Genomic DNA, 72,089 nt, shown 5'->3' with positions numbered 1-72,089 from the left:
GAAATAAAAACAAAAATAAAAAAATGGGACCTAATGAAACTTTAAAGCTTTTGCACAGCAAAGGAAACCATAAACAAGACTAAAAGACAACCCTCAGAATGGGAGAAAGCATTTGCAAACAAAGCAACGCACCAAGAATTAATCTCCAAAGTTTACAAGCAGCTTATGCAGCTCAATATTAAAAAAACAAACAACCCAATCCAAAAATGGGCAGAACACCTAAATAGACATTTTTCCAAAGAAGATATACAGATTGCCAATACACACATGAAAGGATGCTCAACATCACTAATCATTAGAGAAATGCAAATCAAAACTACAATGAGGTATCACCTCACACCAGTCAGAATGGCCATCATCAAAAAATCCACAAACAATAATTTCTGGAGAGGGTGTGGAGAAAAGGGAACCCTGTTGCTCTGTTGGTGGGAATATAAATTGGTACAGCCACTATGGAGAACAGCATGGAGGTTCCTTAAAAAATTAAAAATAGAACTCCCATATGACCCAGCAATCCCACTACTGGGCATATACTCTGAAAAATATATAATTCAAAAAGAGTCATGTACCACAATGTTCATTGCATCACTATTTCTAATCACCAGGACATGGAAGCAACCTAACTGTCCATCGACCCATGAATAGGTAAAGAAGATGTGGCACATATATATAATGGAATATTATTCAGCCATAAAAAGAAACAAAATTGAGTTATTTGTAGTGAGGTGCATGGACCTAGAGTCTGTCATACGGAGTGAAGTAAGTCAGAAAGAGAAAAAAAAGTACTGTATGCAAACACATATATATGGAATCCAATAAATAAATATATATATATATATATGGTTCTGAAGAACCTAGGGGCAGGACAGGAATAAAGATGCAGATGTAGAGAATGGACTTGAGGACACAGGGAGGGGGAAGGGTAAGCTGGGACGAAGTGAGAGAGTGGCATGGACATATATACACTACCAAATGTAAAATAGATAGCTACTGCGAAGCAGCCGCATAGCACAGGAAGATCAGCTCGGTGCTTTGTGACCACCTAGAGGGGTGGGATAGGGAGGGTGGGAGGGAGATGCAAGAGGGAGGGGATATGGGGATATATGTATATGTATAGCTGATTCACTTTGTTATACAGCAGAAACCAACACAGTACTGTAAAGCAATTATACTCTGATAAAGATATTAAAAAGAAAACAAACCAGAACTTAAAAATATAGTAAGGGCACACTTTCATAATAAAGAATGGTCCTTCCCAAGAAAACACAGTTGTAAACATGATCTCATCCTATCAAAGATACTAATAACAAGATATATTAAAAGCTTTGAGTGAATAAAAATAGCCCAGAATTTTGTTTTGCAAATATTTCAGCATGACAGTAAAACTTTCATGTGTTTGTCAGTTTAGGAATTTATATTTCTCAACACAACAAGAAATAGAACTTGAATATCCAGATTCTTCTGAAATTTCATTTTTTCAGGACCATGTTGGAAAATCCAGTTTTACACAGGTATTTTGAGCTAACCTGAAGTAATGCTCTCAAAGCTATTTCACCCAATTATTACTCTTCAGGATGATTTGAAATAGAGGAGCAGCAACCCCTGAACCTCTTACAGCTTCTCCTGCCTTCTACCCTTAAAGCCAAGAAAAAGAAGGAAAATAATAGATTTGGAGTCTTGACGTGAAGGCTGCTGGATGGGGGCTGCAGCATGTTCCCCGCTCAGGAGCCCCTCTCTCCAGAATAGAACAGTCACGAATTTACACAAGAGGTAGAAAACTTTGCATAATTCCTCAGCATTAAATCTTAACAGTAGAGACAAAACTAGCTTTTTAAAATTTCTCATCTCAGCTCTTTCAGGAGGAAACATATAGGCAGGGAGAATGAGTGAAAAAGATATTGAGTTAAAAAGTAATGGAACATTAAAAGTGGCTTTAGCATACAGCAACAAAAGAGAGACTGAAATAATGCTTTCTAGTAAAGAAAGCAAGATCACGATTGGGGCTTCCCTGGTGGCACAGTGGTTGAGAGTCCACCTGCCGATGCAGGGGACGCAGGTTCGGGCCGCGGTCCAAGAAGAACCCACATGCCGCGGAGCGGCTGGGTCCGTGAGCCATGGCCGCTGAGCCTGTGCGTCCGGAGCCTGTGCTCTGCAACGGGAGAGGCCACAACAGTAAGAGGCCCACATACCGCAAAAAAAAAAAAATCACCATTGGATCCCAAAAGGAAATTTCACATGCTTTCCTAGATGTGGCAATAATTTATTGGTTTCTGTTTCGTTCTAGTAAAGAATGCTTTCTAGTAAAGAAAACAAGATCACCATTGGATCCCAAAAGGAAATTTCACATGCTTTCCTAGATGTGGCAATAATTTATTGGTTTCTGTTTCCTTCCTGTGTCGTAGTCATCTTTAGCGTAATGTCTTTGTATACCAAGGTATAGATTTCCCAATAGGAACATAAAGTACCGGAAACTGGTGAGGCCAGTTAGATTACCCCCAACTGTGGCGGGAACCACCCTGGACAGGACCAAGTTTTAATTACCTACCAGTAAAGCCACAGGGAAGCAAGATCCATGTTTCCTTCATTTGGTCATCCCATTTGTAGTCTTACTCAGACAAGGAACTTTTTAAAGCCACCATTTGTATGAGATGTAAGTAGTCTCTAGAGAGAGCAGTCAAGGGAAATGAGATCTGAGAACCAAGAGGAAAAGCAGAAATAAGAGCGCACTTAAATTGAAGACCTGTTTATTGATGGACTACCAAAAAAGTACAATGTGGTGTCTAAGACTTGAGTTACAGCCATCATACTTACTAGCACCATGGCTTTAAGACATTGAGTATTTTTCATAGTGTCTAAATTACCTGTAAATAAAAGCACACGTTTATTAAGCATTTCCTATATACTATTTAAAGTCCTTTACATATTTTAACTCATTTAATCCCTATAACCCCAAGGTAGTTGGTACTGTAATTCTCTTGTCTTAAAGATGAGGACACTGAAGTACAGAGAGGTTAAGTAACCTGCCCAGTAAATGGGGAATCACGGCTTAAATCCAGGGAGTCTAGATGATTAAACCATATGGTTATCCAGTACATAAACAGACTCTAAATAATGATGAAAAATAAAAAGAATGATACGAATCTCTGCTCTGCCTGCCTTTCCAGCTGTTATGAAGATTATATACATCCTTTCTTTTAACAAAAATTTACTTACCTTTAGGCACTTTGCAAACAAATGAGACATTTTCTTTGTCTTCAGGGGAGCTAAAAGATCAGTAAGTCAATAGGCAGTTGTAATACCTTCGGAAAAGGGCAATGTCTGTGGAAAGGGATACACTGGACTTTGAGAGACCTGGCCAGGCAAGGCGAGCAGCCTGCTTCGAGGGGTTACAGCTAAGCTAAAGGAGTTAGCCAGGCAGAAAGGTGTGCAGGAGGAAGGGCTATGCACTCACTAACTCTCTTGTTGTCAAGAACATTTGGGGGGACCACAGCTCAATATGGCTCAGGCAGAGAACATGAGAGGATAAGGAAGTGGTGAGAGACGAAGCCAGAGAAGTAAGCAGTTCCCTCATCACGAAGGGCCTATGTGAGGAGTTGGCATTTATGCTGCAGACAAGCAGTGGGGGGCTACTAAAGGCTTTAAAACAGGAAAATACATAATCAGATGAATGTTTTTGAAAGATAACTCTGATTACAGTCTAAAGAACAGTTTGGGGGCTTCCCTGGTGGCGCAGTGGTTGAGAGTCCGCCTGCCGATGCAGGGGACGCGGGTTCGTGCCCCGGTCCGGGAAGATCCCACATGCCGCGGAGTGGCTGGGCCCGTGAGCCATGGCTGCTGGGCCTGCACGTCCAGAGCCTGTGCTCCGCAACGGGAGAGGCCACAGCAGTGAGAGGCCCGCATACCGCAAAAAAAAAAAAAAAGAACAGTTTGGAGGGTGGACAAGCCTAAAGATGTTTCCAAGAGCCAAATGGGAAGCTGCATCGGTAATCTGCATCTTAAAGGATGGGGATCTACATTAGAACAGATCCAGTGGGCGATTAATAAATGTTTGCAAGTTAGGATCAGCAGATGTTGGTGGTTGACTGTGGGATGAGGGAAAAGAAGGTTTCAGGCTTGACCAACAAGATAGGTGCTTGCACCATTCCCCAGGGTCAAGAACATACTCTTACCACATGAAATAAGGGACATGAAAATGCTTTGTAAACTGTAAAGTACAATATAAATATTAGTTCTCTTGATTGTAATGGGGGCAGAAATGACTACCCTAAAGAAGTTCTCACCAGCTGGGAAGATAGACATGATACCTACTATAATGAAATAATGATACCTACTACTAATATGAATATAACTAATGAAAGTGCCTTTATGTGCCTAGCACTGTTGTAAGAGTTGTACATATATAATAACTTATTTAATTCTCACAACACTCTATTTTACAGATGAAGAAAGTGAGCCATAGAGAGGTTGCCTAATGTCTCATAGTTAGTGCAACTGAGAAACAAACCAACGCTGTCTGGCTCCAAAAGCTATGCTCTTAACTACAATAGCATATGTCTCTCTCTAAGGCAGACGAAAATTAGTATTACAAGAAAAGTACGTGTAGTCATGAAACAGAGGAAGTTAATATTAATAAAACCCAGAGCGTAGCAGTAGGAAGCAGCGTTTTTGCTTCCTAGAAAAGCATTCATTGTTGAGAGCAGACCTACACTCAATTCTAAGACCCACAGAGTTCTGATCTCCAATTATCCTACAAAATTGTAATGTGCTAGTTTTGTCACTAGATGGTGCTCGTGCCACGGTTCTGAATATCTGGCCTCGTTCCTGAGAGGTATCCGCTCTAGTGGTTTGGACAACTAAGAAGTACATCAGTTTTCATAACCAATCAAGTGTTTTGTTACATTCATGCATTTTATTATTAATCTACCAAATTATGACTTTAAAAATTTAGAACGGTTTTATAAATAATCTGGCTATACTCAAATAGAAGTTTTTCTCTTTTGTTTCTTCAAATTGCTATGAGTAATCTATGAATTATCTGATCATTTCTCTAGCAACTACTGTCTGATATACAGCATTAGCTTTTACAGCTCAAATTCTTTAAGGGACCCAGTGCTGGGGATCTGAAAATTCGTCTCTTGCCTCTGAGTGTTCTGCTCTCCTAACCTTCAAAATTTCATGATAATAGTCATTTTGACACCGAGCCCTCTCTTAATGTGTTTTTTCTTTTAACCTGTGTTTAATCATTAGTTTGTACTAGTGATTAGTAGCTTTTTAGTTTTAGTAGCTCCCCACTCATGCAACAATACATCAACTTTAGGTACTACATATGTATGAGATTTGCTTGTATTATCTAACTTTTGTTGGACATGTAGACTCCAGAAATCCAGGAGCCATAGATGACCTACTTAAGTCTAACACTGTCATTTTATACCTAGCTCACCCTGATGTCTTCTGAACAATGTGAACTTCACAGCAGAAATATGAAAAAATAGAAAGATATTTCACCCATCTCCAAAAAATAGCTTGGGAAGGGGCAGTTCTTGTAATAGCTCGCCACCCTGCATTTATCACAACTACTCCTCTCTTAACAAGAGCCCTGAGGTTCTCCCTTTGACTCTCTCTCTCTATACACCCCACCCCAGGAAGCCACTCCCTGCCATTGCTTTAAGGGGCCCCACTGTTGTAGGTACCTCCTAAATCTCTAGCTCTAACCCCCATATTTCAGTCTTCCCACTTGCTGTTTCCACCAGGATATCAATGAATACCTTAAAACTCAACATGTGAGAAGGTGACACGTCTCCTCCAAATCCTCACTTTTTAACTTCTACTCATGACTTCACTATTTTCCCAGATACCCATTTTTAAAACTGAAAATAGTATTTCTTTATGACCCCTTATCCAATTCAATGCCAAGTCCTTGGCAAGACGTTCAGGGTCTATTCCAGTTGTCTTTTCCTGTTTCTTCCTCTGCCTCACCGATGTCTTCTCATCCGAATGACGGCGATATCCCCCTAACCCATCTTCCTGGCTCTGTCCTCTCTTCCATCCATCTCTTGTATCCATCACATTTTATTGGGTTGGCCCAAAAGTTTGTTCAGATTTTTCCGTAATATGTTATGGAAAAACCTGGGACTTCCCTGGTGGCTCAGTGGTTAAGAATCCACCTGCCAATGCAGGGGACACAGGTTCCATCCCCGGTCTGGGAAGATCCCATGTGCCGTGGAGCAACTAAGCCCGTGTGCCACAACTGCTGAGCCTGCACTCTAGAGCCTGCGAGCCACAACTACTGAGCCCGCGAGCCACAGCTACTGAAGCCTGTGTGCCTAGAGCCCGTGCTCCACAACAAGAGAAGCCACACAATGAGAAGCCCGCACACCGCAACAAAGAGTAGCCCCCGCTCGCTGCAACTAGAGAAAACCCATGCAGCAACAAAGACTCAACGCAGCCAAAAAAAAAAAACCAGACAAACTTTTTGGTCAACCCAATACTTTCTAAAGCACTTTTCTGTTTGCCTATCTCACTAGAAACCTTCACTGGCTCATTTCTTTTACTGAGTTGAGCACCAGCTCCACAACCATTGTCCACAATGTCCATAACGTGGGTGTGGGGGGACCTTTGAGTCTTATCCCCTACAAATGTCTGTCACTGCTCAGCTCTAAACAGCCACCAAGCATCTCCATGTTCAAGACTTTCCCATTTCAATGCCTCGGTTCTTGCATTGTTCTCATTAGTAGCACCTACGATCCGTGCCTTTTAAAGCCTGCCCTTCAAGGTTCATCTCGAATACCACTCATTCAATCAAGCCTTTTCTACTATGTCTAATCTGTAATTATCACATCTCCTTTGCACCCCATTAAGTATCAATTGTTTGTATTTCTCATTCTGTATTTCTAATATCTACTGCAGTGTTTTGGACATTTTTCTGTCTCCTCTGTTTTAATTTGTGGGGATCATGAATTCTGTATAATTCAATCAACTATGCAGGGTCGTCATAAAACAGGAAACATAATGTTTAAAAGCATAGATTTTTGGAATCAGTCTTAGTTCTTTCATTTATTAGCTGTGTGTGCTAGTTAAGCTGTTGCTTACCTGCTCTGAGCGTTGATATTATCTATAAAATGGGAATAAGAGTCTTTGCCCCGGTTCTTGTTACAAGAATTAAATGAGATTTCATGCAGGGGCTAACAGATGGTAATCACTCAAAGAATGCTTACTCTTGTCAGTGTTCTTTTTATAGTCACTTAGTGACTGTATAAATCAGATGCACAGGAAGTTTAATGAAATTGAAGGGGGACTCCTAGCTAAAGACCAAGGTAGAAAGGAAAATATCGTATTAAATAATACCCCAAAGTAAAAGCCCCTGCCAGAGAAGAGGCCCCCAAGGATGTAGGTGTTATCCAACCCTGGATCCCTAGGCCTCACCTAGTGCCTGGTACCGGGCAGGTGTTTAATAACCATTGGTTGCACTCCCGTAGTTAAGCGAATAAGGTGCCATATACGTGTGGTGATCGTGAAGACAGAGAAGATGATCAGACAGTGAAGGAAACTCACTGTCCACCACCTTCTGTGCGACTGTTAGGATTTACACTGTGATAGCGAATTGGCCTGACTGTGCGTCTGCTGCTCAGGCCAGCCTGTCTTCTAACGGTTTTAATGGAGACCTTGCTGAATGCGGATTTAAGAAGAGGTATCAAAGCATGTGTCAGAGAGAGTGCACTTCTGCAAACACACTTTTGACTATTCCTAAGTACAGATTTATGTAACACTAGGTTCAGCTTAATCAGATCTTTGGGACAAAGTGAGAGACAATGATATAATAGTAGGTTCAGTCCCTACACTATACTCCCTTAAAAGCTTTTCCTTCAGTACTTTAAGAAAAAAGTTGTCTTAAAAACAAAAAGTAATGGGATTCCCAGACAGAAATCTGTGTTTAAATGGCATGAAGGCTGTGGTTCAAATCAACAAAAGCGAGGAAATCCAAAGTTAGCCTTTATCCAGACTGTTAGGCCATTTTTTCCAACTCTGTATGTGCCTGTGAGCAGCCCTCCTTTTGAAGTTCCTGGCTCTGGCAACCAAAATCCACAAATTGCTCTGAATTACAGTACTCTGGGTCTGCTATTTAATGGGAAAATACCCTGAAGATATATGCTTACTTGCAAGTGTTTTTAGGTATAACCACTGTACATCCAGGAGCCATGAACCTGGTGGGTTTTTTTCTTTCAAGTTCCTGAAATCCCCATCTGCACCTAAATCAGTCCTGCCTTATATCCAGGTGGAAGAATTTGTATAACATTTGTGTTGCTAACACTGATGAAGTTTCATATTACAGCTTATATGACACAGTTATAATTCAAATGCATTTACAAAATGTTGCTTTTCTCTCTTTTCACCAGACATGGCGATGACTTGATTGTAACGCCTTTTGCCCAGGTATGTATCATGCTGGCCTGCCTCATTCTCGCTCTGTCTCTGGGTGTAGTTTCTAAGTGTAGCCTCTAAACCTGCCCATTCCTCTCCTTTTGTTCCTAACCATTCCTAACAGTGGAAACATTTTACTTATAGGTCCTTGCCAGCTTGCGAAGTGTGAGAAACAACTTCACCGTACTGACAAACCTCCATGGAACACCCAACAAGTAAGCATGCACTTTTTGTGGAGTTATAAATCCTTTCCATAAAGGCGAAACCCTGAACAGCACTAAAAAAAACCCACAACCCAACACTAATGCATGGAAATTTGCCCTCCTAGCTAGGTTAGGATACATGATAAAATTTAAAGTAGGATGGATCACCATAGTATTTTAGAACTGGTAAGATGTTAGAAATTAGTCCAGATCTTATTATCTTTGTGCCTTTAACACTTAGTAGACAGGAGTTCAACAGATGAAAACATGAGATGGTTTTTTTTTTTTAACCTTTGTATTTACCACTTGAAAGTGTGAATGCTCATCAGTAAAGGCCGTAAATTCTATTAAAATTCTTTTGGAATAAACTATTAACGAGTTCAGAGAATTCAAACTTAAAATGACACGTACCAAAAGCGCAGGTCCAGGTTGCCTATTTTTTGATAATATATAAACAGGCTCATGTAATTTGATGACAAGAGTGGGATTATCTTCTTTTCTGCCCTTAACGAGCTACATAAGCTTGGCCATTTCGACTAACAGGGCTGAACGTTGGTCTCCTCATCTGTTAGATGAGAGGTTTGAACTTAATAATCCTGCAGTAATTTTCTCCTCCGAAATCATTTCAATCTGTGGATCTAAGTGCCATGCAGTTCACTATCCAGCAATTTAAAACTCATCACAGGGATCAGAAGGTCATAGAATCAATGATCCTGGGATGGTAGGGCTAGAGGAGAACGTTGAGAAATGACTCAGCCTCTTTGTTTTACAGAAGGAGAAATCAGGCCCTCAGAAATCCAGCAAGCTGCTAACAACCACACCATAGGCTAAAGATGCACCAGGGCCAAATTCTAAATCTCCTGATTGTCTCAGCTAGTGTTCACCATAGGATACCCTGTCTCTCCAGTCTTTGTGAAATTATTCATTGACCCTCTACTTTGCTTTTATCCAAATTTTTATTGGGTGGAGTTGTTAAAAGCAAGAGTGAACCCTGCTCTGAATGCTAACTTTTCCGTTCACTTTTCCCGGAGCTTCCTGTGAGAGAGTCCTGCATAGCCCCGTGGAGTTTTCCCATCATTGGTCTCTCCTCCTCTAAACTGTTCTCCAAACTGCCACCAGAGTCCTCTTTCTCACTTACTGTTTGGCCATGTCACTCCCCAGCTTGAGGCACTTCAGTGGTTCACTCTGATCATTACGATAAAGTTTAAATGCCTGTCCTTGGCCCCAAGGCACGGCATGATCCAGCTCAAGGTACTTTGATAGTTGATTGGATTTATATTAGATGCAGTATACAGGAAAGCTAGAGGCTTGCCCAGCCTCATTTGCAGTGGTGCTCCCTGTTTATTGTTAAATAATTCACTCAACGAGTATTTATTTACTGTATTCTTCATCCACACGTATATGTGTGTACTTAACAAATATGTATTGGGCACCACCTTGTACCAGGCACTGGTGATATAATAGTGACCAAAACAGACAATTCTCTGCCCTTTCAGGGTTTACATTCTGATGGGAAGTGCCAGGGACTACAGAGGTGTACAATCAGACCAGGTCTCTGGCCACATGGAATCACATTCTAACAGTTGTGGCCTGGTTGTTCCCTGCATGTTCTACTCCATCCTAATTATGGACTTACTGTTCTCGTTTCCTAGTGTCTCTCTCCACCTGCCAGTGATTGCCTCACTGAATCCTGCTTGTCTTTTATAACACTCATTTGTGTTATCTTCACCAGGATGCTTGCCCTGACCCTGCCAAGCCTGGTTGAGCGCCCCCCAGTGGCCCCAGAGCACTCTGCAAATCATGTATGGATCTCTGCCACGACCACTAGACTGTGTGTCCCCATAAGGACACTTGAAATTTACATTTACTTTTCCTTGACTTGCTAAGAATTAGCAGAATGGCTGACACATAGTGTGTGCTCCATAAGTATTCGTCATGCATATAAATCTCTGAACTACTAATTGTTAGAGAAAGACCACCAAACGTTTCAAAAATTATTTTTTCGGAAGTGATCCTTTCCATTTTTCCATCTTTTTTTCTTCACAGGATATGGCCTCTGGGACCTTATTTATTGGCTTCATAACTCAATTCTACCAACCGAAAATTATGGGACTTGGGCAAGTTATTTCACCTCTCCAGAGCTCAGTATCCCAGTCTATAAGATAGGGTTGTTCTGAGGATGAAATGAGTTACTATTTGTAAAGCATTTATAACAGCATCTAGCACATAGTAGTAGGTGTCAATAAATGTGAGTTATTATGAGTGATAGTTACATTTCCCTTGCTGAATCCAGAAACAGTATAATACTTTGGAGTTTTCACATCCATTATCACAGTTATCATCACCGTAAATGATGTTTATGACCCACATGTTGCCACCACACTATGAACAAGGAAACAAAGCTCAGGGAAATTAAATGACTAGTGCAAAAACAGCTCACTTCTGACGGGATGAGCAGAGCCAGTGTTGAAACATAGTATCCTGGTTCTCTTGCAGTGTTCTTTTGTAGGAAAACTCAGTTTTTTTCCTTCCTCTATAGAGAAACCCAGTTCCTCCCTCCCGGGTTTGTCTTCCCAGTGAGTCTTCTTTACTAGTCACACAAAACACTTCACTTCTGACACATCTGGTCACCAAATACGTGGAGGTTTTCCCCTCACAACAGCAAGAAAATGTCCGACACCAGCTGGGTGTCCCACAGTTTAACTCAATCCTGATGCTATCTGACATAGCATCAGATCCCACAGGTTAAGGGCTCAGTTCCACAGGATTGCCCACCACCTCCCTCCCCACTCCAGACACCAGTTGTAAGCTTAAGTTATCTTTGCTTGTGACCCACCAGCTATAAGAATCCAACAACACCCCCCTTAATTAATTTCATTAATTTGTTCGAGCAGCCCACAGAACCCAAGGAAACATGTACTCATGTTTACCAGTTCATTAAAGGATATGATAAAGGATACAGGTGAACAGCCAGATGAAGAGGGCAGAGTCTGAGAGGGTCCTGAGTGCAGGAGTTTCTTCCCGTTGGAGTTGGGGTGCATCACCCTCCTGGTGTGGATGTGTTTACCAGCCTAGAAACTCTCTGAACCCTGTATTATTAGGATTTGCTGGAGGCTTCTTCACATAGGCATGAGCAATTATTAACTCCATCCCTAGCCCCTCTCTCTTTTCTGGAGGATGAGGGGTAGGGCTGAAAATTCTAAGCTTCTAATCATGGCTTGTTGCTTCTGGGGACCAGCCCCCATCCAGGAGAAATCCAGGACCCCACCCAGAGTCACCTCATTAGAACAAAAGATGCTACTAGTGCCCTTATTACTTAGGAAACTACAGGGAATTTTAGGAGCTCTGTGTCAGGAAGCAAGGGTAGAGAACAATATATGTATGTTCTACTATCTCACATCTTTCCATTTACTATACCTATTCAGTCTTCTGGGTTATGGGACGAAATCTCTGAAGGCTTTGGAACAGAGTCATTTAGGAAGAACTCATGGAATAGCTGAAGGTCAGAGAGCCTGAGGCAGAGACGTGAGCTAGAAGAGTGTTTCAGGAATTAAAATATGAAGAGTAAAACCCTGGACCAAGATGATGGAGGTAGGAATTGAGGAGGAAGAGATTAATAAGGATACATTCCCAAGGCTTCTTTAACATAGCAGGGCTCAAGCCCACTACACTGCACAGCTCCAGGGAGAAGGGGTGCCAGTGGTGATGTGTCAGGGCGTTTTCAGTTACTGGTTTGTTGGCATGGGCTTGGAGGTCCTTCCTCTGTTAAAGCATTGGGGAATTAAGCCTAACCCTGCTTATTATAGGCTATCAGCTGAAGCTACTTTCTCGAGATCAGATTTTTCCATAGCCTTGGGGGTTTTGAGCCACATAAACCTCCATAGTTGCCATATACAGAGTGCCCTAAGACCATAGTTGCCATACAGAGAGCTCACCCAGAGCCAATTCTCACACTCTGGCTGAGGACCACCCTCCAAATCATGGCTGTTTGTGTCACCTCTGGTCCAAACCACACTCAGCAAACATAATAGACCAGCAGTAGAATAGTTGCATCTAATGATCATTCCCAAATCCATACCCGTATTTGTACAGAGTTGATCCTCTTACTGAGTTCAAGCACTTCCTTAAAACCAACATGTCCACCACTAGAGCTTCACCAAAGGGAGTTGAGATTGCCTTGGTCTAGTTTGGGCTGAGAAGTGAATGATGGAGCCGCCTGGCAGGGGCAGGTTGGAAAACTGAGGGTCCATTTAATGCACTTTATTCTATTCCTAGATAGTCAATACCCTCAAACAAATGAAAACGACTGAAGACAAGAATATCTGTCAGGAATGGATCCACCATACTAAGAGCATTCCCCCTCCCACCCTAACCCAGATATTCACTTATTTCAACAACTGAAACTATAAGGTTCATGGAACTCAGAAGTTGTTTTCTGGGATATTTGACTTGGGTTCCAAAGTGCTACTCCTTGCCTTGAATGTAACATTTAAGCAATAATTATGTCCTTGGAATGGTTTTCATGAGACATTTGGATAATGTGTTGTTTTTATATGAAAAGGAACTCCCACATAGAACTATAATTCTCATAAGTCAAGATTTCCTTTATCTTTTGGCTCTTTGCTCAGCAAAAGCAGTTCATTGTCTGTCTGAGCTTTACCACCCAAAGGGTGAAAATCTCAAAGTTCCTATTGAGGTGATTTCCTTGCACTTCCTTGAAATGTTCTGTTGAGGGATGCTTGATTGGGCTTGTATTTCTTGTCTTCAGATTAAAACCTATATATCCTTTGTCCCAGGAATTTTGAAACTGTAGCTTTCATTTAGAGTTGTTAATTCAGATAAGCATTCCCTAAAGCATTTACTGACTTTAAACAGATTGATGGAGAAATCACATGTGCATGAGAGTACCTACATTCATCAGACTGATAACCAGGGAATTGAGCTGGGAGCAAAGAGCTGTCCCCATCATCCAACTCTGTCACTAACATCACACACATCACCGGTGGCTACCGGGAGATCACGTAACATCACTGTATTCACATTCTTCTGAGGTATAATTAAATGAACATGTATGAAATCTTTGAGAAAGGATTAATAACCACTAGATTTTTTTTTCAGTCTTTCATTGCCTTGTGTTCTTTGGCATGGGATTTAAATTAGCTGAGAATAATAAAAATCTTGAGCATTCAGAGCTGGACAGAACCTAGCCAAATTTCCTCAGAGTAAGGGAGGAAATATATGTAAAACCTCTCACACAGGAGCTGGCACTCTGTAAATTAACAGAAAATGTTAGTTGCTGACTGTTCTCCCCAGGTGAGGAAGAAACTGAGAAGTTCAGTGAGTTGCCCAGGGCTATATGGTTAGAAGGTGCCAGAACCAGGATTAGAATTCCTGTCTTCTTATTCATAGTCCAGCTCTTTTTCCACTGTGTTATTCAGGGCTGGAAAGTATTAACTGCTGTGGCCATATTATCCTCACTATTAATATCACCATCTTTACAACCCAGGCGTAGAACTTATGATTCTTCTGTAAGTTAGGGACCTTTGGACTCGTAATGGGCAACCAGTGCCATTTTCTTCCGGCACTCATCACAGTTTTCTAATTGGTACTCTCATGCCCCACAAGCAATAATGCAGCCTCCAGATGTCATTCATTCATTTCAAATGTATCGAGCTTCTTCTTTGCACCAGCTCTTGAGAAAAAGTGATGAACCTTTATAAACGTACTCCTTGCCTTTCCAAAACTTACACACACAGATGCTCACCCGAATTAACAACTCTAAATAAAAGTTATATTTTCAAAATAACTCCTGGGACAAAGGAGTTTATGTAAATTGTGTAATTTTTTAGAAGTCATTGGGAGGATCAGGTGCTATGTGTTGCTGTGCCATTAAGAAAGCAGAGATTTCCAATATTGGGGGTCTCTTGGTTCTATGCCTCTTTTCTCAGAAGTCTTCTTTGGAACTCAGGAAGATAGTTAAAATAAAAGTATTAAAAAATATATTATCAGTCTAATCAACAGCTATTGACTACCTATATCGTACCAAATACTTTGCCAATTACAAGGTTACAAAGATGAATGAGATTCAATCTTTGTTTAAATTTCTCACAGCCTAGTTGAGACAGACAAGAGAATGGGAATTGTAATGCAGTAAGAGCAGCGCTAGGGTGGGGCATAGGAAAGTATAGGTAGCCCAGTGACTAGTCACAGGAGGGAAGGATCCTCTGAGGTGATGCCAAGTGCAGTCCTAGAACATGTGAAGGAGTTTGCCGCTTAAAGAGGAGAAAAGTGGTCAGATGAGCAAAATATGTGCAAGGGGTCCAGCAACACAAACATATTCTGAGTCTGAGGAACAGTGAGGAGTATGTAAAACCAAGACTATAGAGGAAAAGGAAACCAGATAAAACATTCATATGGTATTTGGCTTCTCAAATCATTTTCACATCAATGGTTCATTCAATCGACAGTTTACCAATATGTATGGAGTTCCTACTTTACGCGAGGCAAGTTGGGAGGTCCTGCAGAGGGCACATGAAAGGGGTCAGAACTGGAGCCCACCATCAATGGGTCATTGTTGAGGGGAGGGGATAGTCCATGGCCATATGAGTTGTAACATGAGGAAATAACCCTGAAGGTACAGATGAAGCACGCTGCGCGATTAGAGGAGGAATCATTTTTTAGCTTCCTTTTCGGGAAGGAAGAAATTTTCCTCTTTCCTTCTAGGTTCTTCTGGCTGGTCTAAGAATTAACTGGACATGAGACAGATTAGTAGGAGAAAGACAAACAGAAGTTTAATAGCATGTATACATGGGAGAGGCCCAGGAAAACTAAGTAACTGGACAAAGTGGCTGAAACCCTCACCTTAAACACCATTTTCAGCTAAAGACCAAAGAGGATATTGTGGGGTAGGGGTTTGGGACTTGAAAAGGAAGGAAGGCAATTGACGTGGAAGTGGAAAAGCAAATGTTTGGTAAATAAATGTTTGCTGGACCATGCGGAGACAGACAATGGCACACAGAATGGAATTTTAACAAACAGACTTCGCTGGGTTCCTCCCTGTCTACCATACCTAGTTCATACTATACTTATCTGTGGTCAGAGCTCCCTTCCTCTATTTACATTCTTTTAGGCTGTTAAAGGTCAAAGTTTCTTCCTCGGTCTTTCGGGCCTTTTCAGCTTGAAATAATCCGTATGCCAAGAGCATTTTGGGTAGCAAGTTCTCCTCCCTACAACAACATTCTTTGGAGAAGATGGCATTTGACCTTTGAAGGTATGATTCTGATAATGGGTTTTTTTCCCCCACACATCCAAGCAATTCTCTGACACCACCTGGGTGTCCTATAATTCAGTTCAATTCTGACATTAATAACTTGGAGATAGCGTCAGATCCCGCCGGTTAAGTGCTCAATCCTACAAGACTGCCCCTCCCCCGCACACCCCTCTCCCACTACACACACTGGGGACACCAGTGGGAAGCCCAGGCTCTTACCGGGGCTTCTGACCCACTGGCTAGAGGTTGGAGCTTCCCACAAGCCCTTCCTTGGGTTCAATGAACTTGCTAGAGGGGCTCACAGAACCCAGAGAAACATTTTACTTACTAGATCACTGGTTTACTATAAAAGGATATGACTCAGGAACAGCCAGATGAAAGAGATGCAGAGAACAAAGAGGGTGCCGGGGGAAGGAGCACAGAGCTTTCCCACTCTCCAAGTGCATCCCTCTCTCTGAATCTCCACGTGTTCACTAACCCAGTCTTTTTGAGTTTTTATGAAGGCTTTGTTACAAAGGCATGATTGATTAAATCATTGGCCATTGGTGACTGAACGCAATCTCCAGGCTCTCTCCCCTCCCCGGAGGTTCAGGGTGGGCCTAAGGCCCAAACTCTCTAATCAAAAGGTTGCGACCCCTGGCAACCCACTCCTTAGGTTACGTAGTAGTTGCTGGTCCAAAAGTCACCTCATTAACATAGCAAAAGACACCTTGATTGCTTTCCTCACTTAGGAAGCTCCAAGGATTTTAGGAGCTCTGTGCCAAAAATGGAGCCAAAGGCCAAATATATATGTATATTTCTTACCATAACTGGCAATGTTATAGAATGGAGGTGATACTTAAATGTGCAGATTTGTGAGAGGAAAGCTTCCTTCACAGAAGCACGGCCTGAGCAACGTCAAGGAAAGGAAGAGCACATGTTCAAGAAAAAGGAAGTGATCAAGTTTGGCCTTGGCAAAGTATGAGTTAGTTCTTTCCCTCATTCATTCATTCATTCTTCCATGCAATAAGTACTTACTGAGTGGTTGACATATACAAGCATATGTTGAGGCCAAAGACCAGACTTTGAATGCCAGGCTAAGGAGTTTGGAATTTAATCTCTTAATTATTTCTGAAAACCAGCCCTCAGCATTAGTGCAGGTGTTGTCAGCAGATGGGCTAGTACAAAGGAAATGCACTTTGGATGCAGAAAGACTGAGCTTTGAATCCTGACCTTGCTGTTATGAGCCATGTGTGCTTCAGCATATTTCTTAACTTCTCTGAGCTTCAGTTTCCTTGTCCTTAAAGTGAGATGATGATACTCCCAATGGAGGCTAAGAAGTACCCAGCACAGTGCCTAGCAGCAGAGTGCCTAGCAGAGAAAAGCACACATTGGATGGCAATTTCCCTTTGCTTGTCACCGCAGGAGAGCAGAATGTGTGATCCCAAAATATGCCACTTTGGCACGTGGATTATTTTGAGCTGAAGGCAATCAAGACCCAGCAGATTCAAGATAAACTTTTACCTCTCCTTCAACTACCTAAAATAATTGTAGTTGGGGGCCCGGCTGAAAGAGCGACAGAGCTAATATCAGAGATAACATAATTCTTATGGGGCTCCCTTAAGTATGTAGTTAAATTTGTTTGTCACCTGTTCATCTGTCTTATGTCGATTTAATTAATAGACCAGTGAAAAGAACCTAGAAGAGTAGAGAAAATTTCCTCCCCTACATCATACGTGAAAATTTCATGCCACAGAGTTTAAAAGTACCTTACCTAGAATCACCCAGCTGGTAAATGAGTGATAAATATGAACCCTATCCATCAGACCCTGCGACAATAAGATATTTTTACCTCGAGGCTATATTACACCTAAGGGACCAAAAATGGATTTGGAATACTTTAAATCTCGGAAAGTAATTTTGTGGCCACACCAGTAGGGAAACCCTTCCTTTTCAACCCCTTTGCAGGCCATTTAGAACTTGACTTCCTTCCCAACCTTGCCTATGCATCAGAATTCACAGAGCAATAGTAAAGTTACAGATTCTCATGCCTTGTCCCAGATACCCTGAAATAGACCCTCCAGGGATGGAGAAGGGAATCATATTCTCAATAGCTCCCCAAGTGATCAAATGGCGTCCATGTTTGAGACCCACTGGCCTGGAGTGTCACTCTCTTGCTCACTGCTAATATCCTGCTTGCTCTTTAGTGGGGCAGACAGCCCTCTATACCAATGGCTCTGGAATGTGGCCCCCAGATCCACGTGACATTAGTTAGAAATGCAAACTCTCAAGCCCACCCCAGGCAGACTGAATCAGAAACCCTGGAAGTAAGGTTCATCAGTGTGTCTTAATAAACTCTGCAGGTGATTCTCTGCACCCTAAATTTTGAGGGCCACTGCTCTATCCTATTTCTGGGAGGCTCTCTAGCAATGCACCCTGAATCCTGGAGAGTCTGGCAAAGCATGAGAAGGATGGCAAGAGCAGCAAAGAAAATCAGGGTTTTGGGGGAAGGGGGGTAAAAAAGATAAAGAAGGAAGAAAGAAAAACAAGAAAGAAAAGGAGAAGGAACCCTAATATTTGTGGAGCATGAGTTTGTTTGCTTGTTTCATTTGACTTGCTTTGTGATACAAGAATAATGCTCAGTTTGACCATGAAAAGCCTTTTCCGTAAGTTAGGCCACCTAGATTGCTGTTCCTAATGGCTATGTGACCTTTGGCGAGTGATTTCATCTCTCTGGGTCTCAGATTTCTGAGGTGGAAAAATGGGAGGCCTGGGCTGATTAATCTCTAAGAGCTCCTCTGGCTGTAACTTTCTATAGCACCACCCAAAGGAGTTGGGATTCATGCTTATATTTGGTGTCATTTCTGAGCAAGGGTATCATCTTTGGAGGGCCTCCTGGGGCAGGGAAACCTAAAGCAGAAGGACTGGTTAGGGACCTGGAGTAAATGACTTCCTTCCTGGAGTGCTGCAGCATCCGGGAGGCTATGCATAGGGAAATTCCAGGCCATCTGGATGTGAGAATTGCAGTCACCCACGAGTTACAGGAGCCCGCCTTCCAGAGATAGCATTATGTCACTAGGTAGCTCATTCTGACCTGGAAAACTTCTCGGTGATCATGGGGGTGCAGGCAGGGGTATTCATACAGAGACTCAGACCTTCCTTTCTCTCCCTCTCCACAGGAGGTCTCCAGCTGCTAGTCAGCCATCTGTCTCCAGAGTCAACCTGCCAGGTAAGCCGTGTCATGAGGCTTATCTCCATGTTCCAAAATAACAAATGTGCCTCTTTTCCAGAACCTTTTGTAGAATAGTAGCATTTGTTTGCACATCACGGCCCTCCAAATAGGTAGGTCTCTTGGTGACTTTTTTCAAAGGCAGGCTGGAGCTTTACTTCACCCCATGTGAAACCAAATGAAAAGCAGTATGAAATAATTTTCCCATCCTGTGCATGCCTCGGCTTTCAGAATGTGATGGATGTGTGGTCATGCTGCTTCCCAGAACAAGAGCAGGAGTGCAACTATGACCTCAGCTTGCCGGCCCCAGTGAACTCCAGGAGAGCTAACCTCAAACGTCCCAGGTGCTCCTACATTGGCCTGAGGGCCCCATGGTGAATGTTAGTGGTTTTCCTCTTGGTGTCAGCTATACATCCCAATTGAATCTACATCCTTTCCAGGTGTGAAACCAAAGGCTCTTTCCAGGTCACAAATCATTTCTTTTGGAGGTCATCCAACTTTGTTCCTCAAAGGTGTTTTTTGTAAGAGAAACCTAACCTCTCATTTTTTTTTAGTACTGTGCATACGCTTTTCATGGGGAGTTGAGAGCTGTGGGGAGGAAGGGCCACCTTGAAGGAACATCTTGGAGACGTGTTGGACATAAAATTCTTCTTGCCGTAAGATGCAACCAGTTAGATGGCATTTTTGAAAGTGCAAAGTGCAGTTTTTCCTCTTTAATCTGTCCCACTAGTATGGCAGTGGATTTGAGTAGAGCCACAGGACAAACAGTAAGATGAGCTCATGCTGAGATCATCTAACACCTAATGTTGCCTCATAGGTTTCTGTTTCCCTTTGCTTTATTCTTATGATCTTCCATGCTCGGATGTTGTGTTTTCTTGCTGATATGATGGCCATACATATAACAGAAATAATACAAAAGTCCAACTTTTAAAAGAAGAGAACAAAGGCAGTATGTTCCATTGGCTCACTGGCGTTTGAAGTATTAATGGTACATGCTTTAAAACATATGTTTGTGAGAAAATATTGAGAACAAGAATAAAAGTAAAAGGAAGATATTAAGCAAAGTCAAGTTTACCTCTAGAGCCCCATGATATGAAATAGAAGAAAATGGTACTCTATCCATGGACTTTAAAAATGTGGTGTGCTGATGTACTATGTCCTTTAGAAGTTTTATAAAACGAAACGAAATAACTAGAGTGTTTGAACATGTAACTGGTGTTACATGCTAGAGATCAAAGGGGGTGGTTTCGAAACTCCTGTCATTTCATCATCTTGGCCCACTTGTGAGACACCATCACTACCATTTCTATTAGCCAAATTCACTAAGATGGTTTTGACAACAAATCGAATATTTAAGCTATGTTTTCTTTTTCTTGTAATAAGTACTGACAAACATCAGGAGAATATGTGATATTTACGGTTCTATAAATCAGCTCATTAGCCAAAGATGCTGTTGGAAAGATCCTGTTGTGATTATTGGCACAGTAACTACAGCTTGGCAAGTACAGAGTCTTTTGCTAAATTCTTTTAAAACAATGGAGCAAAGAAATGACAATACCACTTAGGCAATTTGTTTTTGTCTGTCTTTGTGGCAAACTACAAAAATTCTGACTTTTCATTGAGCAGAGAATGTAGCGATACCAATTATTACATAATTATAGGTTTCAAAACCTTCTTAATGCTTAACCACAGTCAAAAAAGGAAGGAGGACACACACATCCTGTGTTTTGTTTTTATTATCAGCTTAAATAAGTCAGGCAGATTTTTCCTGTTATTTTAATATTTATCAGCATATGACAAAGAGGTGTGTTTAAATAGAAACTTTAAAGGGGAATGAAAAATAAGTGGCTCACAGCACACACAAAAAATGAAAGCTGCAGTGCTGCTTTTAAAAATGATATAGCGTGATGATGAGATCAGGTTTTCATTTATTAGCACTGATGCTGAACTCATGTATTTCAATTGAAATCTAAGATAAAAGATACAAGAAACCACAATAATTTAAACAGATTTAAGAACAACCCAGTTTGTTGGGAAAGCCTGGCTGACTTAGGTTACTGTATTCTTGTATAAAAATCAAGTTTAAGAGAGAGATAGAGAAAAGCCAGAGGAAAGATTTTTTTTTCTTTTTAAAAAGTTTTTTAAAATGCATCTAAATGAAGGAAATGCAATTCATTTTAAAAGTTAGTTGTCAAAAACCATGGTTAAATTCGTACATTTGCCCTTACAAATTGATCATTAACTGAAAAAATTCATAGGGGAAGTCAAAGCAAATCTCTCAGTCTGCAGTACCTTTCTCCTCACGGCTTAACCAAGCTTATTGTTTTTAGCTCTCATGCTACAATACAGATTTCCCTCTTCTGCAAAGGCATCCAGATTTTTTAAAAAAAATCAATGTAATTAATTGCTCCCTTTTTTGTGCTATGGAGAGAATTCCATTCTAGGATATACTCCAATTTGTGGCTTATATGTTTCCTCCATTGGAGCTCCTTGAAGGCTGGGACTGTCTATACCTTATTCCTCTCTTTATCATTTAAGATACTTTTGCACAGTTATTTTCACATAGTAGGAAGATAGGTAAATGTTGAATTGAGCAGGAGAACTGCATAAAGTTTAAGGACTTTATCTTAAGGAAAATGCTCATAAATTAAATTTTAATAATGAGTCAATATTTTACCTCCATGGCTATGAAAAGCCATGCATGTTTTTACTGTTAAAAATCAGTTATTGCATTGAAATTGAAAGAAGTTCGAGACACATTCTATAACTGCACTATCTAAATCTATATATTAGTATGGTCACATAGATTTTGAACAAAAAAAGTTAAATCGAAGAAGTTAGCATTTTATACTTTAAATAGGAAAGCCAGAGTAAAGTAATAGAGGATTTAAAACCCAGAAAATATAGCAATGTGGAAATCATATGCTCCCACATTAAGGAGGAAATGTAGTAAATCCTCCTGGGGGTGTTGAAAATGTTAATGCTGTGGAGTTTAATGAGCATCTCGATTTTTATCACATTTTGCCTTTTCCCAAGCATGAATTCCAGGCCTTCTCTACACGATATGTAAGGATTGGAACAAAAGGGAAAAAAAAAAAGAATTGAAAAAAGAACACTCCAAACAAGGCAGGAACTTGATAATGTATCGAGGAACTTGGGTTCTGTCATCTATACACACTCAAACTGGAAAATTGAAGTAATTCTCAGGATTTCAGGCCCCCAAATTATTTTCAACAGAAAAAAAAAGATAATTGAGGAAAATCACTGTGTGTGTGGGTGTGTGTACATGATTGAGTGTGTGCATATGTATGTTGTATGTGTAGTGTGTGTGTGTGTGTGTGTGTGTGTGTGTAGGATAATTGTCCCACTTTTCCCACCCAAACCATCCCTTGCTCTTGCATGCATTTCAGTAGTGGTCATGGGTATGTCATGAAAGTAAGAATTTACTGAAAAGATAAATTATCAAGTGCTCACTGCCTTTACGAAATGATCGTTTGCTTTGCAAAGGATTAGAGAAGTATTCCTTTTAATGACCAGCACTTCTGATTATTATACATGTGACTTGATTTTTAATAATATGTATCATATATGGAACATTTTAGCAGCCAAATCAATGTGTAAGGTGGAATATTCTACACTAATTTTCTTCTTCCAAAGTTTACTAATAAACGTATTGAGCAGGAACATCACCCATGTAACAGACAAGATGTTTTGAAGAACAACCCCCAAGGCCATGGGTCATCGGAAATGACAGCAAACCATGTCACAAAGATGACTAGAGCATTGCCTTGAGGACTTCAGGCTAGACTGCTGCAGACCTGAAGTGTCTCTCAGCCTGGGTATGCACAGCCTCGGCTCATGATGGTTTTCAACATCAGTCAATTAGCTGTATTTCAGGAAAAGCCTGTGTATGGAGAAATAGGATGAGACAATACAGGGCTTTCCAGTAAGTCTGAAATAGCTAGGCCTAAGTGAGAAACAGACTTAATTAATATTTTTTTAGTGCTCATGGGAATCCATTTCTTCTAATATGTGTCCTCTAGGTCATTCTGGGGAGGAAATGGCTTTTTACCGGTTGATAAAACAGAAGAGACTTTCTCCTAAAAAGCCTGTTTCTCAGTATGAGTTCCTCCCATGTCTTTGCTTGATTATGAATATTCCCCTGGGGGTTCATGTGTGTGTGTCAGACGCAGGGTCTATTTGAGGAGTAGACAAGAGGCTCAGTGAGTTACCTTGGATCTTAAGAAATTCGGAAAGTCATGACCTTGATTCAGTTTTCATTCTTTGCCAGAGCAGCCAGAGCCTAGGCTGAGAGATGGGCTGTGTGTGCACCAGTAAAGGGCTATCTGAGAATGACAGCAATGGCCTGAGAGCTGATCTGAGTCAGATGACTGGAAATGAAGCCCAGCTCAAGCAGAACGTTTTCTCGCTTTCCACATTAAGCAAGAACTGTCAAGCAGGGTTACAACACTTACAGCAAAAACTAATAAAATCAATCTTGTTACCAAAGGCTATGGCCACTCATGAAAAAGGAGAAATTGGAGGGAATTACAAACAAAAAGGAAGGAAGGAAGGAAGGAAGGAGAAAGAAAGAGAAAGAAAGATAAAGAAAAAAGAAAGATAAAGAAAAGAAAGGGAGAGAGAGAGATAGAGGGAGGAAAGGAAAAAAAGAAAAAAACAAAAATATCAGATATTCTTTTTCTTCGTTCTGAATGCTGTGTGGACTGAATTATTGGGATAATTGCCTTAATTATTCACCTTGAGTATTTAGGCAGTCTGCATACAGGACGATAGGGCAGATGCACTAGAAAAGTCCTAGTCATTCGGAGAATAATTTCACAAATGGTTGTCTTATAAGAATTGCTTTTGTCTAAATTAGCCCTCCTGTTGTAAGTTTACCTCAGAGCATCAACATTAAGCTGTTTATATGGATTTGCAATTATTCCATATGCGTCTAAAATTAGGTAAGTGTAAGTTGCAAAAAAAAACATTGACAAGTCAACTAAAGTGTGAATAGTTAAAATGTTACCCTTGAGCAAACGTCACCAAAAATAATACCCTGCTCATTAACTGCTATTCCACTATTTGGAAATTAATTTCTAAATTTAGTGTGAATGTTTCTTGGTATTAAATGGAACTGATGAGACCCTTAGCATCTCAACTCTCACTTGCTGCCTAAAGACTGGAGTTCATTCCGCCTTGATTCCACTTCACGTTTTTTGTACTGCTGAGAAACACCATCCACCCACCCCCCTGAAAGTTGGAATCATGCATGTTAGTAAGTATTTCAGTTATGCTATTGACGTCAATGGAGTCATTAAATAGATTGCTGGCCCTCCCAGAAGCAAATCACTGCCAGGGACCTAGATACAGACACGTTTTTTACAAAGACAACCATCAGGTTTTGCTATAGCAGTGAGCCAGAGAAAGGGAAAAGTTTATACTGTAGCAGACCTATCTCCAAACACAGTTTCTTTCTTTTTTTTGCCTCTTAGTTCCGGCCTTTCTTTCTCTTTGGTTACAGTAAGCTCAGACAAAGCTTAGATATTGTTGCCTGAGGGCTTTGTGTGCAAAAGCATCTCCTGTCATTGAGACCCTAAAGGGAGACACCCCACTTTTAAAAATGTGTCTCACCTTTAGCTCTGCACAGCCCATCCTGATGTTTATTTGGTGACATAAATTATCTAGGCAAATCACTATTGTCTACCCGTAAGACCGTGCTTGATAGTTCCCTGAATACAGTTTCCTGCACATGTACATGCACGCACACACACACACACACACAATTTTGCCCTGTCTGTTGCTTCTTTGTGTCTTCTAGCCGCAGCCTCTCATCTATGACTCAACCTCTATGCAGCCAGCCGGCACTGTGCTGTGGCAGCACCGGGGCTCTAAAGCAAAGGTGGAGGACGAGGCTGGGAAAAAAAGCTTCCCTTGTCTCAGCTGCTTCATCCGCAGAGCCCCGCAGGAGGCTGCCCACGTGCCTGTGTCCTCCCAAACCCCAGCTGCTGCCAGCCTCAAGCCTGGTCGTGCAGCTCCCAGGCGTGTCAGAGAGAGCCCTTCAGGAAACATCTGTCTGTTTCTGGGTGTTCTTGACAGCTCTGTTTACCTGGACGGCCCCAGGAGTCAGAGCCAAATCCTCCCCTCACACCTGGAGTCTCCTGCCTCCCTCTCCCAGGCTCAGAGTCAGGGAACCATCTTGAGCAGACAGCTTTCTTCATATCCGGTTGTCAGAATCTACCATGTTGGCTCAGCACTCATCTCCCTTCTCCACCCTGTCCCTTTCCTCCCCGCACTCCATACTTATCAGTAAGTATGTACAGGAATGCTAGACATCCAGCCACCTTTAGTAACCCCTTTGGGTTCATCTGGAGGCCCAGACCCATCCCTCCCTCCACCTCTCCTTCTTTTCCCATATTCCTGGCTTTGAGTGGCTGTTCACTATCTTTTATATTGCTCTTCGCCTCCCACAGACAATCCTTGTAGTCATTTCCTCTAATCGTACACCCTCCTTTTCCTCCCCATCTCCTCTCCTTCAGTTTAGCGCTTCATCTTCCCTTCCTAAACCATTGTGGTGGCCCTCCAACTTGGTTTATTGTGCTCAGTCTTTCCCCACTTCAATCCACCTTCTATTCTGGTACTAGAATTATTCTTCTAAAACCCAATTATGTTGTTTTCTGAGTTGGTTAACCTTTACTTTTGGGATAAGATCCTTACTTCTTACCAGGTATGCAAAGTCTTTCAGAATTTGTTTCTAATTCCTTCTTTGTCCTCACCTCCCCCTTTAACCCCTGGCCCCGTGCACAGCTAATGGCTGAGATGCACTGAACTTACTGTCCCTCAAATACACCAGGCTCTTCCTTGCCTTCCTGCCTTTGTACATGCTATTCCTTCTGCCTGGGCTGCCCTTCCCCGAAAATATCATTCACATATTCAGCTCAGGGATTTTCTTACGTTGTCACGGTGAATGAGTTCTTTATACCATCTGATTATTGGACTCTAGAGTCTGGATTAAACTAAATATAGAGTCTCAATCCAGTCAGTGCCTGATATATAGTATATGCTCAGTAAATACTACTTCCTTTACCCATTCCCATCTGGAAAGTGCATTTCTTATCCTTCAGATCTCAACATATACGCCATCTTCCACAACTCATCCAAAACCACTCTCAATTATTATCTCAAAATCTCAATTATTGCACTTGTTGTATTATGCTGTAATCTTTATTTTAATTTTCACCTCTTCTAAACTGAGAGGGTCCCAGATAAAGTATGAATCCTCTTTTTATATATCCATAATTTATAGCATAAGATCTGGAACATATTAGATGCTCAATAAATGCTTATGGAATAATCAGACAAAAGGGTGAATGCTTGTTCCTGAATCAAAAAGGATTGGAAAGGAGCTGAGGCTCATAGTTGGCTTCCTTCGGCCTGGCCTAAATATCTTCTAGCTCTCAGGCATGTGCCCAGTACCAGCATCCCTGGATAATCTTGACTGCAGGTGACTTTCCTTCACTCAAAGTGAACTCTTTATTATCCATCACTTCAGCAAGAAGCGACAGTGTTAAAAGAAATGGAAAAAAATGAAAATGGCTATATGTGACTAGTTTCTTGCACTATACTATGCTCTTCATGTCTAGCACAGAGCCTGGCACAAAGTAGGTACTCAGCATATTGAACTGAATTGGCTTGGGATCATGGGTCGGCCCTTTAGACAAGTTACTTCTCTGAGACTCAGTTTTCTTATCTGGAAAATGGGTATTTTAACATTCTACTCTTAAAATTGCAGGAAAGGCTAAATGAGAAAAGCTATGTATAGGGATTAACAGTGAAGACTCTGGAGCCACACTGCCTCTCTCAAATCCTCGCCCCACCACTGTGTGATCTTGGGACAGTGTCCCAGTTGCCTCCTCTATAAAGCTGTGATGGAAATCGTACATATCTCCTATGTTGGTTATAAGAATTAAATACATAAACACATGTAAAACACTTAGAATAGCTCCTGGCCCTTAGAAAGTGTCAATATTGGTATCGATATTATTAGTGTTGTACAACACACTTCCCACAGCACCCAGCACAAAACACATGGTCAGTGTGTGACAGGTGAGAGCTCAGGCCTGCTGGCATCAGTAGGGAACCAAAACAAGCCTTGTAGAGATCTTTCTAGAAGGTTCTGATCACGTTCTCTTTCATAGTAATACAATCTAGAAGGCAGTCTTTTTTTGAAAGATTCTTTCCCCCTGAAACCACGAAAATCTGATTTTATGGAAGTAGATTTAGAGCTGAAGATAGGAGTCTCCAGGACATACAGTGGGAAGCTAAGGGAGCTGGGGGCAGAATGCAGCTGTTACCAAATGTAACAGAACACGACACAAGTGTGACTTTTTCTCTTAAAAACAGAGTGTGAAGAAGAAAGTCCAATTAGCATGCTGATAAGCTGGATCTTAGTCAAGTGAGAGTTTTCTTTTGTATAAACCTGAGAGGACTTCACTTTATAGGATAGAATAATTGCAGCTACACAACCCATTACGGTTGTACGTAAAAACCATGTTCAGGATTGGGCACACACCTGCACGGGCACAGGTGCTTCAACCCACAGAGCTCAGCAGAGAATAGCAGCATAAGGCAGTGCAGAGCTTCTTTTTGGAGAGAAGACAGAACCTACTAGCAGAGTCAGCATCAGAGAGGGCTTTGAGTCCTATTGGGAAACTTTTATGCCTCTCTCAATAACCCCGTGTCCACCTACTCCCTTCTCTCCTCTTTATTGGGAGGGAGGGAGATGAGAAGGAGCTCGGGTTGGCCTAGAAAAGGATGAATGTGGACACTGGGAGCTGAAGGAGGAAGGAAGAGGACCATCTAAATTCCCCTTTCTCCCTCCTGCATCTGCAAAACCACTTGATCCCAGGCGGGCAGGGTGAATTCATCTTGCTTGCTTCTCATCTGGCCAGCACTTCATGGAGTTGCCTCCAGAGCTGTTCTCGGAAACCAGGAGCATTTCAGGGAACAGTCCTTTCACCAGAGAGAAGAGAAACAAAGCAGGGACTGTCCCCGAGAAATAGAGAACAGGCAGTAGAACTCACTGGATCTTTGTCTTGGTTTATTGTCTTGACTTACTCCCAGCTAGAGCTATTGACATGGACCAAAAGTGACCCCTCGGAGGTTTGTGTATTTTTCCCACCCCCTCTTTGACTGTGTCCTCGGAGCGAGCTTGGGCCATGGCGATTATCCAGCTCATTTGATCCGTGGAGGCAGCCAGGTCAGATAATGCAGACTTTGCCCCTGTCCCTCAGTTACTCTTTGGGCTTCACATTCCTGGGGTCTAGTCTGGCTAGTGCTGCTTGTCTAGTACATTAGATCATTTCCAACACCCCACATGCCTGCTTCTGATTGCAGGAGAAGAACTCCTGTTCCATGCTGGGCACTGTGCTCGGCCCTCTGCAGACATTATTTTCTCACCAACTGAACTGTTTTGCCAATGTTATTGTCCTTGTTTCACAGATTTAGAAAAGGAGGCTCAGTGGGTATATGGGGGCTTACTCAAGACACACAGTTAGTAAGTGATTAAGTCCGAACTGAAACCTAGATCTGTGTTTCTTGAAAACCCATGCTCTTCCCTCTAATCTAGACCACACCGTCCTGGCCTCCCCACACTGTAAACCTCGGATGTTATAACGAATGGAAAGGGGGTGGTTAGAATTTCACAACAGGAGAGAAACCAAAGGAACTGAGTTATCTGCAGCCTCAATAAGTACTATATAACAGAGAATTTCCCTTAACTCCTTTGTCATCTATCCCTTTCATTGTAACGTGTAAGTCTTGAGAGAAATGTTTCATATACGTCCATTATTCATTTATTCAATAAACATTTATTAGATGCCTACTGTATATGAGACACTGTACTAGGCACTGGGGATACAATGAGAGAGAATTCAGAGGAGAGAATGAATTCAGACCCTGACCTTGTGGAGCCTACTGCCCAGGAAATGTCAAATGAATAAGTACATGATTATACATTTGATCATTGTAATGAAGAAAAGTACAGAATGCCATAATATTGCCTCATTTTTTCACCTGTGAATGTGGGAATAATACTAGTTCTTCCTATAAGAATTGTTATAACATTTAAATGTTATTGTAAGTAAAGCATTTAGAATATTGCCTACCAACTAGTGTTATTTACTGTTTGCTCTAATTATCATTATCATTGGTTATGGTTGGGATTAATGTAGATTAGGGGATGGGGAAGCCCTTTGTAAATACATGACTTGGACTTGAGACCTAAACACTGAGTAGGAGCTGGGTGGGTGGAGACAGTGACTAACACCTAAAAGGTGCTACAGCCAGAGACCTGGATTGATAGAGGGACAGCGAGGCGCAAGGCCAGAGAGGTCCAGAGAGGCCAGATGGGGCAGAGCATTTGTAAGCCATGGTTGAACATGTAGCTTTTATTGTAAATCCAGTTGGGGAGCCGTTAAAGGATTTTGAGAACGAGGTTGACATGATCTGATTTGAACTTTAAATACAGTACTTCCTGAACCACAAGTCTGGGCTTGTGCCCACACCTCCTATGTGCTCCCTAGCACCTGGGCTTTCTCTATCAAGATATTCAGCACCTGGGCTTCCCTGGTGGCGTAGTGGTTGAGAGTCTGCCTGCCGATGCAGGGGACACGGGTTCATGCCCCGGTCTGGGAAGATCCCACGTGCCGCGGAGTGACTGGACACGTGAGCCATGGCTGCTGAGCACCTCAAAAAAAAAAAAAAAAAAAAAAGGATACTCAGCACCTGCCCCTTCTGTCCACCTGCACAGTTAAGAAGGCAACCTTGAAAGGCAGACTGCCTGAGTTTAGTTCTGGTTCTATTCCTTTCTTTCTGTATGATTGTAGGTAAGTAATTCAATATCTCTGGGCCTTGGTTTCCTCATCTGTACAATGGGGAAAATAATAGGACCTTTGGCATAGGACACTATTGTTATGAGAGCTAAATTAATTTATGTAAAGTGTCTAGAACAATGGCTGGCACTCAGAAAGCACTAAATAAATGCTAATATTCTTAACATATTGTAGCTGCCTGTTTTCTTGATTGCTTACACCATTAGCTGTATGGTCAGTGCCTGGCACAGGGCAGGTGCTCAAAAACCTACTGAAAAAAGAATTAACAACGAAAGAGAGGTAGTGCAATGAATTGTAAGTAAAAGGAGAGCCATATGGCTGTTCTACTCATGGAAAAATGGACTTCGTTGAGTCAGGGGTGGATTCTGATAAGGAGGAACTTACTTATGGGGGACAGAGAAACTGGATGACTCTGCAGCTGCCCGGCTGCTCCAGCTTTGGAGAACTTGAAACAGTGGGACAAAAATTTGTTTCAGAATCTAGATTGCCATCTGCACAAAAAGAAAATTGGGCTCATGAAAGAAAGCTGTTTCATTTTCCTAGGCTATGTGACTGTCTCTCTGAAGGCAAAGGCAAGGCTGACCCTCCGGAGTTCTCTGTGTGCTCGCTTTGGAAGGACAGTCCCACCAAAGAGCCAGCCATCCTACGGAGAACTTGACACTGTGATTTCCTTTTCATCCCTGCATTGCTAGTAGGGCCTCAAGCTAACAGAGGCTCAGTTCTAGGAAGTCAACACACGCCTTAAGTGTGGTACCTAAGCATGGAGAGAGGCTTTTCACATGTTTGTTCAGCTGGGCAGTCTTAGGCACTCAGCTCCTTTACATCTCCATGCAGAGCACCTGCCCAGACAAACAATGAATCCTTTGGCTCCCTAAATGTGCCAGCTCAATGCCATGTGCATGTGTGTGTGCGTGAGTGCGTGCGCATGACGGTTCGTTACTTTTTTATCCCAGGGGAAAATAAGGGTTCTTCTCATGCCTTTTGTCAACACGATGCGTCTCTGTCTTCACTGACCTGGTTTTCCATTATTTCTTCCTCTCTCATCACAGCTTTGACCAGCCTGTCTCTCTTTACCCTCAGAAGGTTTCTAGGCCTCCCTCTGATTTACCACTCTCTCCACGCCCCTCACACTTCCAAACCACATTCCCTGCAGTCCTTTTTTTTTTTTTTTTTTTTTTGGGTGAGGGGAGGCCACGCTGTGAGACTTGTGGAATCTTAATTCTCTGACCAGGGATGGAACCCATGCCCCCGACGGCGGAAGCATGGAGTCCTAACCCCTGGACCACCAGGAAATTCCCAGTCCTCTTAATCTGACTCAAAAGTTACCTATGGGGCTTCCCTGGTGGTGCAGTGGTTGAGAGTCCGCCTGCCGATGCAGGAGACACGGGTTCGTGCCCCGGTCCGGGAAGATCCCACATGCCGCGGAGCGGCTGGGCCCGTGAGCCATGGCCGCTGAGCCTGTGCGTCCGGAGCCTGTGCTCCGCAACGGGAGAGGCCACACAGTGAGAGGCCCACGTACTGCAAAAAAAAAAAAAAAAAGTTACCTATGGAAAGCCTCTTGCAATTAGTCCTGCCTAGTGTCATAACTGCCCACTCTAACTACATTATATTGGACTATGCATGTTCTGTGTTGCTTTTTAAAAGCATCCTAGTTCTTTAGGCCATGGGCCTAAGTTCTTTCTACATCATTCATCCATTTGTTCAGGTTTTAGTGTATTCCTTATGCTACATTTTTTTATTATGGCCTGTCGCCAAGCTGGTGGATAGGGGAATTACTAATGTGAATAAGACACAGAATCTGATCTTGATTGCGCACCATGTAGAAATAAGACTCTAGAGAAAAAGCTATATGAAGATATGTTCCATATCAGTCAGGATTCTCCACAGAAACAGAACCCGTGGGAGACTCTATTTACACGTATATACATACATACATATGTATATGTGACTTATTTTGAGGATTTGGCTCATGTGATTGTGGGGACCAGCAGTTTGAAATCCACAGTGCACACCGGAAATTCAGGCAAGAGTTAACACTTCAGTCTCAAGGCAGAATCTGTCCTTTACCCAGCAACCTCAGTTTTTGCCCTTAAGACCTTCAACTGATTGGATGAAGCCCACCAACATCATCTGAGTCATCTCTTTTACTTGAAGTCCACTGATGGTAGATGTTAACCACATGTACAAAATGCCTACAGCAACATCTAGATCCGCGTTGATTAAAGAGCTGGGTCCTAGCCAAGTTGACACATAAAACTAATCATCACAGGGACCAACCAACCAACAAACAAAAATCTCATCTTGGGAATCAGACCAGAATTATGCCCTGCTCTGCTACAAATAAAGTATATAAGATCCAGGAAAATAAAAATCTTTACATTTCTTCTGACTAATCGAGACTATTCTTCAAAACACAGTAAAATAACCATTCCTCTCAGCTCACAGAAATGTTTTGAAAACCATATGATAGTTTTGAAAGACCAGGAGTGCAAAGTGGTGGGATTCTGAACCTGGGATGGTGGCCAGGCAGCGGCAGCACACTGCCTCAGTGCCGGTGACACCGCATCAGCATCCTCCACGTTGTTCTCTCTGTTGAGTGGCTGTGAGAGAAAAGAGAAAATCTTGGGCTTCACAGGATGTACAATAATGCCAGTTAATTTGTGCCCCATGTCTAGAGACCACAACCAATGATATTAGACTTAATAGGGAGAAATATCTCAAAAAAGGTTAATTTTGGCCTGAAATATCTCAGGGTGGTGGGAGTGGAGGAGTGAGGTGGGAATCCTCTTTATGTATATTACTTATTTCCACCAAATGGGGTTTGAAACATTCATGTCCTCTTACACAATTTGGAAATTTTAATACCAACCCTATTCTCCAGGTCATTCTTGGGACTCCTTCTCAAATGTGAGTTTGAACATCTCCATTATCTCCATTTCCCCTCTGAGTCCTGTGCTCCTGTCACTGAGAAAGCATGTATTCGGAGCTGAAGCCTCCAGCCCCCGGGCAGAGCACTTTGCACCAGGCAATTCTCCATACCCTGTTCACAGGCTTGTGTTCACCAGGGTTCCAAGTGGCTGCTCTCACCTCTGCATCTCAGTAACATCCCCAGGTATTTTAATCCTAAGGCACGTGGCTCCTGTAACCCGTCCCAGTCTGGAATGTCTCAGACCTATGATCCTGCCTTCAAGGTGCAATTTCCTCCTAAGTCTCACTGATCTTTTCATAAAGAATTGCTCTCAGCAAATTATTTAACTGTTGATACTTTCTGGAGTTTAGAGAATTAGCATCTCACCAGGTTCCTTTTCCCCAAATCTTACCTTTTCTTCAGGTCTTGAGTAACTTGTTTTACTCAACTTCTAGAAACACTTAACCTCTACTTCCTCTTTTTCTACGGCACTGGAATGTGCTACTTCTCATCTCTTTCCTAATTTTGTTGGAGGAATTACTTATTACCCTCCCCCCCGCCCTGACTCCTCAAGTTTCTGTGGAGGGAATTCACTCCAGTCTTTGACAGAGAACAGTCTTTCTTCACCATTCTGTGCTACCAGGGCAGAAAGCAAAGACAGATTACGGTGGGTGGAATTTGTAAGAAAGATTTTTGTGTCCATGAGCCATTTGCCCTGTTAGAGATTTGGCAGAAAATAGAAGGGGTTTCTCTGGAAAGTGACTCATTCTGCCTTCCCCTGTTGGAAGAGCACTTGTCTAGATAGATGTAGAAAGTTTAACTTGGGACTCCATCATTCAGCAGAAGGGTGGACTTGGTCGATTCTGAGATGTTTCTGCATTAGGAGTATCTGTGAGAGAACAGTGGTTTGATCAATTAGTTTCAGCTCTACACTGCCCCCAAAGTGTGTATTTCCAAAGAGCTCTCCATAGAGCACTTGTTTCAATTACAAGGCATGGGAGAGAAGTATTAACATACTATTAGACCCCTACTAAGTAAATACTGTATTTGCTATTAGGAAATCTGCACATGAGATCTCTTTTCTTCTTCAGCAACCCCTTATAGAATCCATATTATTGTTCCTTTTGTTAATCAATGAAATCCTGCCTCAATGAGGGTAACTAGCAGTATAATTGCACTCAATTAGTAAGTAACAAAGCTAGGATTTGAACCCTGGCTTGTTTGACTCCAAAGCCTATATACTTGGCACTAGCCCTCTGTGCTATCAGGTAAGTACAAGTGCCTCTGGTGATGGCCACACAGGTACCTGCCTTAAAGGTACACACACCCTGGGTTTGGTGTTTACATCTTCTGCTTCAATCACGTTCAGCTTTCTCTGGACAATACCCTTTTGTTCCTGTGCTACATTTAATCTATGCCTTACTCTGGATTCTAGGACGAGAGAAAATCTAGAGGAAAGTGTGATTCAAGCCCTTGCCTCCCCTCAAGGAAATCACTGAGCCAGTGGAGAGGTGACAGTCTTCCTCTGTTCTAGGAATAAGTCCTCTTCACTGAAGGATATTTCTTTTGGGTATTGAGTAGGACAACCTGGCAGGAAGAGGAGGCAAGGGAGAAATTTTAGGACAGAGCAGAGTGGTGGGTCAATTATCTCTGGACCATTACTCATAGCTGGGAAGATATCCCGGCCTCTGACATCACAAGGAGCAAGAGTTCGATTTCAGATCTGTAGTGAAACTGGGGCTCGGCTCACTTGAACACAAGGAGGCAGCTGTCCAATTCTAGGCTGGCTCTGGAAAGTCCCGTTTTGAATAATTTGCCTCTTACGGTGTTTGTTCAACTTCCCTACCTCAAATGAAACTGTGTGACTTAAATGAAAGAGCAATGGGCTGGAACTCAGGAAACTGAATTTTAGTACTGGTACCAACCAGGTGTGTGACCTGAGGTAAATCTTTTAACCTCAGACTTAGTCATCTTTATTTTGAATTATTTTGAGTCTTTGAGTCTAGAATCCAATCTTACAGAGCCTTCAAACTTCCAAAATGGCTCCTGGCCCAGAAATGGTGGTGTGTGGGTGTTGGGATGGATCATTTTTTTTGTCAGAGAAGAAATAGCCTCTGAGCTAGTTACTGGTGATTCTGGAGTTCAAGCCCAGGTCTCATGGGTTTGGCTCCAAAACCTCCACGCATTCCCACCCTGACTTTGGCTATATTATTGTTACATAACACAGTGCATCTTTATTATTTTCCTAATCCCTGCCAGCCGTAGTTGGCACAATTCAACAGCAAATGGTCATTGAGTCCTTATGAGTGCTGGGGAAACAAAAATGAAGGGGAGGTGGTCCTTCAACCCAGCTTAAAAGCATTCTCATAGGGAGATTCTGGAGCCAGACTGCCTGCGTTTAGATCCCCGTTCTACTACTTGTCAGGCTAATGACTTCTTAAACCTGCTTTGATACCTCAGAGTCTTCATTCTAATTTCTTCATCTTTAATGCCTTCCTCTTAGAGTTGTTACGAAGATTCAATGAGTTACTTCATATAAAACATTTAAAATAGTGCCAGTCATAGAGTAATGACTGAATACATAATTGTTGTTCTTGTTACTATTATATATGTTTGTTAGCCCCCTTACGGCAGGAGTCTGGGAAGGTTGCAACCGGGTCTTGTTCATTGGCACTTAATGAAAGTTTGCTGGATGCAGTTATTCAACAGCTATGTACAGTGCTTGTACTATGGGCAAAGCCCTCTGCTTTGGTAGAATCCAACAGCCTACTTAGGAAAAAGTCACTATGTCTTAGAGCTTATATAATTATAATTTGAAAACTTTTTTTCCTTAAATATTCCTTTCTAGTGGCCGTTGTTTAGAAAGGGTTAAGGAAGGACTTAGGAGGAAAATATTCTGCACATGTACTTATTGACTTAATCAGGCAAGCCATCTGGAAGCAGAGGGGTTAACAGTAGGCCATTGGGAAGGTTAGAGTCTTTCTTAAAGGAAAAACCTCTTTTAGAACTCTGAAATCAGACATTCTCTCATTCACTCACCGTCTTTTTCATTCATTGTTTCATTCATTCACTCTAAAAGCCCCCAGTGACGACTCACTATTACATGAATCAGGCATTGTGCTGGGTGATGGGTATACAGGAGTGAATAAGACGCAGTTTCTTCTCTTGAGGAGCTCAGTCTTGTGGGGTAGACAAACATAAATGGTTATATAATAGCATATGATAAGAATTTGCCTGAGGCACGGGTGCTCTGGACACTCAGAGGAAGGCCGGTGGTTAGGAACGGGCTTCTACCCTCGGTACAAATAACACTCTGTACTGTGCTATATCTAGGAATTTTATAAATAAGTTGTTATTGAATTTAAAAAAATTAGTATTTCCTATAGCCAGATCCTTCATTACACAGCTAAGTTTCTTTTAGCCATTTCAGCTCAAGTCAGTGTGTTCACTGAGTACCTGTTATAACTAAGTGGATTAGGAGACTATGGGTTAATTGTTTTTCATTGTTTATATAATTGTTATTTTTTATGATTTTTTTTATTGGAGTGTAGTCGCTTTACAGTATTGTGTTACTGTATACTGTACAGCTATATGTATACACATATCCCCTCTTTTTTGGATTTCCTTCTCATTTAAGTCACCACAGAGCACTGAGTAGAGTTCCCTGTGCTATACAGTAGGTTCTCATTAATATGGGTTAATTTTGTCCTGAGCCACTAGAACGATGAAGGTATAGGAGATATGATTTGAACTCTGCCCTGAAGGATGGGTAAGACTTCACAGGGCTAAAGTTGAGAAATACTGTTCAAGAAAGTAGATCAAGGAATTCATGGAAGAGACTCTGACAAGTACAGGTTTCTGGTAACTGACTATACTGCTGAACTGAATGAAGAAGCATTTTCAGAACTCTAATGGAAAACTGATGAATTCATAAAAGTGCTAACAAAAGATCAAGATGAAAAAAAATTAATTACATGGGACTGAGTGAACCGATGAGGATATTATAATTTTTGTGACTTTCTGTTTGAATAAAAAAAAAAAAAAAAAAGTAGATCATGCTCAAACAAAGGTATAGTGGCCCAAAGAGTGTGGGCTGAGTTATTGGAAGGAAAGTCATTGTGAAGGATTCGTGAAGGGAGGATAGGGGGAGTAGGGAGGAAAGATTGGTGGGAAAACAATAGGGGGCTTTGTATACCTAGCACACAAGCTGAAAATTTATTTTACGTGCAGCACAGAGCCACTGATATTTGTTCTGCAGGGGAGCACGTTGTCAGAGCTGTGCTCTTCAGGATGGTTAATGTGGTGTGTTTGCTATGGTGGCAGGAAATAGTGCCAGGCTTGGAGTCAGAAATCATGAGAGAATTTCAGTTCCTCCATGGACTAGCTGTGTGATCTTGAGCAAGTTGTTAACCCTTTCTGAGCTTTATTTTAGCCTCCTCACCTACATGGTAAGCAAGATTAAACCTCCTTAAAAGAGCAGCAGCAAAAACAACCACAATTTTCATTGATCACTGCTCCCTGTGTAGCATTGGGCTAGGCCATTTCTATGTAATGTTTAAGCCTCAAAACAACTCTATGAGTACTTAATATGTTTACCATATGATCACTCTTAGGCATCTATACAAGAGAACTGAAGACATATATATCCACAGAAAGTCTTGACACAAATGTCCTTAGCAGCATTATTTACAATAGCTAGAAAGTGGAAACAACCCAACTGTCCATCAACTGGTGAATAGATAGAAAAAGGTGCTTACATCCATGCAATGAAATGTTATTCACCAGTAGAAAGGAATAAACTAAGGATACCTGCTACATACAACATGGATGAACCTCAAAAGTATTATATTCAGTGAAAGAAGCCAGACATGAGATACTCCATATTGTATGATACCGTAAATTGTATTTTATTTGCATGAAATATCCAGAAAAAGCAAAGACAAAACCTGGGGCAGGGGTAGGAGACAGGGATTAACAGTAAAGGTTCATGTGGGATCATATTGGGGTGGTAAAAATGGTTTTAAGTTGATCTATGTTGATGGTTGCACAACTTAGTAAATCTACTAAGAATCATTGAATTGTACACTTGAAAAAGGTGAAGTATGTGTCATGCAAAATAGCCTCAATAAAATTATTCTTAAAGCCAAAACAACTCTATGAAGGAATTCCTGTTCTTATCCCTGCTCTACAGATGAGGCTACTGACTTTCTCAAAGCCACACATATATATGGAATCTAAGAGAAAAAAAAAATGTCGTGAAGAACCTAGGGGTAAGACAGGAATAAAGACACAGACCTACTAGAGAATGGACTTGAGGATATGGGGAGGGGGAAGGGTAAGCTGTGACAAAGTGAGAGAGTGCCATGGACATATATGCACTACCGAATGTAAAATAGATAGCTAGTGGGAAGCAGCCGCATAGCACAGGGAGATCAGCTCGGTGCTTTGTGACCAGCTAGAGGGGTGGGATAGGGAGGGTGGGAGGGAGGGAGACGCAAGAGGGAAGAGATATGGGAACATATGTATATGTATAACTGATTCACTTTGTTATAAAGCAGAAACTAACACACGATTGTAAAGCAATTATACTCCAATAAAGATGTAAAAATAAAAAGGATAAAAAAAAAAGTAGAGAAGTGATGGATATGTTAACTAAGCTTACTGTGGTAATCATTTCACAACATATATGTGTAGCAGTCATCACACTGTACACCTTAAACTTACACAGTGTTGTATGTCAACTATATCTCAATAAAACGGGAGGGGGGGAAGTAGTGGAGCTAGGATTGGAAACTCTTTCTGCCTGATCCTGTTCACACTGTACCCTTCTTATGTGACAAAGTGGTTGTGAGAATTAAATTAAGCGTAGGATACTCATTTGATCACGTTATATACAAAAGCAGGCATGTGCTCAGCTCTCAGAAAATCTTAGCAGATTCTGATTTTGGCAGCTGTTGGCCAGATGGATTAGAGGGGTTTGAGAGGAGACCTGGTAAAGGGCAGTCCAGGCAGAAGGTACCAGGAGACTGCCCAGGGTTTAATCAGGAGGAAAGAACAGAAGATGTAGAAGAGGAAGGCCAGCTAGGATTAGAGTCTTATTCGTCACATATTTTAACTTCTCTAAATAAACATGTAGGATGCTTGGCTCTACTATGAGTTAAAACAAAGAACAGAGGTCTTTCTTTCCTTCAGCAAACAGCTGACACACGTTCCCATCATAAATTTTGTAATTCAGGATGTAAAACCAAATCCAACAGCCCAACCCAGCCAGAAGGTTAAATAAATAAGTGCTAAATAAATAAATGTAGATGTTGTTCCTTTGCCCATGTGTCTCTACAGAAGATGCCACGTGCTTCTGTTCATTGAAGTCTACTAGTCCGTTTCTTTCTGTGTAAATTTGGGGAACCAGCCTGCTCAGGGTTGTGAGTTGAAACTTTAAGGAGTTGAAACTTTGGGGATTTTTTTTACATTTTCCCATGAAGAGCACCACTGTTAATAATAATTCTGAATCACAGGTGAGAGATCACACCTAACATCTCCTCTTTTGTTTTGAAATGCTGTTAAAACTCAAAAGGCAGAAACACAGCCCACAGCCTTGGCAGATGTCGGACTCTGCAGGACTGAATGGGGTTTTTCCTGAGTTACTTTCTATGACGGATACTTTGTGACCCAGATGTGTCTGCCACATGGAGAAACTTTATTACTAATAAATCCACATTCCCCCCAAACAAACAAGACAGCATGGCAAACAGTGGTGTTTGCTCTGTTATACATTTGGGTTGGTTTTTCATCGTTTCCAAGGACCAAGGCCCTGGATGTTTCCCATTGCACTGGTGAAAAAAAAAAATGTGAGAATTCAATTTGCCTATTTTGGCCACATAAACATGAGACAATTTGTGGTCACCAAGTCAGGACTCCTCATTCGGGAGGGCTTGGTAGCAGCGGATGGGGCTGTGAGGCTCCCTAGGGAGGACAATATTGAATCTGGAAGTGCATAGGATCCAGGCCGTGTGGTAAGGAGACTATTCAGAACACCTCCTGGTTTTATGGCATTCAGTCTTTGAGTCACAGTCCCCAAAGAGCCAGAAAAAGCTAGTGTGTGTCTGCCATGGTAATTAAGTGTTCAAGTCTGAAGAAGCTTGAAGAAATCTTACATGTAGCAAAACTACTTCTGCCAGCTTTGTTCACTGTTTCGAGAGCTCACCCAGTCAGAGCTCATTCACGATCCCTTTATTGGACACTGACGCTAATGTGTAGCACTGTCCCAAACACTGTGAACAATATTAAATTAGGGTCCCAGCCCTCGAGGAGACTGCAGTGAGTAAGGATGGGAATACTTCAATGTGAAACATTTAATCATTTAAATAATGGTAAAAGTGGTAAGAGGTGGTTTCCTCCTCAGTGAAGCCTTTCAGAGCTGCCCCACCTTCACCACCTGTGTGTTGAAGGCTCATGTCTGAACTCAATTTGATGTAACTCTACTAGAATGGGATCACGGAAAGGTCATAAATTTTAGAGTCAGAAACACTCAAATCTAAATTCCCCATTGCCCGTGAATTAGCGGGATTGTAAGCTCCCAGAGGACAAGTCTGTTTAAACATGGTGTATCTTAGAACTCGGCACAGTGCCTGACGTTTACTAGACACTCTATAAATATTTGCTGTTGAATACCTAAATTAACCGTGGAACCCTAGCAAAGTTAACCTGTGAGTCCAGAGTCCCCCACCGGGGTGGTACAGGAGTAATCACACCTGCCTGATAGGCATTAGGAAGTTGTCCAGAATGATGTTTGAGGATGGAGACTCTGGAGTCCCTCTGTCTGCGCCTGAATTCCAACCTGTCATTTATTAGTTCTGTGGTTTTGAGCAAATAACTTGTCTTTGCCTCAGTTTCCCACACTATCAAGTAAGGATAATATTGTAATACTTCCTACCTCTTAGGTTTGTTGTGAGGATTAAATGAATGAACATCTGTATAGTCCTTAGACGAGGGCCTGGCACATAGTATGTGCTGTAAAAATATTTGTTAAATAAAAATAAATAAATAAAATATAAATAGAAAATGGGTTTGCATGGGAATTAATGAGTGTTGATGTTGTAAAATGCTTAACATAACCTGGTTCAAATGATGCTGAATAAATGTTAGTTCAAAGAACTTTATATTTGATCCTCATTTCCTAAGCCAGTGCCTGGCTCATTAAAAAATGCACAAAATGGAATATAATTATTAAGAGAGTGCTATTAAGTTTTCTGAGGATCACGAGGACCTCGTGGGCTAGCAATACGGGGAGGGGTTTCATCAAGGACAGGGAATTAAAGTTGGCTCTTGGTTAGGAATTAAATAGTCAGGGTTAAGGAGTTCACGGAGGAGGCATATAATCTGCATAAACTGGAGGGAGGAAAAATCCAATCACAGTCACAAGATGCTCCATCATCAACAGGACTTGGCACCACTTTCTGGAAGAATAATTTGTCGTGGTCCAGCTTTTTAAGTGAGTTTGGCCAAAACTCTGCTTCAATTCTTCTAGCGTTTCAACTGCTCAAATTAAGACTTTGATGACTGCTTATTTATTCACTCATTTTTTGAGCAAGTATTTTGTAGATTCCACTAAGTATCAGACATTTTATTAGGGAGTGGTGAATAAAATAGAAATGGACCTTACCCCTTTTGGACCAGGAGGGAGATACAGACTATGAACTGAAAAGTAAACAAATTCTGATAAGTGCTTTGAAGTATATTAAGAGGGCACAGAGGTAGAAAATAATGGGAAGGAAGGGGAGGTTGTTTAGGTGAGAAAATATCTCTCCAAGCAGGGGACATTTCACCTGAAGCCAGAAAGCTAAGAAGAAAAAAGGGGAGACTATTCCAGGCAGGGAAATGGAATGTTCAAAGATCTTGAGCTTGGTGTATTTAAGAAAGAAGGCCAGTGTGGCTGGAGCAGAGTGACCTGGGGGAAACAGGTAGAAAATGGGGTTGGAGATGGGCAGGGGTTTAATCTTGTGGGGCCTTGTAAGGGATAGTAAGGAGTTAAGACTATATTAAAGCGAACCGGAAAGGCACCAAAAAGTAGAAGGGAAAATGTTATATAACTTCTTAAAACTCACTTAGGCATCAATGTAGATAGTAAGTTGGATTGGAAAGAAAAGAGGAAGTGAGAGGAACATTGAAGCAGTCTAGGTAAAGAGGTGATGTTTCCTTAGTCCTGGATGGTAGAGAGGCAGGGACACAAAGAAATGGACAGATTTGCCATATATTTTGGAGATGGGATAGACAAGACTTGCTAATGGATTAGATGGGGAGAGGTAAAAGTAGAAACACTATGAGAAAGAAAAGCGTCAAGAATGAAATTCAGGCTTCTGGCTCGAGCCACTGTATGGTGTTGTTGCCATTGACTAAAATAGATAAGATTAGAGGAGGAAATTGTGGAAGGTGGGGTGGGAAAGAAGACAAGAGTTTGGTTTTAGATGCTAATTTTGAGTGTTGTGATGCATCCTTGAGTAGATGTCAGGTCAGCATAGGAAAGGTTAGGCTAGAGATCCATATTTGGAGTCTTCAGCATATAAATTGTGAATAAATCCGTGGGCTTGAATGAGAGTGTAGAGGGAGTATACAAATCCAGGGAGAATGACGGCATTGAGATTCTGAGTAGAGAAGGAGGGGATCAGGAAGAAGACTCAGAAAGAATGATCTGAGAGGTAAGAGGAAACCATGGAGAACATGGTATCACAGAGCCTGAGTGAGGAGAGTATTTTGAGAAGGAGACAGCCATCAGCTGTGTTGAAGTAGGTTGAGAATAGAAAAGTGACCACTGGTTCTGGCAACACAGAAGTCATTGATGATCTTGACAAGAGTAGATTTATGGGACTTATAAGGTTAGAAGCCAGATTCACAGCGGGTTGAACACTTGAGGATGGTAAAGCATATTTGTATGTTGCTGAAAAGAATTCAGAGACAAGGAGAGGTTACTGATGGAAAGAGAAAGGAAATAATCAAGGGAACAATCCTAGAGCAGGTAAAGGGCAGTGGGATCCAGAAAGTAGGTTGAGGGCTTGCCTTTTGACCGGAGCAGGGACACCTCTTCAGGTGAAAGAGGAGGAGATAGTTTTAGGCACAGGAAATAATCACCATCCTTATAGCTAATATTTATTGAGTTTATTATGTGCCAGGTAATGTTCTAAGTAATTTTCATTTATTAACTCATTTAATCCTCATAACAATCTTTTGAGATAGGTTCTTACACATACTCAATTAAAACTTAGAGAGTTCTTTCTCATCTGATAGTTTACATTGTGGAGTGGAAGGCAGATGGGAGGTTTGAGAAGGGAAAAGGTAGGACATAGTGTCACAGAAAGTAAGTACTCATTGGGACTTCCAGGCAGTATTGGGAGTTCATTTGAGATTTGAAATCATCAATAAAAAGTGAATCTGGGACTTCCCTGGTGGTCCAGTGGTTGAGAATCCTTCAGGCAATGCAGGGGACTCCGGTTGGATCCCTGTTCGGGGAACTAAGATCCCACATGCCGTGGGGCAACTAAGCCTGCGAGCCACAGCTAGAGAGCCCGCGTGCCGCAACTACAGAGCCAACGCACTCTGGAGCCCGCGTGCCAGAACTAGAGAGAAGCCCACGCACCGCAACGAAGTGAAGAGCCCACGCGCCACAATGAAAGATCCTGCATGCCGCAACTAAGACCTGATGCAGCTAAAAAATAAAATAAATAAATATATATATATATATTTTAAAGTGAATGTAACACAAAATCCAAGTGGGTCTTTACATCACTCAGCAGTCATACTTCAGTGGCCTGACTTAATTGATGCTTAATTTAGAAGCAGGGGTAATTTCCAATGCCAGGAGTAATAAAATATACTAGAATCCCTTACTAGCACCCTAGCTCTTAATAAATGTTCATGAAGCTGCTTTGAGACTTGGCCACAAGGAACCCTGCCCCTACCCCACTACCACTCTTGCCCCTGCTCAGAGGGAGGAACCATGGCCTCCATGAGAGAATGATATATAGAATGAGCTACCACAGCCCACCAGGATGATGACAGACATGCACTGGCTGATTTTGACTCTTATACTTAAAAGGAGTCCAAGCTGGATGCTCTATCCCACTGTTTCCACAGGTTTCCATCAGCAACAAGGGCACCTCCTTTACCTGAGAAATCACCATTAGCTCTCCCCATTGCCAAGCTCTCATGAGTGCAGAAGAGGTACACAGTCTTTACTTGACACAGAAAGCTTTTGATTGACAACAAACAGTAAGAGCTAAGATTTACTGAGCACTTACTCTATATCAGGATCGGGGCAAAGTGCTTTTTTACTATGCACTGTGTCCCTTAATCTTTAAAACAACACAGTGAGGTATGTATTGTTATAATATCTGTATTACAGATAAGAAAAATGAGCTTTAAAGAGATTAAGTAATTTTTTTAATATCAGGAAGCTATCAAGTGAAGAAGCCATGAGTTGATTCCAGAAAGCCTGACTCCAGGATCTAGGCTCTTTTAACAAGTACATTATAGCAGCAAATCAGTGAGCAGCCTTGCCAGATCAAACCACTGTGCATATTCATGTTATCATACACTGCCATCATTCTATAAATTTTATTCAGAAAACACATGAATTTTGTTTTCAACTATGTTGAGACCGATTTCTACTCTCCCATGCTCTCAAAATGAGGGATTAATTCATTGGGGGTATTTATAGAATTGATGGCTTTTATTCAAATTTCCCTCTTTTCATAGCAACCAGCCTATTAAAGAGAAGGGTTTATGGTTGTTGGTTTTTGCAAGCCTGGTGACCTACGTTAATATAATTTTCCCTGAAGTCAAATGTGTTGATACATGTGACACAGCATAGGCTGAGCTCTGTGGGCTCTAAGGACTGGCAATGACCTGATCTTTTCCCACCACATAATTATGAATTGAGAATTGTCCTTTACAAAAAATTCCCAGATAATTGAGGTCAATTTGAAAATTTTAGTCTCAGCATCTGGGCATCTTAACTGTCCAGGTTATTTGCGGATAAACTAATAATATGCTATCATTACAATAATGATAAAAGCCAACAACAGGTCAAATGCTTACTCTGTGCCAGCTAAGGGCTTTATGTGCCCTTTTCACGTATAACAAATTCTTAGAGACTATCATTAACCCTATTTTGAAGATAAAGAAAATGAAATGGAGAGGGGTTAAGTAACTAGCCCAAGGTCACATAGTTACTAAAAGGGAAAATGAGAGTTGAGAATTTAGAGCTTTTGAAGGCCAAGTCATCATTTGGAGACAGAAAACCACGGAAACAAATCAAAGCTTCACTACTTAGCAGTTTGAAAGATAAAGTTTACAAAACTGAATTTGCAAGGATGGCAGAACAATCCACATAAAGCATCAAGTACATACCTGCCAACTAGTAGATGCTCATTGAATGATAGCTCTGGTTATTAAATGGAATGAGCTGGAAAGTTGAATAAGTATTCCATAATTTTGATTTAATTGGTGAACATATGTATTTCAAATACCTGACCCATATCAAATATGCTCTTCTCTCCTTATTGTTTTAAGTGTCCAAATTACTCAGGTAATCAACTCACGCCCCCCTTCCTTCTACCTTTTTGGATGTGATCTGTGCCCAAGACTCCCTCAGACACACTAATTCTACATAATTTGAAAAGTAACATAAATATTCCTGTTGTCCCTCTGTTCTTTCTAAGTAAATTTGAATGGATTCAAGATATTTTTCCAATGGCTTTAGGTATAGATGTTTGCAATGGACCAGAGCTCCCTGGGGGTAAGATGAAAAACAAACCCAGCTGGAGTATCCTGGTGACCCAGTAGCCCAGACCTGCCATAATAACCTATTTGGGGATGCCATGGTAATCTGGTCTGTGGCATTTGGCTGAGTGGTTCCAATTGTGACATATGATGATTCAAGTTTACTCATGTACACACCAGAACTTCACAAAATGACCTTTTTTGAGGTCCTTGAGGCTAGGGAGGGAGCAGGGAGGAGCACCGAGGCGCTCTAAACAAAGCAGCTTTGTTTTTACACCACTTGTTTGGACAAATGTCCCCTCATGTGCAGCAGCTATCTGCTGCTGGGCTCTTGGCAGAATGACTAAAATGGGACAGAAATTAAGGACACATTCTGAAGTCCCCTGGAAAATCACCCTCTCTGGCAAATGTTACCCTTGGGATGGTAACTCAATGGATGATTTCTTGTCACTCACTTCCTTACTCACTTTTTTCCTTTATGGGCATTTTCAAGGTGGTTGAAATGGCTACTTATTAGGCATCTGCTATGCATATCCTGTACCAGGTCCATGGAGGATGGAGCATGGGGAAAAATCATTTATCATCTTTGGGATTCATTCTCCTGGTCTGTAAAATGGAGAATTAGACTACCTTAGTGATTCCCAAGTTTTATACATATTTAATAAAGCATATTCAATTTTTCATTTAAAAAAGAGAAGAAAAATATCTTCAGAAACCACAGAAAATAAAGCTTCACAAACTCTTCTTAGCCAATACGGATATAAAAAGCATAGAATCCCAACAAAAGGGCCATCTGAATCTACATAAGGGCAAGGTATGTGATCTTTTATGCTTTTAACCTTATAAAACCAGTAGAAAAAAAAAAACAACTGGTTGAGAAACTCTGGACCAGATAATCTCTAAGGTTGTTTTCAAGTTCAAGAAATCTATGGTTGTACAAAATCGCCTCCCAAAAACAATTGGTGTTTTTATAGCTCAAAGAAGAGAGATGTATTCTTAGAGAAGGATAAATCGTCAGGGCTTGAGAGAGAGTCAGTCATTTCCAACACTGACTTCTGATTGTTGATTCATAAACAAATGTGTGTGCTGACCCACAAAACACGAGTTCTGATTAATTCTACTGATATTGGCCAGCAATCTAATTAATTTAGGCCCGAAGTGAATTTTTGACTTGAACTATCAATCTCTAATATCTTACTAGCCTAAATTAACCAGATAATTTAATGAAGAAGTATTTATTAAACTACTTCGGTTAACTTTCTCTTTAACTCTTTTATTTTTTGAGGGTTAAATTATAAAACTTTATTTTCATTACAGTTTAAATTCGGATCCCAAGCTTCCCATCTTTCTGTCGCACTTTTGATCTCTCCCTAATACCGTCTGTGCATATCCAATTCCTCCCATCTTCTTAAGAGCTGTTCAAATGCCAGTCCCACAAAAAGGTTTCCTCTTCTTCCACCCTCACTTCCCTGCAGGTGAAAAGAATTTCTCATGTTATCAATTTCCCCAGCACTTGATATTGTGGGATCTCTTTAACTCATGTGCTTTACAAACAAATGGGTAATACATTTAAAAGAAAGAAACAATAACATCTTAAGTTCTTTTTTTTTAAAGCTGTATTTTATACGGATTTTCTTTGCATGTGAACTTTTTTTATTAATTCAGACTGATGAGACAAAAGAGGAGAGAAACAAGATTAGACATCGTAAAGGAAAAATCGAAGAGCAGAGAAACTGGCAAGAAATTGAATTAGAAGAGAAAGTGAGGAATAAAATCCAAAAAAGTTTTTTAGGGAAAATCCCTGTGTACAGGAAAAGAATCCAAAGATACAACACATGTGCTTCATGACTCAAAGGTATTGGCTTTGTACCTGGGTGATTCATTTGGTGGAAAACATAGCTGGGTCATAGAACTTTTTGCTGGCCCCAAACTTTCTTGGAGTCATTTGAAGCTTCATTTTGTGTGTGTATTTCTTCTCACTTCTTCAAAGGAAATATTAATTGCTTTTCAGAAATAGCCCTGGTCATTGGAGTTTATCTGTTTGAGCACTTGAGATTTAGAATTAGATCATGGACTTTGGAGTATGGAAAGTATTTAAGAAACTGGGACAGATTTGTTCCAAGTGACCTCTCTTTGTGTCCTGACAGGAATAGATAGATAGTAGGTCCTACAAGGGAGCCCCGTTGAATAGGTCCAAAGGGGACAGTCTGCCCCTTGGAAAAGATAGACTGGACCAGTGGTTTAGAACTTTTTGGGCCATGACTCGCAGTAAGACATAAAGTTTACATCAAGACTGAGTCTCCACATATGCGTGTGTTTTATAAAACAATATCTTACTACATGTGTTATACCTATGTTTTCTATTCTAGTCTAGTCTTTTGTTGTTTAAATAAATACTGGCCAAGACCCATTAAATAGATTTCATAACTTATTATTGGATTTCTACATATGTTCCCCAGTTTCTTTCCTGTCTGCAACACCTTCCCCCAGACACACACACATTGCTCAAATACAGTACAGCCCATTTTCAGAAGCATCCCTCTCACTCCACCCCACATGTCAAAATACTTGCAGTTTCCTGAGCACCATGCTCTCTTTCACTTCCCTGCACGTGTCATTCTCTGTCTCTACTCAAAGCACTTTAGAGCTTTCTCACTCCACCTCCCTTTTCTGAACCAAGCTAACTCCATCTGGTTAAGACTCAACCCAGGGCTCAAAAGTCCTTCCCCTCAGCCTGTGTTGACCTGTTTTCTGCTCTCTCCCAAGCATCCTGGAGACATCCTTATCTTTATCTCAGCCTCATCTTGCTATGTTATGGTGATCCATTTATATGCTTTTCTTTCCCACTAGACTCCCTGAAAGCAAAGGCTGTGTCTTATATCCCCAGGAACTGGTCTAAGGTTTGACACATACCTGGTTCATAAATTTTGGATGAATGAGAGCCTGCCTGTTGGTCGGCACATAGTACTGAGTTGCTGCCTCCTTGGTAAGTTGTGGTCTGTTTACCACAAACGAGAAATGAGTATCCTTTAGTGGAAAATATGCACCTGAGTTGCAGTAGATGTGCTGACCCTCAGAAACTTTTTGCTGTTGCTCATAAGATATAGTGTAGCAAAGCAGGTGGAAAACTCAGGCTTTGGAGCTGCACAGAACTGGATTTGAATTTTGGCCCGTTGGTTACAAGCTCTGTGACCTTAAGCAAGTTACTCAATTTTTTAAAATCTCAGTTCCCTCATCTGCAATAATGACCTTCTATGGCTGTTGTTAGGATTGTGTAGATGTTAAATAATGGGACATAAGCTCCGTGAGGGCAGGAAGTTTTGTCACTTCGGTACCTTGTCATGGACTTAGAAAAATGGCTGGCACATATTTGCTGCATAGGTGAAAATTTTGCTGCTCTCAATAGGCCCTCAGTAATTCAAAGCAGCTCTTATTCCTGTGAATATCTTATCAAGTTTTGCCAGGATTCCTTGGAATATGCATGATGTGCATGATAATTCCTTATAACTTCTTTGGTCAGAAGTTAGGCTCCTACCTGTGAGAGGACACTTTCATAGCCTGACATTCAACGATTCAAGATGCAGGTAGAAACATTTGTCTTCCTGAAGAATGTTGTATTTCGTGCTGTTAGTCTAGAATGAAGTTTAGTCATTGCAAGGTTGGTTGATTTTGTAGAGGTCCTTCAGTTCTGTTTTTGAGTTGCCATGTATGGGCGTTTGATTCTTTCTTCTTCTCTTGTCTCTTTTCTTGTTAGACATCCATGAGCCATATCATCATTCACTACGTATTAGATAGACTCACACAGATTCTGATTCAGGGTCTTGGGAAACATGACTGAATTTCTCTGTGTTCCTAGAGTTGTTTCATTCTTTTCCTCTGCAGAGATCTTGTGTAAGATCCATAAGGATGGAAAATCCATTATTGCCTAATGTCCTTACTGTTTCCCATTTCATGAATAGATGTTTGTATTCCTAGGTTTCATTTTGGGCCTTTCCTATTTTCAGTACTTTCCTGAGTATCTTGTGCCAAATAATGAAAGTATCGTTTTAAGCTTTTTTGAATTTCATTAGCTCACGGACATTTCTCAATACTACATTTCTACCAGAAAGACAAAACAAAGAAAGAAATTTTAAGAAGCAATTCTCAAAGTCTTCCACAAAACAGGACAAATAAAATGATGGTATTGCTTCATTTAAAAGATCCACATCAAAATGTTCTAAACTTAACTTTCTCATGCCAAAAGCCACTTCATTGTAGTATTTACTGAAGAATCTTTTAAGTAGTAGGGTTAAATGATCCAGATTATTAGTCCATTATGGTTGTTTACCTTATATTTCACATGGTAATAACAGGGTTGTCCTACTCTTTTATATGTAAAAGTCTGCCAAAAACTATTTTATTCATTTGTTAGTGAATTTAGGTGTGAATTCCAAAGTGTGCTCCTTATCATAAATTCCTCAGATATATAATAACAGAGTGTATACAAAAAAAGAATGGTAACTCCTATGACACTATATTAATTTAATATCTTAAGTCCATCAACGGAACAATATACTAGTATACTTTTGTTCTCACACTGACTTCTGTTTTCAAACTTAAGATTACCCCTAAGTTACTATAGTCATATCAGACTAGGTGGGGCTCTTCATTACATTTTTGAAAGTAGGAGGAGGAATATATTTGGGGGAAAATAGGACATATTTTGGTAGGTGGAATTAAGAGAAGGGGAAGCATGCCTGACTAACTAATAGGTTTCACTTAGTTGGTTCAGTGTTGGAGGACAGGTAGACCACAGAAGGGCAGAGCTTTCTGGAGAAAACAGGAGGGTTAACATTTATGGAATGCCTACTACATGCTACGTGTTTCAGTCTTTTACATCCTCACACAGAAACTCTGGAGAAGATTATTGCATTAAATTAAAGATAGGCTGCCCATAACAAAAATTCAGTCATCTGTCCGAAGTCATACAACTCCTAGGGGGCAGGGCCCAGATTTGAACCCAAGCTTTCACAACTTGTGTTCTTTCCACTAACAGCACGGTCTTAGGGTACTCCAGGTAAACCTGTATGTGTCCAGTCAGGTGAATGTTGCACTTGACATCTTTTAAATTTCCACTTTACAAACATTTCTTGACAAACTGAGGGAGAAGTTCCACACGATGGAACTGAGATATCATCTCCGCTTTCTACCCCTGAATGGTTCCTCTGAGGGCATCACTGCAGCCTTTTACATGGATATGAAAACATTTAGTAGAGTGGAAAGTATTGTGTTCATGGTAGCCAAAAGTTCCTATAGTACATTTTTTTTTTACATCAGTTCAGTTTATACGTGTTTAACTTATTCTAATGACTGTTTCCAATGTGAAAACCAAGTTTAAAATAACTTGATCACCTTGTTTCAAACACAGCTGTTCACATACCATACTCCAGCTCCATCCATGTAAGTAAATCCTCTATAAAAGCTCCCAGGAAATTTCAGAAAAATATAATCTTCTAATTTAAAAGTTGATCGATTTGCCAAATGATGCAGCCAGGTTTGCTTCTCTAAAAGCTTCTGATAAGGTCGGATGTGCATGACAGACTCTAGCTATATCTTCACAGGATGCTCCATATTCCAGTGCAAGAGCAGCTCCATTTATTATTTCACCAGCACCTGGTCCTAGAATACGTGCTCCCAATACTCTGTCTGTTGATTTCTGCCCACGTATCTTCACCATACCATCTGTGTCAGCGTTTGTCTTAGCTCTGCTGTTAGCAGCAAATGGGAATTTCCCAACTTTGTACTCAATACCCTCTTCTTTCAACTGCTCTTCTGATTTGCCAACCCAAGCAACTTCAGGGTGTGTGTAAATCACCGATGGTACACAATCGTAGTCAATGCGCACAGCGCCACCAGCCATCCCTTCAACACAGATAAAGCCTTCATCCTCTGCTTTGTGAGCCAGCATTGGACCAGCAACCACATCACCGATTGCATAGATATTTGGAATTTTAGTTTGGAATCTGGTATTTACTGGAATTCTACCTCTAGGATCCAGCTCAATTCCAAGCTCCTCTAGTCCCAAATTCTTAGTAAAGGGTCGTCGGCCAATGCAAACCAGGAGTACATCACAAGTGATAACTTCAGCTTTATCACCAGAAGCAGCTTCAATAGAAACATCAATTTTTCCATCTGACTTCTTAGTAGCACCAGTAAATTTGGTATTCAATTTAAATTTAAATCCTTGTTTGTGAAGGATGCGTTGAAAGTTTTTAGATATCTCCATATCAATTCCAATTCCACCAACATGACCCCAAAACTCAACTGCTGTCACATCTGCACCAAGTCTTTGCCAAACTGAGCCCAATTCTACACCTATTACTCCTGCACCAATGACAACCATCTTTTCTGGAACTTTTTTTAAAGACAAAGCACCTGTAGATGACACTACTGTATCTTCATCAATCGTAATTCCAGGAAAAGGAGTGACTTTTGAACCTGTGGCTATAAGAATGTTCTTTGTATCAATAACTTGAGTGCTGCCATCGGCTTTCATAGCGGTGACCTGATTTTTCCCAGTTATCTTTCCATATCCATTTACATGAGCAACCTTATTCTGTTTGAATAAGTGGGCAATTCCACCCGTTAAAGCTTTTACTGCATTACCCTTCTGCTCCATCATCTTCTCTAAATTCAAGCGAACTTCAGACATTTCAATTCCTCTAGATGCAAAATCTTTTCCATGGGCCATATGGTAACAATGAGAGTTATTCAATAAAGCCTTAGAAGGAATACAACCAACGTTCAAACATGTTCCACCGAGTGTTTCATTTTTCTCAACGCAGACTGCCTTGAAGCCTAACTGGGCAGCTTTAATAGCAGCAACATATCCTCCAGGACCAGAACCTATCACTGTTACATCAGCATCAATTGGTTAATCTGCATAAGTTCTCAGTGGCACTGCAGAAACTCCTTGCAGACCATGAGATATTCGATTGACATGGCCTCTCTTATATTCCTCAGTCAGAAGTCCAAAAATCAGCTTCACAGGGCTAAAAACATGGTGTCATCAGGGAGGGTTCCTTCTTGAGACTCTAGTGGACACTCCAGTTCCTTGCCTTTGCCACCTTCTAGAGGCTGCCCATATTCCTTGACTCGTGGCTCTCTCCTCCCATCTTCAACGCCGGCAATGTTGTGTCATCACGGCTTCTCCTCTGACTCTCCCTATAGTACTTTTTAATAATAATAAAGTTGATTGCAGAATGGAAATATTACAAGGAAAAGTAACATGCTATAATATAAACTCCTAATGATATGAATATTAAAATGCAATCAAATGCATATTGAGGACATTTGCTCTAGTGCACAAACACAGGCATCCAGAGTGATGTCTTCTCTCTACTGTTCTTGCTTTTATCTTTAGCCATGTGAGAAGACTTTCAAGGGTCCTATTTCATTTCTCAGAGTGACAGGCTCATCCTACAACAAGCAGAGTGACTGGCCAAAGCTAACGGCTTCCTTGAATAAATTCATTTTCTGGTGATTTGGGTTCCCCTCTTCACAAGACTTCCTGAGATACTGATCATGGAATGGAATATTATCTCTTTAGTTCTGGGCACTTAGTCAGCACTCAGACCACATTCCTGGCTGCAGCCTGGAACATCACTTCTGGCTGGACTCACTTTTCCTTGCCCACCGAGATCAGCCAATTCACTGCATTTTATTGATTGTGAGCTGCTGATTTATCTAGTCTCCTCGTTTCACGTGTGAGGGACAGAGATTTGGAATGACTTCCCTCTGCTCACATAGCTGATGATAGAATGTGGGCTGGAATCCACATTTGACTCCCAGTCCAGAGCTCTTTCCATTCCCCGGTCCCTCACTTATTAATACATTCATCAAATATGTGTTAGATGCCTACATGCGTGTAAGGAGCTGTGACTTAAGACACAGATCCTGCACTCAAGGCCTTTACCCTTCTCTATGTTTTTGATTTCCAGAGGGTCTGAGTTCCATTAGGAAGATGACTCTATGCCAGGGCAATCTCTCTGCCCTGGATGGATTGGGCAATCACAACTTGTTACATACAGCTCCATTTCTAGTATCCAAATGTATTGTTCATAAACAGCCTATTCTCTAGTCTTCTTTTTATTGGGTTTTCTCACCCAAACATGACATTACTGACGGATAATGTTTAAATGGGTGGTCTCTGAAGATCAAGCTATTAATACCTCAAGTAGTCTCCATTTTCTCCCTAGTAAAAGATAGCACGGATGTGTATGCGTGTGTGTGTGTGTGTGTGTGTGTATGTGTGTGTGCATCGGGTGTAGTGCACTGAAACACTCAGAAGAAAACCATTTGTTCATGAATGGGCCACAGTACAAGCTACAGATTTCTTCTGGGCCTCACATGGCTGCCACATACACCAGACTACCAATATCAGATAAGCAGATTTTTGTCAACTGGTAATTTTTAATAATTTAAGCATACTTTTTTTCATTATTTTAAGGACCCATTTTGGAGCTTCATTTGAGCAGCAAGTATTTCCTGAGGTCCTGCTGTGTTCCCAGTCCTGTAAAGTTTTGGGCTATGGGAAACTGAGTCAGATATCGTGATCCTCAAGTCACTTTCATGCTTCTTGTGCTGTCATTCTTGCTTCAGTTGATCCTGAAGTAAAAAGGACTCGTAAGTCACAGAGGAGGTAGCTGAGGCCCCGAGAAGTTTAGTGACATGCCAAGATCCCCAATACTAGCAAGTGATAAAGCTGGGGCTAGATCTCTGATCTTTTTGCCACTGGACAGTACTCTTTTCTTTTTTAACTACACCAGATTGCCTGCCAATATTTTTCAAAAACACGGGATATATTAAAGAAATAATTCCTTGCAAACATATAATTGTGACCTCATGATAGAATAATAACAATGAAATGAAAATGTTAAAGTTAATTTAAAATGCTACCTAAAACTAGGTCATGAATGTATCCCCTAGCCTTTCCTCCCCATGGGCATAAGTGAGTTCCTTTCCCAAATGACTGGTTTGGATTTTTACACCCATGTGAGTTACAAAGACCTTTTTATTACAGGGATCCCTGCTGAACTTCTCCTAGGGAATGACTGTGATGGGAGAAATACAAGTAGCGAGTTCACTGGGCGTTTATAACTCGAGAGAAATCTCCTGCTAAAGCTTGGAGCTTACTGCTCATCCACCAGATTAACTTTGTCTGGGAGGTGGTCATTAGCCTCCCAAACCCCAGAGGTTTGGACTGTTCAGTTACACTAAGCCCAGAAGCAGGGAGGGATTAGGACACAGCTTCCCTGGGTGAAAATGGGGAAAGCTAAACTGCTTCCAGATTGCAGTTCACTGTCCCTATACTGATTTCTGGAGGACTTGAGAAGGTCCTGAAGCAGAAGGGACCCATTGGCTTTGGAGGCAAGAGATGATGGAAATGCACAGTTCATCCACAAACCAGATGCTCTTAGCATCACTCCCTAGCTGGGTGACATTCATGGGACTCTTTCCCATTGGTTTCCACATTTGTCAAATGAGCAAGAAAAACATAAAGAATTACAGATTGACAGTTTGGTAAGTTTCCCTGATGGTCACCTTACTGTTATCTATTACGTGGGCTATGGTGTTGTGTAGCCTGGGAGAACCTAAAAATCTGGATTTGGGGGCTCTTGATTTATTTGATTTATTGTCAGCAGATGACATTAAAAGTAGCTTGCAGTTGCTGAGCGGATCTAGATGGACAATGGTGGGTGGAAACAGGGAGTGGCCTGGATGGTGGCCGGAATTAGAGATTGCAAAGCACTTTCCCACACATTGTGCCATTGGATTCCTGCAAAGTCCTTCAAGGGCAGGTATTCCTATTGGCAAATGAGACAAGTGAGATTTGACAAAGGAGAAAATTGATGTTCTAAAAGGTTAAGCAATGTCTAGAGCTCACACACAAAAACAGTGGTGGCAGTATAAAAAGTAGAATATACGCCAAAGCCCTCGTTTCCTTATGCGACATACCAGAGAGTGATGAGAATCTACCACAAAGCTTTTTAGCTATCCTCAGGTAATCAGCAACTGTTTATAGTGTATTATTGACACGGGACTCCAGTCTTCTATTCTTTCTGGACCTCTAGAACTTCTCTTGTTTTGGCTTGTTTGGCTCCCACCTCTCTTGTTTGGCTCCCACCTCCTCTTGATCTATGTAGCTCCTTCAGCTTACCACTTAGACACCACTTCCTCCAAGAAGTCCCCAAGACTTTGTTAGGTGACCATTCTTTAGGCTTATGTGGTATCCAGTGATTATCACCACTTTATCCTTACCACTCTAATTAAATTACCCATATTGGAATATCACTCTCTAGGCACTAAAACTAGTTATTTACAAGTCATTCACTAGTGGTTATTTTTTCACCATTTAACCCCAACATATAAGATGATAAGCTCTGTCTGGATAAATAGTTCTTGAGTAAATGCTGCGTAATCTACTGTAACCAAAAGGGAATTTGCTTCCACATTACCCTTGGGGGTAGGAGAAGATGGAAAGCTCTCTTAAAGCCATCTAAAGCAGCACCATTTCCAGGAGGAGGCTCTCAGGAAACCAAACTCTATAGCCATTTGCTTAAAACATTAGGTTATTCCCAGAAGTAAGACTTAGAGTTGGGAAAGGACTAAAAGTGTGATAAGGATGGAAGTTAGTGTTTGTGTAACTCTATGGGGAAAGAGGTGAGAGTAGATATTTTTGGAGTTACTGGAAAACTTAGCCATGACACCCTGCCTGCTCATGTGTCTGGTGCTATTGCTGGGAACCAAGCTTCATACCAATCCTCTGTCAGATATCAGCTCCTAAGAAGAGACTTGAACTTGCTATGTGGCTATTTATAACTGTATCTCCCTATTTGGTTCCAGATTAGAAGACCCTACAATACCACTGATATATGTTATCAGAACCACATATCGACAGAGTATGACAATCATGGTAGATGATGAGCAGGGTGTAGGACTCACAAATCGGGTAAATACAGAACCCAGCACTTTAACCTAGAACCTGTATATCCCAAATCCTTTCAAGTATCTAGGAATTAATGAATGCATAAATGTAATCATCACATAAAATGAATTAGTGGAGTCCTGGCTGCAAGGCCATTTCTGCAATGGCAGAATCTTAAAGGACATGGAGAGCTCGACAAGGGTTGAGTATTACAGGCATTGTGCTGAACTTTTGGCAAAAGCATCCTAGGCAGTGTGTAAACAAATGGACATGGCTGTGCTCCAGTTAAACTTTACTTACAAAAATAGGCAGTAGGCTGTGTTTGGTTCCTCAGACTTTCCTGATCCTGGTGTAACGTATAGGTAGCAATTTACAATTTTATTTCCTTCTGAAAATCCTTCCTTTGTTCTCCTTTGCCTACAAGCTGAAGCACAAATTCCTTAACTCTATTCCAATCTGAGCAGTACTTTCAAACCACCTGAGAGTTTATGCTCTTTTTCTTCTCTTTGTGCTCAGTTCACATCGTTCTGTTCTTAAGGCTTTCGGCTTAACCAAATCCTACCCATCCTTTGTGGAAGATGTTCTCCAATGGGGTAGAGGGGTTATATCAGAATCATCTGGGGAGCCTTTTGACATTAGACATAGTGCTTATCAACCACCCTAAATTCTGATAGGCCCAATGAGGAGGTGGGGCAGGGCAGGGACTTGTATAGCTTGCAAATGTTCCTAAGCTTATTCAGGTGATAGACACTCTCCCCCCAAACCAGTGCTCTATGGCATTGCTAAAATCCCACTTCCTCCAAGAAACCTTTCCTAACCACATTAACCCATACTCAGCTTTCTTCCTTTGGACCCCATTAGTCCTCTTTGGCCAAAAAATTCATTTTTAGCACTTATTGTATTTTTTTGGTTTTTTAAGTGTTTCATGTATCTGCCATTGTTGTTCTAGGTGCTGGGGACTCAGCAGTGAACAGGATAGTAAAGACCCTTCTCACTGAAGATTACATTCTAGTGACAGAGAGAGACAGGCAATAAGCATGTGCCCAAAAGAACGGAGGAGATAATTTCAGATAATGAAAAAAAAACAAGTTAATGGGATAAGGGGTGACCAGAGAAGGGAGCTGGAAGGATAAGAAGGTGCTGTTTTGGATAGGAGAATCAAAAGGGTTTTATGGCATCTATAACTGAGCTAAAAGCTGAGTGCAGAGATCTAGGGGAAAGGAATTATAAGCCAAGGGAACAGCACAGTTTTATCTTTCTTTTCTCTGAAAATGCTGTTGAATGTAGAATATTGGAGTAGTCAGCCTTAGAGATGATTAACAACAGTTCCCTTATTGAGGACTGCCAAATAAAATGCAGGATACCCAGTAAATTTGAATTTCAGATAAATAACAAATAATTTTTTAGTATAAGGACAGATTATAGTATAAGAACTAAAAAAATATATTATTTATCTGAAATTGAAATTTAACTGGCTGTCTTTGTTTGTCTTCGTCTTGTTTGTTTTTTGGCTAAATTGGACAACTCTGCAGTTTACTCATAAGAAAAGTAACCCAGGGCAATTTATGTTTGATACCATCCAGTTACTTGGAGCTGAGTTGGAACAAACTCTGAATCTAAAGCAGAGCCAATTCAATTTGGTGTTGATATGTTAGAATATCTTACATTGTTTTCTAACTGTCTCCTTGGGTAGTGATTTGTCTCCCCCACAACTCCTTACGGTCATATTTCCTGTGACTTTTATTTTTTTGTCATACACAAGGTACAATATTAAGTACTTAATTCATTCTTTTATCCCCTTTCTATTGTAAGCCTACAGCAGAAGTACTGATCTGGGTACAAAGGGGACATGGCCTCTGTCCTTCAGATAATGAAAAATGAGTATATATAAATCACGTTAAATCAGCTCAGAACATGATAAAGTGTCGCGGCAGAAGAGCATGATGGCACTGGTGTTCTGGGCAGGGATAGATGGCTTCCAGCCTTGGGATTCAAGGAAGACGTCAAGTAGAAGTTCCATCTGACTTGGGACTTGATTGGTGGCAAGGATTTCAATAAAGGATTACAGAGAACATCATCCATGCAGAGAAAACAGCACAAACCAGGAGATTGTGGTGAAAATAACAGGACTTAACTTGGGGAACAAATCCATCCCTGTGTTTGCAGCTGAGATTTGAGTAAAGGAGAAGAGTACGTGATGCTGGACCTGGGTTAGAAAGAACCCTGAACACCAAATAAAGGTATTTGGATGTATTAGAAAGGTCATTAAAGATTTTTTCATCTGGCACTTGATGTAATGAGTCACGTATGAAGAAAATCAGTCTTTTGATGGTATAAAACATGGAGACCAGTGACAAAGTGACTGCAAAAGCCCTGGTTGGTTAAATGAGGGCTTGACTATAATTTATAATGAGAGAAAGGGAGAGATGGGACTGGATGCAATCGATATTTTTGAGGTAGAATCCACTGAGCCTGCTAACTGGTAGGTTGTAGAAACTGAGAAAAAGAGGAAGCATGGAAGATAAAGCAGAGATTTTAAGTTTAGATAACTATGGGAATGTGGATACCATTAATAAAAAATATGGAAGTCAGGGAAAAGGGAAGATTGTAGGTGGGAAGAAGATTATGGCTTTATCTTTTTAAACATAGCATTATAGAATTTCACAGCTATTAAAGTCATTATGATTATGCCCAGTCCCTTTGTTCCATGTAGAAGAAAACCCAGTGAGAGTAAATGACTTGTCTATGATCACTCTGCAAGTTAGTGGAATAGCCAGTTGGGGAAATCAGATGCCTTGAACAATGCTTATTCCATAAAACGATCTATTTTATGATGAGCTCGAATTTGTAAAAGTAGAATAATGATGTGGTAAGATGCATTAGTCAGCTGGAAACGTAGATGTGGCATTTCAGTAACAGATCAGGGACAATGATTTGGGAGCTATCAAAATGAAAATAAGATAGAAAGACATGGAAGTAAATGAAGTTGCCAAAGGAGAGATTAAAGGAGAGATTAGAGTCACTAAGTCAAGTGTGACAGGTGTCAATGGACACTAAGAAGTGCCCTCTAAAAAATAAAATAAATAGGAAGTGCCCACTAAATTTCACATTCAGGAGGCCCCTGGGTTTTGAGAGAAAGAGAGAGAGAAAGCAGTTGCCATTGAATGGAGGGAGCAGAAGCAAGACTACAGATATTGAAGGTTGATGGGCTGGTGAAGAAGTGGAACTAGAATTTAAAATTATTGCTCTGGAAGGTGGCAATAAAAGAAGAATGATGTGATAACGTTGAAGCAGGGCCTAAAGAAAAGCTTTTAGGTTGTAGGATGGGAAAAACATAAATGAGTGTATAGTAGAAACAGTGAAGGTCATGGAGGACAAGTTGTTAAAGGTGTAAATGAGTGAGGGTATAACTGAAATTATCAAGGTCTTTAAAAAAAAAAAACTAGAGTGGAGGAGAAAAAAACAAAACAAAATGAGGAGAGACACTAAAATGGATAGGTAAAAGTGGAGACAAAGAAGCCTCCTGAGGCATGAAAGGGGTGAAGTTGGTAGAATTCAAATTGACCTTTATCTTACCGGTGAAGTAGGAAATTGGATCTTTGGTAAAAGTGAGAGGATAGACATGGAAATGGGAATTTGTGAGCAGTGGGAATGTTTTCATATACACCTATGAGGAATCAGTAGGGGGATGATAAAACTGCACTAAGAGCCCTGCTGAGGTTAGACTTGGTCATTTGTGGTAGATGTAATTAACCTAGCATTGATGCTTTTCAACTACGGCAGCAGAAGAGAAAATATGGACAATGGGGGTTTCCCGGGAATTCCCAGGTAGTGGGGAATATTATTGTTTTATATACTAGTGTTGATGTGATTCATGTTAGATGAAGATCCAAGCAGAATGGGCAATGTGGGGAGGAGTTAAGGGCAAAAGTCAGGTTTCCAAGAGTACCTTTATGCTAGGATTTCTGATGGCGTTTGCACACATTGTTTCATGCAGTCCTCATGAGGAGTAATCATAACCTTATGGAGCAGCCATTATGACCCCAGTTACCCAGGTAGAGACCCTCAAAGTCACATTGAACAAGCAATTGCTTAAGGACTCAAAACTGTAAATGGTAGAACCTTTTCTTCTTCAAACCACGTTGGCTCTGCCCTCCAGTAGCCATGAAAAAATTACAAAATTAGGCAGGTAAGAAGGTTGAGCTTAGTAGAGGTATTTCAGAATTAAAGGTGGAACACTTCCCACTGAGAAGCTCCAAAGGGAAACAGAAGTGACAGAAGCAACAAGATGCTAGTTACAGATGTCAAGGCCCAAGAAGCTAGAGTTAGTTGATTTTTTTCCAGAAACGTTTCATTGAAATATAGCGTGCAGAGAGAAAAGTACACAAATCACAAGTGTAGAAGTCAGTGAATTTTTATAAAACGAACACAACCATGTAGTCAGAACCTGAAACAAGAAATACATCATTGCCAGCCCCATGAAAGCCCCCCTCAAGTGCCCTCCCAGTCACAATCCCCCTCAAGGTAACCACTCTCTTGACCTCTAACATCATAGATTCATTTTTCCCTCTTTTGAACTTTATATAAATTGAACCATATTTTTATGTGCTTTTTAATATTTGATTTCTTTGGCTCGACATTTAAGTTTATGAGATTCATCCCTGTCGTTTCATGTGGCAATTGCTCTGACTGATTTAACCACCACACAACCTTGCAAACAGTACCACCTTCTCTAGTGGTAAGAGAGTCTGATTATGTGAGACAGAGAAACAAAAGATTATTTAAATTTCTTTTTTATGTGCTTTCTTTGGGTATATAGTTGGGAAGACTTGATGGATATGTTTCTGATGTATACAAAGCTATGTTAAAGTTGCATTTAGACATAGTTTGTAGAAAATTTATAAGAAAGTTCTTCATGATCTACTTCATAGCACTACATACAGCCTTATACTCAGAAAAGAAGGTTCAAAATGTTCTGTGAAGTTTACATAAACACTGTCAAGTCAGTGAAGAGGATGGGGTTCAATGAATGTACTGGCATTTTGAAAGAAAACAAATTGTATTATTGTGAGGGTTTGGAACTTTAGCATTCGCTGAACTATTCTTAGTTATTGGGGAATCTTAGTTATTTGGGAATCGCTTACACTGAGTCCTGGAAGAAGATTTAAGGAAACACCAGTTGCCATTTGGTAATATCTCTTTGGGAAGGCCCTATGTTAGCCATGCTGCAATGCAAATATAAATAACCGGATACATTTTAAGACACATGACACAGTGTTCTGAAAATTAATGTCCCAGAGTGGTCAGAGATTTAGATGAGTACATGATTAGCATGGCAAGAGGGTTTAAGAAACCTCCAGGTTACTCACTTCCCTTGATACTCAGCTTCTTCTTCTATAAAATAGAAATAATGCTCCATCTTGCTCTCTGGCTGACATGGGAATCAGATGATGGATTTATGAGAAAGCGCTTTGCAAACTGTCAGGTAAGGTTATGGTATGATTCGTATCGGCCATTTAACCTCCTTTTCAGTTGCTCATGGCACGCCAAACTGAAGGAAGGATACCCAGATTGGAAGCATCGCAGATTGTAGCAAAATTGAGCAGGAGAATAAAGTTAGGATTATGGTTAGGGTTAGGATTGGGGTTAGGGTGAGAGGACTGCGTGAGAGTACAGGCTCTGCCCCAGACTGGTAGCTGTGTGGCTTCAGGCAGATTATTTAACCTTCTCCAGCCACAGATTCATCTCTAGAGTAGAGACAGTAACACTGCTTACATTTGGCAAGAGGAGGAGGTAATTGTCAGCCAAGCGCCCCTCGTGGCACCTTGTGCATAGGATGCTCCCAGTAAATAGTGTTAATTACCGTAATTCTCTAACAACAACAATAATAATGGTATAATAGCTTCAAGCAGCCACTTAGTGCTGTGGATGTGCAAGGCATCTGAAAAACACTGACCTCTTGGAGTACCTGTCTGTGGTTTCATTATTTAGGGGATCCCTTGCAAGTTTGAGAGTGGAAAACAGGCGGGGACCCTGGCAGCTCGCACCATGCGGCTGCTGGGCACCTGCAGGATTGGGGTGCCAAAGGCACCTCCTGTGGGATGGCTTCTGATGAGGTGAACTACTCTCTCCCTTTCCAGTCCTCTGTGACACGTAAGCTCTCTTCCTCCACTTCCTTAACCAAACAGAATAATAAAATATCAGAGCTAAAAGAGGCCCTAGACATTATCTGTTCCAACACTGGATTTCAAAGCTGCAGAAATGGAACTGAGAGGCTGAGGTGAACTGGTGATAAAACTGGGACTGGAGTCCAGATCTCCCAGTTCCCAGTTCAGAACTTTTCCTTCTACCCCACAGTGACCTCAGAAGATGGCTTCACCTCTACTCTCTCAGTGCAAGTACAGGATTATCTCCTTAAGAGTTGGACCTGAATCTGATTCCTCATGGAATCCCTGGGCAATGCTTTGCACCTAATAGTTACTCAGAAAAATATTTTTAAATGGCATCAGATTTGTGGGATACTCGCTTCTCATGTTCAGTTTTTAGAATCAGGGGTCAAACTTAAAGATCATCTTTAAATGACCTGGTTCATTCCTCTCTGCTGCATTATATGCACATGCCCCACTTTCTAGGGGCGGTCAACCCATCTTTTATTCTGCTTCTGTAATCTGCTGGACGGTCAACCCATCTTTCCCCTGCTCTTTCACTGCCCCGGTGTAGAGCTCTGTGCTAGCGCTTGTGGTGACATAGCACCGTAGAGTGGCTGAGGGTGTGAGATGAGGCATCAGGAGAGAATGGGGATACTGGCTGCCACTTACGAGATACTTAATGACTCTAAAGCTACATTTCCTTACCTGTAAAGTGGGGAAGATGATACCTACATCATAAGATGTTGAACGTTACTCGTACAGTGCACAGCATATAGGGTACTCAGTAAATGTCTTAGTCTTAGGTTGGATCATAGTTTGCACTTTGACATGTCTGGCTCCCCTGCCGAACTATGATCTTCCTCAGGTCCAGAACCTTCTTAGTTAACTTTATATCTGTGGGACCCTGAACAGTGTTGTCTGGTACATAGTAGATACTCAGTGTTTCCAGAAGGGAGGGACGAAGAGAAGGGAGGAAAGGAGGAGAAGTTGTAAGATGCAGATGAACTCCCAATCTAAGACACCAAAGACCTGGGTTCAGGCCCAGCTCTTCCAGTTGTGAGCTGTGGAGTGTTAATCTAGTCACTTAATGCCTATGAAACTCGTTCTCCTTCTCAGCAAAATGGGTTTGCTAATACTCCCTTCCTAGCAGCCTTAGGAGGATCATTTGAGACAGTGTATGTGAGGATGTTTTGTACATTGAAATGTACTTTCCAGATTTATTGTGAGAACTGTTATTGTTATGACAAGATCTGCCTTCACTGTCTCCTCGATTTTCCTAATAATCAGTTAGCCACTGGGCAGTGACGCCTGGCTCTGGAGTGGAAGGTGGGCAGTGACGCCTGGCTCTGGAGTGGAAGGCACTGCGTTCGCTGCTGTGAGGAAGTCTTTGCTTTCAGGATGTTTACAGTGTGGAAGGGAGGTTGGAACCCATGGCCTCCGCCTCTGGCCACGGAAGGTAGTTTGAGAGGACTCTTGGGCAGAGGCCCTTGACCTCAACCGACCTACCTCTGTGAGTGCCCAGCGGCGGTGGCTGTCTCTGAAATGACCCCTAACAGCATGTGCCTGCCAGGACTGCCCAAGCTCGTCTTTGGAATGCTGCCTCCTTTGTCAAATGCCACCAGCTTCACGTTCTCGTTTCCCTCGTAACACTCATGTTAGGGCAGCAAAATGTATTCCCTGTGACATAAATGTTACAGTGGCACAGCAGAGGGCAGAGGGTAGCCTGCTGCGGGTGGAAGAGAAAGTCAGGCGCTGATGTCTGACGGCCCACTTCCCCACTCTGAGCCTGCCTACGGGACCTGCTCTGGGACTTTCATCTGCACCCTCACGCACACAGTTCTCTAAATCCCCAAGTGTATAGGTCTGGGAGCCCCCTGAGAAACACACATCATGGGAAATTTTGTTTCAGTGCCTCCTCTACTCCATCAGGGAGCTGTAAAGCCTGTTCAGTGTAAAAGCAGCTCCTTATTCTAGACACTCCCTGAAGCATGGCCTAATTTCCCCACATCCAAATCCAGATTTCTTTCACCTACCCTTTGCATTTAAATGAGGCACTTAAATGGATGTTAAACCTGAGTTCTTTCCTCTGGAGGCCGGCGAGTTCGCCACAATGTTTAGAAGGTTTAGCTCACGTGAGCATTGTATTAATTATCTATGGCCCTTGTAAGAAATTACACAAACTTTGGGGCTTAAAACAACACAGATCAAGGTTTTGGCAAGGCTGTGTTACTTTCTGGAGTCTCTAGGGGAAAATCCATTTTCTTGCGTTTTCCAGCTTCTAGAGGCTGCCTGCCTTCCTTGGCTTCTGGCCATCTTCCACATTCAAAGGCAGCAATATCCAGTTGAATATTTCTCACATTCCATCATTCGGACACTGACTCATCTGTCTTCCACGTCCACATTTAAGGACCCTTGTATATAGGGCCCACCTAGATAATCTAAAATAATATTTTTATTTTAAGATTAGCTCATTAGCAGCCATATTCCCATCTACTACCTTATTCCTCCTTGGCCATGTAGCATAATATATTCACAGGTTGCAAGGATTAGGATGTAGACCTCTTTGGGAAGCCTTTGTTCTGTCTACCACAGGTATTGAGAGTGATGTCAGGATCTCAGGATGTCTCTGTAGTGGTGATTGGCAAACATGGCCCTTGGGCCATACACTTGTTTTTGAAAACAAAGTTTCATTGGAACACAGTCACTTGCATTTGTTTCTGTATTATCTGTGGCCGTTTTCATGCTTAAATGGCAGAGTTGAATATTTGCAACTCAGACCATGGGGCTCACAAGCCTAGAATAATTACTATCTGGTCTTTTTGAAAGAGTTTACTGACTTTTGCTCTCTAACTCTCTATATATCTCTGATTATAACTATAACTCTAAGGAATATCACTTAGGGACTTTGTGGATGTCTTCCTCATGTTTTTCACTCCTCCACCCCCAACACACATACTTTTAAAATTCCTAACAGTGCTGTCTGCCTCTCCTGCTGTTTCTTCTCTACCCTCAATTGCCATGAAACTACTAAACCCTTAATAGTAACACCAAACATTATACTGTATCATCTCTTTACTTTGATACACGCTGTTCCATTTGCTTATAAAATACTTTTACCTTCTTTTCCTATTTCTTGCTGAGAAAACTCCTATTCATCCTTTAAAACCCTGCTAAGGCATAACTTCCTCCAGGAAGCCTTCCCTATCACTCCTACCCAAGGAAAAGCAATTACTCCTATTCTCAAACAGTCTTTTCTGGACTGTGAGTGCCTCAACGGCAGTGATTGCTCTATTTACCCTTCTGGTATCCTCTGTGTCTATCATGGAGACCGACATCTATTATGTGTCCACAAATACCAGTTTAATTGAATGGTACTTTAAATGTTGTCAGTCAGAGTTGAGGCACAGTGAAGTGAGGGAACGGCTGTATGATCTTGGAGATATCCATTGCTTTCTCCTGGCCTCAGTCCTATCACCTATGAACCACGGAGTTGGTTTAAACATGATTGGTCTCTTGGGCCGCTTCCAGCTGTAGGGGTCCTTTCCACAGAGGATCCGGCCTTGTACCTTGCAGATGCTGAGAAGAGAGAAATCTCTTGCATTGGGCTTGTGCCCTGCAGAGCTGGAAATCACTCAAGTTGGTGAGATAATGTGTGGGCGGGCTGTGGGTGGGATCTTGTATTTGTTATTGACCTTTCTCCAGGAACCAATCAGAACATAGACACATGCCCTGGAGAGTCATGGCCGGGCAGTGTGTTCTCACGGTCCCCAGCTCATAATCCTCAGCAGCAATCCATGCCTGGAGCTCAGTCCACCTACTAGAGACCCACCCCGAGTCCTTGTAACCATATGGGAATCACACCAAACTCTAGGGAGTCCAAATTACCGTTTCCCCCTCCTCTCCCAGCTCCTTCATATCTGTCAATGGCTCTGCTCTGTCCACTCCAAGGCTAGAAACCGTGGTGACAGTTTGGCACACCTTCCTCTTCCTGGTCATCTCTTACGGAGAATGGTATATTTTTTGCCCTGTCATGAATTGGTATATATTTGTTTCCTTCCAGACCTTATTTAGAACTTCTCTCTTTCATCCTATTGTCACCAGCCGTTCTAGCCTGCATTGTTGTTGTTGTTGTTGTTGTTGTTGTTTTTTGCGGCACGCGGGCCTCTCACTGTTGTGGCCTCTCCCGTTGCGGAGCACAGGCTCTGGACGCGCAAGCTCAGCGGCCATGACTCACGGGCCCAGCCGCTCCGCGGCACGAACCCGCGTCCCCTGCGTCGGCAGGCGGACTCTCAACTACTGCGCCACCAGGGAAGCCCTAGCCTGCATTGTTTTCAGCTTAGATCCCCACAGTTGGGTCTTCCTGGGACCCCTAACTCTAGCTGCTTCCCATTGAGAGGCATCTTACACACTCCTGTTGGCTGCGTTGTCCTAAATTCCCTCTTTCCTCATGCCTCGCCCCTCGACCAGAACCTCCAGTAGCTCCTTGCTGCTTGGACGTCCATCAAGTCCAGACTCCTGCACTTCACAATCTGGCCCCGCTCTGACTCTCTAACCATTTTTCTTCAACAGTCTCTGTTCAGTAAGACTTATCTCCCTGCTGCTTTGCATTTCGTTTTGGATTCCATGTTTTTCCACCTAGATTACCGTTATTTGGTTCCTAATTCAATTAAGTTCAGTGCACTTCCACAAGCATGTATTAATAAGCCCCTGCTCTGTTCAAAGCCCAAGCGTGCCTTTGCTGCCCCCGGTCCTCAGATGATCCAGCCCACAGCCCACACATTGCTGTTTGCCTTTTGTGACTAAGCATTCCCGCTCCCCTCTCGGATCACACATTCCTAGAGGACAGCAACGACTTGTCTTTTGCTTCTTTTGAATCCCGGACCAGGGCCTGCTACTAAGCCCACACACCCAGGCCACCTTTCCAGCCTCATTCGCCATTTCCTTTCCCACCTGTTCTGTCATTTATGCGTTAATGATAACGCAATCTACCTCACAAGGTTGTCTTGAAGATTAGAGAGATTTTGTTCAGGCAGACTCTCAATTAATGGTTGCTCTGACTAACATTATCCTTATCCATCCTTCCCGTGGTCCTTCAGTTTTTGATTCATAAGCACTTGAGCATTTGGAGTCAGAGAAAGTAACCAAAGGGATTTTATCATGACGACTAGACATAGAAATTGTTCTTGCTCCTAAATCTTGATCAGAACATTCCACACTGAACCCATAAGTTATAGTAGGTTATTGGATTTCATTTTACTTGTTTATAAGGTAAGCATTTATTAAGTGCTTGCTGTTTACCAGGCACTGTTCAGGGTTTGCCATTAACAATCTCAGTGGCCTCTTTTGTAGATGAGTCATTCCCTCTCCCTCGTCTCAGACCCAGCCCTCTGTACTAAGAGGAAGTGTGGTATAGGAACTGCAGTTTAAAGTTTTTCTGAGGGGTCGGTCCTGAGCTTTGGCCACGTGAAACTCAGTCTCCACTCTCTCCAGTCTTCCTCCTGAGGCTGTGGCTGCCAGGTGCCAGCTGGGGCCTTCTGTCTGCTGGCTGCCCGGGCTTATTCAGTTTCAGAGAAATAATTTCGAATCCAAACTACAACTATTTGAAATTCATTCAAAGTGTAGCAGTATTTCATTCATTCAATAAATTCAATCAGTGAATAAATTCAATTCAGTAAATGTTTGCTAAATTAAAGCAATCACTCAAACAAGACTGACTTAATCTCAAAATGTCTGTTGATGTTTCTGCAAATAAGTTTTGTAGTATAATCTGCTTTGTAAAAGATCACTATTCCCTTGTTTACTATTTCAAATAATATTAACTCTCATAATTCAAGGCAACCTCTTAAACAAATTACGTGACGGTGTGTGATAAATGCTAGAAGAACCACCAGAGCAGAAACAAAACAAGCAACAAGAAACCTCAGCTAATAAGAAAACAACTTTAAAAATGACTATTGGGGTCTATTATCTAGATTATTCCAGTTTTAAGACTTCAGAATCTGTGTTAAATGGATACATGTGTGAAACTGGCAAAAAAGAGGCCAGAAATGTCAGAAGTGACATGCAAAACATTTACAGTTCTTGTTTGTATGTGTGTGTCCGGGGGAGATTGAGCCAATATTTTCTACCTCGGCTGCACATTTATGTTGGCGGGATTTCCCTGGTAAATATTGGTTTTTACCAAACACTGAAATCTTTAATCACATTTAACAGACACTGCATTATACTGCGTTAGACACTCCATTAGAAAAGGAGAAACAGGGAGACACAACTGATAGCTACAATCTTTCAAAGGTGAAAAGGAAAAATCAGAATCAAGTAAAATTCTTTAGCGGCAGAAATGCCAAGAAAACCATTGCTGAAATACAAAATTTTGTTTTTCTAAAGTCTGGAGCTGAGTTCAGTTAAGTGACGTAGTTTACAAACCAGGGGACATTAGGGCAGGAACGGAAGTACTGCTAAATTAGGAGAAATTGGTCAAAGGAAGGCAAGCTAGCTGTGACATACACAATGTTGGCTTCTTTCTCACATTCTCAAACAATTCTTGTTTGCTACTGTGTTGAGTTGGGTTGCCATGAAACCTAGGACCTAATTTTATATTTGTGTGCTAGTCAGAAGTTCTGAATCTGTCACATAAAGCAATTGCTTGTCTATGTGCAAACAAGGCTGCCAAAAACATAACCTTCCTACCACATGTGCACGCTCGTGCACGCTCGTGCACGTGGGGACACACACACACACACACACACACACACACACACACAACTCCACTCCCAAGAGTCACTTGGTTTTATTCATTCTGTGCCTTCATTCACATCCAGTGGTCCTTAGTGAATCATCCAGGACCCCATAAATCACCTTGAGAGTCTGTGGGTCTACCACTATGTTCCTTCCTCCCATCCCACCTCTACACTCCCTAAATCCCTGCCTCTCTCATCTCAGACACAGCCCTGGACTGCTTAGATGTTTCTAAGGATGTCTTCAGGAGGACTGGCCGTTTTATCTCTGCTTAATTAAATCATTTCAGCCCACATTTTAGGGCACATGATGACAAGATTTGAAAGAAGCAGGGACACTGCTGAGATGAATGGTCAGCCCCACTGAAGCTGCCTAAGGGAAATACTGTTTTTGTTTGTTTCTTTCCTTTTCCTTTTTTTTTTCAATTTTTCATCAGCTCCCAGGAGAGACTGAAGAGGTGGGACTCCCAGGAAAATGAAAGACTCAGAGAGGGTGGTTATCGCCCAACTTTTGGCTGAGGATGAGGGTCACCCGAAGCAATTCTAAGAAGAACAAATTCCCAGAGCCCACCCCAGAGAGACTGCTTCAGTACCTTGGGGTTTGCCTGGGAAGCACCCCCAGGAGATTCAGGTGTAGCTCTTTCACAGACCGGCATAGTGATGGAGTATGAACTTCAGATTCAGGCCGGATTATAAACTGAGTTCCACCACATACCTAGTGTGACTTTGGGCAGGTTGTGCAATCACTCCAAGCCTCAGTTTACTCACCTGTAAAATAGGAATAATAACTACTTAATGGAGTTGTTGCAAAGATTAAATGAGATAATATCTAAAGTCTCTCACATGCTGCCTGAGTTATAGTAGGTCAACAACAAAGTGAAATCAATCCAAATGTCTCCTTGGGACTTACCCAACAGAGGCAGCCACTAAAGCCTTCCCAATGGCACTGGAGGCAGACTGGCTAAGTCTGAATTCTGACGCCACTAAATCTGTGGCTCTCAGAGAGCTCCTGAATTTCTCTGTGTCTCATCTGCAAAATAAAATGATCTACTATATATAAAATAATACTCAGGTCATGAAATTTTGATGAAGGTTAAATTAGTTCATGCATGTAAAGTGCTTAGAAACTTCGGTAATGGATAAATAATAACTCCAATTATTTTCCTTTTTACCACCTCTTCTAAAGTGAGTGTGTGGGGGGAATGAATGTTGGCTTTGGAGTATTCACGTCAATAGCAATAGCTTTATGGTCTAGAACAGTGATGTCCAATTGTCATGTAATGCAAAACCCATAGGAAATTTAAAATTTTCTAGTAAACACATAAAAAGAAACAGGTGCAATTTGTTTTAATAATGCATTTTACTCAGTTCACTATATCCAAAATATTATAATTTCAACATGTCAAATGTAAAACTTTTCAGAGATATTTTACATCATTTTTCTGTATAAAGTCTGTGAAGTCCAGTGTGTATGTTACACCTGCAGCACATCTCCAACCACATTTTAACTGCTCAGTAGCCACAAATGATTTATAACTATCATACTGGCCAATGCAGAAATTCCAGATTCTGAAGAAAGTCCCCTTACCTTGACGAGCCTCAATGATCTCATTTATAAAAATGGAGAGAATGTTCATGGCTTTGTTTGTAGAAGAAAATGAGCACACTTGAAAATGCTTTGTCAACTGGAAAAGACTGTATGTAGTACTTTTGGCTCTTGGCAAACTCTTGACTGTCAAATGCGATGACGTTCTCACATGGTGAAGCACCCCAAGTCCTGTGTGATCGGAGACATCACCCAGGAGAGCACTAGGTGGAGGCACTTTCCTATAGGTAAGTGAAAGAGATTTCAGCCCATAACATTTTGAGTGACAGGAAATTTCTACCCCTCTTCTCCCCGCTTACCATGCTCATTCCCAATGGCAAACACCTTTTCTTCTGCTCTCCATTGATTCTTGAAATTCCTTTGACAACTTTCACTCTACAAGTAAAGAGAAATTTAAGGTATATATAACCCTTCAATTCCCCCTGATCCCACTCAGTTTGGGACCTCATTACTTCTTAGCGGCTAACTTTTTCTGCAAATAATAATCCCTGATAATAATAATTTACCAGGTGCTTATTTTCTACTCCATCCTATTATCCTTACAACTTACATCTATCAGATCAATTATTCATCTTATAGGCTTCACTGTAATAGCAAGAGCACGGAACTTGAGGCAGAAAGCCCAGGCTCAGGTCTCCGGGTTCTGCATTTATCGGTTATGGGATTTGGAGTGAAATGCTTAAACTCCCTAAACTTCAGTCTCTTCCTGTATAAAATAGAGACAGTAAAACATTTCTCACAAGGCACAATGATGATTTAAAAAGATTATACATATGAAAGAGATCTATAACTGCAAAACATTAAACAACTGTATAACAATATTAAGATATTTATAAACCACTGTGTGTGTCATCCTTCCGTTGAACAGTTTTCAATGGCTCCCCACTGTCTGCCAAATAAAGTCAGATTCCTTGGTCTAGCATAAAACACTCTCCAGTATCGGGCCCTGACCATGCTA

General features: G+C 41.4%; 1 pseudogene; it reads right to left on the bottom strand.

Moving 5' to 3' along the window:
* Positions 1–50,365: 50,365 nt before the first annotated feature.
* On the bottom strand, positions 50,366–52,659 carry LOC111178450 (dihydrolipoyl dehydrogenase, mitochondrial pseudogene; annotated as a pseudogene).
* Positions 52,660–72,089: the final 19,430 nt, after the last annotated feature.

Source organism: Delphinapterus leucas, chromosome 1 (assembly GCF_059928025.1).
Source record: "Delphinapterus leucas isolate spDelLeu-1000000601 "Yukka" chromosome 1, BTC_Dleu_Yukka2, whole genome shotgun sequence".
NCBI lineage: Eukaryota > Metazoa > Chordata > Mammalia > Artiodactyla > Monodontidae > Delphinapterus > Delphinapterus leucas.
Note: the sequence above shows the minus strand (reverse complement) of the source record. Positions and strands in the feature narration are given on the sequence as shown.